Genomic DNA, 72089 nt, shown 5'->3' on the forward strand with positions numbered 1-72089 from the left:
TTGCGTACCAAATTTTGTGTGTACCAAATAAGAGTCAGGTAAACTGGGGAATGATCGTTTGTCAACAAGAAAAGTAATAGTAATTTTATGTTTTGGATTGCCTGGTTAGCATCCTTATTACTTGTTTACCAGATAAAAAGAAAGAATTGATTTTTGATTTTATGCCCCGACAATTACACTTTAACGACATATTGTAGAATGCAGTAAGTTATTCAGGATACAAAAGTATATAATATTGTAAATTGAAGTGGACTTAACCTCCTGGGCGATACAATAATATCGCCAGGGGGCGCAGCAGCACTTTTTTTTTTTTTTTTTTTAATCATGTAGCTAGCCTAGCGCTAGCTACATGATAGCCGCTGTGCAGCGGCATCCCCCCACCCCTTCTGATCGCTTCCGGCCTTCAGAACAAACAAGATTTGCTGTTTGGCTTCCCCCGTCGCCATGGTGACAATCGGGTTGACATCATCGACGTCACGGCATCAGAGGGAGTCCCGATCCACACTTAGCGCTGCCTGGCGGTGATTGGCCAGGCTGCGCACGGGGTCTTGGGGGGGCTCTAACGCGGCGGGTAGCGGCGAATTGGCACGGAACGGCGGCGATCGGCATGTACACGCAGCTAGCAAAGTGCTAGCTGCGTGTAACAACAAAAAATATACAAATCGGCCCACTAGGGCCTGAGAAACCCTCCGCGGCGGCTTACCCCGAGCTCAGCTCGGGATTATCGCCCAGGAGGTTAAACATTTCAGTTCAATATTACAATATATATTTAGGGCTAGAATCTATCTAAAGACTGATCCGCAATGTTGGTCTTTAGACGGGTGTAATGTAATTGATTGTAATATCTTTCGAAAACAAGATTCCAATGGAATCTGAATAGTATATGGCCAGATTTATCCTATTCCAAGCTCTAATCCATTTGCAACAAATTTCCAACAAAAAAATCTAGCATATCAGACAGTGAGCATCTTTGGTAAGTGCAGTACCAGGGAGCACAGAATCCTAGGAGACAAAGGCCCATTGCTAATGTTATCTCATTCACTTTCCATACACTGAGTGCAGGAAGAGATGAGAACCTTATCTTCACTTTCCCTAGGGCAGGTATCCTTTATTGCATTACTTTGTAACAGGAAGTGTAATAATAATGCTGGAAAACCACATGTAGTTATATCTGATTTAGATCATTAGGTAAAAGATAAAGAGCACACACAAAGGTTTGGTGACTGTATTATAATAGTGGAGTACACTGAGTCCCAATTCCACCTTTTAGCAATGTGCATATGAAAAGTGCAGACTCACTGCAGACATCACTGACTGGGGAATAATGACAGCAGACATTAGCACCTTGGTGTAAAATACCCATAAAGCTTGGGATTACTCTGTGGCACCATCCAGCTTATCCTTATTTCCTGTGGATGTAGAGAAATAGAATAAATCCATACATATCTGATCACGGCCCAATCAGACGAAAGATCAATACTTCACAACTGGAACATGGATCAGGGAGTCGCTATTAGGGCCCTTTTCCACTAGCAAGCGCTTGCGTTTGCGCTAAACACTAGCGATTGCGATTCAGTAAAGTCCAATTTTTTCCCGGCGATTGCGATTTTGCTATGCACAGCAGCAATAACATTGACATTGCATAGCACAGCAAAATCGCTGCAAAAATTGCTCAGCGGCGCGATCGCGCTTTTGTAAAAATCGAATCACGGTAGTGGAAATTACCTTCCTATGTTATTTAGCAAACCCTAGTGATTTTAAAATCGCTAGTGATTTGCGATTTTACGATTCAGCAATCACAATCTCCTCCAGTGGAAAAGGGCCCTTCAAGGAGACCTGAACTGAGAGGGTTATGGAGGGGCGTTCAGTTAAAAATGGTGCAGGGTGAAAAATGGCGCATAAATATGGCGATAAATCTATCATAAAACGCTATTTACCGCTTTAATGTAAATACATTAAAATGGTAAACAGTATTTTAAGATACATTTATCGGCAGAACGGTGCACCATTAAAAATGCAGGGAGGCAGTGTTAGGAAGTGGGGGTTGGGGAGAGAGGCAGCGGGACACTAGGCAGCGGGGTGGAGAGAGTAGGATTAGGTGGAGGGAGGATGTGTGCAGAGGCAGCATACATTACCTTGTCCCGGCCAGCGATCTCTCCTTCACTTCCTAGTTAGTTTGCAGGAGTCCTGCAGCCAGCCAATCACCATGCGGGGACTGAAGCCACATGGTGATTGGCTGGATGCAGGACTACAGCAAACTAACTGAACAAGTGAAGGAGAGATCGCCGGCTGGGACAAGGTAATGTATGCTGCCTATGCACACATCCTCCCTCCACCTAATCCTACTCCCTCCACCCCGCTGCCTAACACCAGTGTCCCGCTACCTCCCTTCCGACCCCCGCTGCCTAACACCAGTGTCCCACTGCCTCCCTTCCGACCCCCCCTGCCTAACACTAGTGTCCCGCTACCTCCCTTCTGACCCCCGCTGCCTAACACAAGTGTCCCGCTACCTCCCTTCCGACCCCTACTGCCTTACACCAGTGTCCCGCTACCTCCCTTCCGACGCCTGCTGCCTAACACCAGTGTCCCGCTACCTCCCTTCCGACCCCCGCTGCCTAACACCAGTGTCCTGCTACCTCCCTTCCGACCCCCGCTGCCTAACACCAGTGTCCCGCTACCTCCCTTCCGACCCCTACTGCCTTACAGCAGTGTCCCGCTACCTCCCTTCCGACGCCCGCTGCCTAACACCAGTGTCCCGCTACCTCCCTTCCGACCCCCGCTGCCTAACACCAGTGTCCCGCTACCTCCCTTCCGACCCCTACTGCCTTACACCAGTGTCCCGCTACCTCCCTTCCGACCCCCTCTGCCTAACACCAGTGTCCTGCTACCTCCCTTCCGATCCCCGCTGCCTTACACCAGTGTCCCGCTACCTCCCTTCTGACCCCTACTGCCTTACACCAGTGTCCCGCTACCTCCCTTCCGACCCCCGTTGCCTAACACCAGTGTCCTGCTACCTCCCTTCCGATCCCCGTTGCCTTACACCAGTGTCCCGCTACCTCCCTTCTGACCCCTACTGCCTTACACCAGTGTCCCGCTACCTCCCTTCCGACCCCCGCTGCCTAACACCAGTGTCCCGCTACCTCCCTTCCGACCCCTACTGCCTTACAGCAGTGTCCCGCTACCTCCCTTCCGACCCCCGCTGCCTTACACCAGTGTCCTGCTACCTCCCTTCCGACCCCTACTGCCTTACACCAGTGTCCCGCTACCTCCCCTCTGACCCCTACTTCCTTACACCAGTGTCCCGCTACCTCCCTTCCGACCCCCACTGCCTAACACCAGTGTCCTGCTACCTCCCTTCCGACCCCCGCTGCCTAACACCAGTGTCCCGCTTCCTCCCTTCCGACCCCTACTGCCTTACACCAGTGTCCCGCTACCTCCCTTCCGATCCCCGCTGCCTTACACCAGTGTCCCGCTACCTCCCTTCCGACCCCTACTGCCTTACACCAGTGTCCCGCTACCTCCCTTCCGACCCCCGCTGCCTAACACCAGTGTCCTGCTACCTCCCTTCCGATCCCCGCTGCCTAACACCAGTGTCCCGCTACCTCCCTTCCGACCCCGCTGCCTAACACCAGTGTCCCGCTACCTCCCTTCCGACCCCTACTGCCTTACACCAGTGTCCCGCTACCTCCCTTTCTGACCCCTACTGCCTTACACCAGTGTCCCGCTACCTCCCTTCCGACCCCCGCTGCCTTACACCAGTGTCCTGCTACCTCCCTTCCGACCCCCGCTGCCTAACACCAGTGTCCCGCTACCTCCCTTCCGACCCCCGCTGCCTAACACCAGTGTCCCGCTACCTCCCTTCCGACCCCCGCTGCCTTACACCAGTGTCCCGCTACCTCCCTTCCAACCCCCGGTGCTTAACACCAGTGTCCCGCTACCTCCCTTCCGACCCCTGCTGCCTAACACCAGTGTCCCGCTACCTCCCTTCCGACCCCCGCTGCCTTACACCAGTGTCCCGCTACCTCCCTTCCAACCCCCGCTGCCTAACACCAGTGTTCCGCTACCTCCCTTCCGACTCCTACTGCCTTACACTAGTGTACCGCTACCTCCCTTCCGACCCCCGCTGCTTAACACCAGTGTCCCGCTACCTCCCTTCCGACTCCCGCTGCCTAACACCAGTGTCCCGCTACCTCCCTTCCGACCCCTACTGCCTTACACCAGTGTCCCGCCTCCTCCCTTTCTGACCCCTACTGCCTTACACCAATGTCCCGCTACCTCCCCTCTGACCCCTACTTCCTTACACCAGTGTCCCGCTACCTCCCTTCCGACCCCCACTGCCTAACACCAGTGTCCTGCTACCTCCCTTCCGACCCCCGCTGCCTAACACCAGTGTCCCGCTTCCTCCCTTCCGACCCCTACTGCCTTACACCAGTGTCCCGCTACCTCCCTTCCGATCCCCGCTGCCTTACACCAGTGTCCCGCTACCTCCCTTCCGACCCCTACTGCCTTACACCAGTGTCCCGCTACCTCCCTTCCGACCCCCGCTGCCTAACACCAGTGTCCTGCTACCTCCCTTCCGATCCCCGCTGCCTAACACCAGTGTCCCGCTACCTCCCTTCCGACCCCGCTGCCTAACACCAGTGTCCCGCTACCTCCCTTCCGACCCCTACTGCCTTACACCAGTGTCCCGCTACCTCCCTTTCTGACCCCTACTGCCTTACACCAGTGTCCCGCTACCTCCCTTCCGACCCCCGCTGCCTTACACCAGTGTCCTGCTACCTCCCTTCCGACCCCCGCTGCCTAACACCAGTGTCCCGCTACCTCCCTTCCGACCCCCGCTGCCTAACACCAGTGTCCCGCTACCTCCCTTCCGACCCCCGCTGCCTTACACCAGTGTCCCGCTACCTCCCTTCCAACCCCCGGTGCTTAACACCAGTGTCCCGCTACCTCCCTTCCGACCCCTGCTGCCTAACACCAGTGTCCCGCTACCTCCCTTCCGACCCCCGCTGCCTTACACCAGTGTCCCGCTACCTCCCTTCCAACCCCCGCTGCCTAACACCAGTGTTCCGCTACCTCCCTTCCGACTCCTACTGCCTTACACTAGTGTACCGCTACCTCCCTTCCGACCCCCGCTGCTTAACACCAGTGTCCCGCTACCTCCCTTCCGACTCCCGCTGCCTAACACCAGTGTCCCGCTACCTTCCTTCCGACCCCTACTGCCTTACACCAGTGTCCCGCCTCCTCCCTTTCTGACCCCTACTGCCTTACACCAATGTCCCGCTACCTCCCTTCCGACCCCCGCTGCCTAACACCAGTGTCCTGCTACCTCCCTTCCGACCCCCGCTGCCTAACACCAGTGTCCCGCTACCTCCCTTCCGACCCCCGCTGCCTAACACCAGTGTCCCGCTACCTCCCTTCCGACCCCCGCTGCCTTACACCAGTGTCCCGCTACCTCCCTTCCAACCCCCGGTGCTTAACACCAGTGTCCCGCTACCTCCCTTCCGACCCCCGCTGCCTAACACCAGTGTCCCACTACCTCCCTTCCGACCCCCGCTGCCTTACACCAGTGTCCCGCTACCTCCCTTCCAACCCCCGCTGCCTAACACCAGTGTTCCGCTACCTCCCTTCCGACTCCTACTGCCTTACACTAGTGTACCGCTACCTCCCTTCCGACCCCCGCTGCTTAACACCAGTGTCCCGCTACCTCCCTTCCGACTCCCGCTGCCTAACACCAGTGTCCCGCTACCTCCCTTCCGACCCCTACTGCCTTACACCAGTGTCCCGCTACCTCCCTTTCTGACCCCTACTGCCTTACACCAATGTCCCGCTACCTCCCTTCCGACCCCCGCTGCCTAACACCAGTGTCCTGCTACCTCCCTTCCGACCCCCGCTGCCTAACACCAGTGTCCCGCTACCTCCCTTCTGACCCCTACTGCCTTACACCAGTGTCCCGCTACCTCCCTTCTGACCCCTACTGCCTTACACCAGTGTCCCGCTACCTCCCTTTCGACCCCTGCTGCCTAACACCAGTGTCCTGCTACCTCCCTTCCAACCCCCGCTGCCTAACACCAGTGTCCCGCTACCTCCCTTCAGACTCCTACTGCCTTACACTAGTGTCCCGCTACCTCCCTTCCGACCCCCGCTACTTAACACCAGTGTCCCGCTACCTCCCTCTTGACTCCCGCTGCCTTACACCAGTGTCCGGTTGCCTCCCTTCCGACCCCCGCTGTCTAACACCAGTGTCCCGCTGCCTCCCAACCCCAACAATGCTAAATATCGTTTTACAATTAAACTTAATGCAGTGCTTCATCTTTTTAGGCTTACAATATAACCTAATACACCACACCATTTTTAACATTTAAAACGCTATTTAGCGTTTAACAATGTATCTTAATGCGGTACCATTATTATAGCGGCCGCGCTGTGCGCCATTTTTATCTGCTCCATATGGAGGGTACGATATTTTTATTTTCCTTTTAAACAATGTCATTTGCCTGGCATCCTGCTGATCCCTTTGGCTGCAGTAGTATCTGGATCACACCTGAAACAAGCATGCAGCTAATCCAGTCATAGTTCAGTCAGAAACATCTGATGTACATGCTTGTTCAGGGCCTATGGCTAATGCTAGGTACACCACATGCAATTTCGTGTCAGACTGACAGGTTGAACCGATAATTAGTCAGGTATTGTTTGAAAGGAAATAAATATGGCAGCCTCCATCAGAGCAGGATAATCCACCAAGCAGCCTAGGTAGGTGCCTGGGGCTTGGTGAGGGTCAAGGGGCCCACCTACCACCTTTCTGACCTCTCGTCACTTCAGCACTTCAGCTTACCAAAAAGACCACAAGGGGGCCCCAAATCTACTACTTTGCCAAGGGCCCCATTACATCATAAAGAGACACTGAAGCAAAAAAAAATTGATATAATGAATTGGTTGTGTAGTACGGATAATTACTAGAACATTAGTAGCAAAGAAAATATTCTCATATTTGTATTTTCAATTATATAGTGTTTTTTACAACATTGCATCATTCTCTAATATTTGCAGTTTACACACTACTCAGCATTTTAAATGATTTTACAGAGCAGCCCACTGAACTATTGACCTTTCCTCTGCAGAGAAAAGGAAAACACAGTGACTGACAGATGAGATAAAAAGCTTCAGAAGACAGAGCTCTCTGCGACTTTGAAAGTCGTGGAGCTCAAAGGCTCTTTTGCATAGATAACAACTGGAGTTTCTTTACTCTTCCTGTACTGGAAACAATATTAGACTTATGTCTCTGCTGCTAATGTTTTATTTCTTAGCTGTACTGCACATACAAATCATTATATCGTCATTTTTTTTCCGCTTCAGTGTCTCTTTAATCCATCTCCGACTTCCATATCCCTCCCAGTTCTGGTGTACTTTAATTCACCAATCAGCACCAATGATCTTGGCCGGGGGATCTGGTCTTCCATGGAACTGCAGGCAGCACTGTGTAGTTTCATACTGGTGATGCTGCACAAGTCTATTGATCCAGTAAGAAGAGCTAATACATTGGGCTTTTATTAGCTACACTAGTGACCTAAGCCCGTTTTAAAACAAGCTGTAGGTCTGTCACCGCTGCGCGCACGCACCCGCCTGCCGCTGAGCGCACACACGTCCGCCCGCTCGGCCTGTCCTGCCCCAGCGGCTGTCAGTGCAGGACATGCGCCGTAGTGCAAAAGCACTGACACAGGGACAGGACGCAGGGACACTTGTATATTATTAGGTAGGATATATTGCTGTTCAGTAGTTGGAATATTATTCCCCCTACGTTGTTTGAAGTCAGTGTGGGAAATGAAGTGCCGCAGGGGGTTGTGGGAAGCTGCTCTCTAGCATGGAAAACCTACTTTGCAGTGTGGAAAATGCAGCGCTAAATGATGAAAGCTGCACTCGGGTTTCCTAGCAATGCCAGGGATTTCTTGCTCTGTGTTTCATCATTTTCTCCATGCTGCTAAATTGCCAGATTGAGAGACCGACTGTTTCTTAATGCGTAACTGAAGAGAGGGGGGTGTGGAGCAGAGGAGTAAGAATAGAGGAGCAGGCACTGCGACTGAAGGGGGGGCCAGAGATGTGGCGGCCCCAACCTCTAACCTCCCCTCCCTCTGACACTCCAGATCAGGTGGTTTTGTGGCTACACATATTATGGGTGTGATGATCCCAATGGTCACACTTGTTTTATGATGTAATATGGGCCCCCAGGCTGTGAGGGTCACCAAGGGGAGGCAAGCAAAGGGTTGTGAACTCTTAGGGAGCCCCATAATTTCTAGTTACACCCCTGATATGGAGGCTGCCATATTTATTTCCTTTTAAGCAATACTAGTTGCCTGGCTATCCTGTTGATCCTCAGCCTCTAATACTTTTAGCCAAAGCCCCTGAACAAGCATGCAGCAGATCAGGTGTTTCTGACATTATTGTCAGATCTGACAAGATTAGCTGCATGCTTGTCTCTGGTGTTATTCAGACACTACTGCAGCCAAATAGATCAGCAGGGCTGCCAGGAAACTGGTATTGATTAAAGCGGACCTGAATTCTCAGAACTTCATCTCAGATAATCAACAGCATAATAACCTTTAAAGAAAAACATTTCCTTGTTACAGCTGATACAAATCCTGCAATAAATCTGCAGTTTGACTACTTCCTGCTTTAATGAAAGCAGACATATTGTTAACATCCTGTGTTTAAAAATGAGCTCTCTGCCGTGGCAGTCAGTTGACACAGTTGAGGGATCAAATTACAACATACTTACTCACAGATGAGGGGGAATTAGACAGGCTAAACTCTCTAAACACATACAGAGTGCCTTTCTCTGTTTTCCTTCTGTCCTGTGCAAGAGTTCAGGTCCACTTTAAATGGAAATAAATATGGCGGCTTCCATATTCTTCTCACGTCAGCTGTCCTTCAAGAACAGTGAAAGAGTTTTGTTTGTGATATTGCATTTTAGTGGTATTGCTACAGTACAATATATGGATATCGCATTTTGATTTAGTATTAATGGTCTATTTTTTTAATCAATCAACCATAATAATGTTACTGGGTATATAAAGAGTTTTATTGATTGTTTTGGAATTATAAAAGTATACAACACAAGCATAAGCATTTTTTATCAGTTGCCTTCCATTCTTTATTCAACATCAATGTCAGAAATGCATTGCAATCATTGACCAATCAAGCTTTGGTGTGTGTACCAGGCTTGAGACTAGAAGACCTACCATAAGAGGCAGCAATGCATGGTTCACCATCTGCCCAGGAAGCACAGTGTTCTCCCCAGGCCCTTTTGTGAGTACCTGGCTGTCATTGGCTCACCTCCGTCTCTGCTGTAAGCAGAGTTGCACACAGAAGCACCGGCCCTGCATTCTCTCATCTTGCCCCACCCGGCTACTTTTTCATACCACCCGGCTGGAAAAAAATTCTGGGGAGAACACTGAAGCATATACTGTATATGTAGGCATAATCAATTTAAAGTAAATATTTTTATTTATTTAAGTATATATATAGCGCCAACATATTACGCAGCATTGTACAGATTATATTGTCTTGTCACTAACTGTCCCTCAGAGGAGCTCACTATCTAATCCCTTCCATAGTCATATGTCTATGTATGTATCATGTACTGTATGTATCATTCTCTAGGGCCAATTTTAGGGGGAAGCCAATTAACTTATCTGTAGGTTTACTGGGACGTGGGAGGAAACCGGAGTGCCGGAGGAAACCCACACAGACACCAGGAGAAAATACAACCTCCTTGCAGACATTCACCTTGCTGGGATTGGAACCGGGGACCCAGCGCTGCAAGGCGAGAGCGTTAACCACTATGCCACTCCAAATGTTCAAGTTTTTTCAATCTGGAATAGTGTTTATACAAAATCTTGTTTGTCTATCCTGATTGTTTATTTGGGCACAGGTCTTCTGCCCCCTGCTGTACCTGCTTAGGAAGGATAACGCTAGGAATAGTTATAGGTAACTTCTACCTCAGTTTAGGGTTAGCTATGGGCAGCATGGTAGTGTAGTGGTTCGGACTCCCGCCTTGCAGCGCTGCGTCCCCAGTCCAAATCCCAGCCAGGGCACTATCTGCACCGAGTTTGTTTGTTCTCCCTGTGTCTGCATGGGCTTCCTTCTACATCCCACTGATAAGTTCCCAATAAATTAGCCCTAGACTACAATATATACATATACTGTATAAGACTGGTAGAGATTAGATTGTGAGCTCTTCTGAGGGACAGTTAAGTGACAAGACTATATACTCTGTACAGCACTGCTGAAGATTTCATCGCTATATAAAAGCTAAAAAATAATAATAATACTATTCACTCCTAAGCCTTGTACACACATTAAATAACATATGGCTGAAATTATTATTAGGTCCCAAATTCGCTTAGAATGCAACAGCAAATTGTTTCTTGCATAGATCATCAGGGGGTCTGTATGGCTGATATTGTGGTAAAAAACCCTCCCACAGTGTGATGTCATGACCATGGTCCTTTCAGTTTGCTGTCTGCGAACCCTGTTGCATTGTGGGAAATTACGGCTTTTTTCCAACTGCCAAGCAAGCAATATCTCCCTCTGTGCATAGAACTCTCAGTAGCGAATATTCGTACAGATCACCTGACAGAACTAATGATGCCACCACCAGTGATACATTTCAGAATATAAATCAGAGAGAGGAAAGGTTTTACAGTGGGCAAAAACTGACTAAATAATCTATCAGACCTCGTTCACATTGCGTTCCGCTCGCGATAGCGTTAAGCTTTTTTTGAAGTGATTTTTTTTTATTCCCAGCGCTAGGGTGGGTGTTGCGTTTTTGTGAAAAGTGCTTTTCTAAGCTCTTTTCCTGAGCTTTTTTTTAATTCACTCCCTGACACAAGTCAGGAAGTAAACTCTTTGACCAGGAAAATAATAAATACAATGGGCCTGATTCACTATTCGGTGCTAACCTAGTTAGCACGCCTAAAGGCTTTGGGCGTGCTAACTAGGGTGCTAAGTATTTAGCACGCACCAAGCCGAATAAGATTGCACGCAAAGTACCGCGCGAAAAATCGCCTCAAAAATACAATACAATACAATACAATAAAATTTCTATAGCGCTTTTCTCCCATAGGACTCAAAGCGCTTATGGTACAGGCACCGCTTTGCTGCACGCACAGCGCACGACCAACGCTGATATGAACCTTCTCATAGAGATTATTTGCACAAGCGTTTTTTGGGCGATTTAAAAAATCGCCTACGCTTGAAAAAGGCCGAAAACGACCGTAGTGTGAGTAAGCCCTCAATGAGTATTGTAAAAAATAAGCAATTGTATTCATTATGTTATTTACACTACAGTTCCTCTTTAAAGCTGTACAAATTAGATTTAATCATGTGAATGCATAGTGTAGCCCATGTTTAAGAAACATTATGGGAAAATGCAGACACAGCTGCATGAGGAGAAATGAATGGTGAAGCCATTACTCCATTTTAGTAGGGGGCATAAATCCAAATATAACTCCAAGAAAGTGTTTATGGGATGGGAGCAGCGTCTGCTGGGTAGCATTGATAAAGGCTCTTTGTATTTTCCCTCTCAGGACAGTGAATTAGAGTGGCAGATGTAGAAGAAGAAGCAGGTGGGTTCAGTTGGTACAGGCGGGGAGGGGGAGGGGAGGGCCGGTCACCTGTAATTGTAGGATCTGTGCACAGTGCTGTCATTGTTAATGACTTTCCATATGGCAGGAGGTGGAGGGAACAGGCTCAGGGTGCAGCAGACAGCTAATGTAGGTTAAGACCTCTCTAGGACATATTGGGATCCTGAGTCCTTTACTGCCAGCCCTTTCTATGAAGCAGCATGTTGCTTGTGGAGAATGACACACGCAGAATTACAAATAAAATAGCGCTGCTGTTACATTATTTGATGATAAGAACAGACAGACATTTCAATGTTTCCAGTCCCTAAATGGTGAAATACAGAAATTCCAAAATAGGAATAGGGAAATTCCAAAATAAGTGTAATTTTGCCTTCAGCCCCAGCGCTGTTATAAAAAATAAAACATTAGTGCCTCTAAGTAAGTAGCATGGGCAGCACGGTGGTTAGAATTCTCGCCTTGCAGCTTTGGGTTCCTGGTTGAAATTCCATTCAGGGCACTATCTGCATGGAGTTTGTATGTTCTCCCCATGTCTGTGTGCGTTTCCTCCGGGCACTCTGGTTTCCTCACACATCCCCAAAAAGCATAAAGTTAAGCCTTGTTCACATTGTGTTCGGCTCGCATGTCCGTCCGCGTTTTTTTGAGGAGTCTTTTTTTTCTTATTCCCGGCGCTTGGGTGGGCGATTCGTTTTTGTGCTTAGCAGTTTTCTAAGCGTTTTTTCCAAGCGGTTTTGTAATTCCCTGAAGCAAGTCAGAAAGTTAATTCTTTGACCCGCAAAAGGATAAAAACAATGTATTTATTCTTAAAAACGCAATCACTACACATAGAGATTTTGTGAGCGTTTTGCGTTTCTCCTATACTTTCCATTGAAGCAGAATCGCCTCAAATATGATACACGCACCGCTTTGCTAGCCGCACAGCCCACGACCTGCGCTGAGAAGAACCTTCTCATAGACATTCATTGTCCACGCAGTCGGGGGGTGTTTTTAAAAACCGCACGCGGCCGAAAAAAATCCAAAAACGCCCGCAGTGTGAAGCTGTAGACTATGATGCATACACTAAACTATAATACATATAGACATATGACTATGGTAGGGAATAGATTATGAGCCCCTCTTAGGCCTGTTTCACACTGGCATTAAAAAACGGTCTGTTCCCAGATCAGAACGGATACTGTACAAATGGATTGGATGTGAATGATTCAATGGTAACCTGTGGAACCGTTCACATGAGTACGTTTGAACGGATCCAATCTGTGGAATGGACTGCAAGTTTGCTGCAGCACCTATTTTTCCGGGCCGATAAGCCTAGCGGACTAGAAACGGCAGATGAAGCCCTGCAATTGGGGGCAATAAGATAATGGAATGTTTCTTCACACTAGTGAAGAAACAGACCGTTCGGAGGCCAAAATCCACTGGGGGTGGAGATCTGGGGGAGTGTGGGAACGTGAACTGGGCCACACCTGAGCAAAACTTACCCAGGCGTCTTCATTGCAGCCGGGCGGCAGAGTGGGTTTCTTCCAGGCTTACATCTTCTGTCTTCTTCCTCGTCATGTGACTAGTCGCACATGCGCAGTAGCGATTTATGTATACTGTGCATGTGCAGAACATGATTAGGAGGTGCATGGCCAACCAGGTTTGCAGGAAGCATCTCTGCTGGCCGGAGGGACCCGGGCAGACGTGCTGGGCACAGGATGACTCTAGGGGGCTGCAAGAAGCCCCAAGTAAGTTAAACTGATTTTTTTTATTAGACTTTAGATTCCTTTTAAGGGGGAAATCAAAGAGTATTTTATAAAAACTGCAGAATAATATCTTGTGTAACAATTATGAAAGGCATCAGTTTTAAGCAATATTAGCATTCCCTTTAAATACAGAGACATCCCTGGATTTTACAGAACAATGAGTCCATTTTTAAAATATAGACAGCTGCTAAGAAATAATGTGAAAGACAACCTTTTATTGCCTGTGACTGTCCTTAGACCCCGCTGTTGTCAGCAATGATATACAAGGGGAGAGTGTTTTAAAATGGCTTTCTCCATCTAATAAACAGGTGACAATTGCTGATTTCACATGTCTTTAACCCCTAAACTGTACCGCTGCGCTGATGTCACAGACAATGACAGATTCTTGCACCGGCCATGCTGTATATGGGGAGTGGGGCGGGGTGGACACAGAAGGTCCCTGCAGAATGAATGGGACACTGTTAAAGCTGACATCTGCTATGCCAGTTGAGTAGCATCTGTAAGTGTTCTGCTGAGGGACTGTCAGGCTGCAAAACCCATTACTGAAAAAAGAAAAACACCACTGATACAATAACAGGTCGGCTATAACTGCACTAGCCCATAAAGTGGATATCAAGCTTCTTTACTGGGATGGTGTCACAAATCATCCATGACTGCTGTGGTGTCTGTTACACCTATAATGGGAGATTACTGTCTGCTGACATGCGGGGTATAATGGAGGGGCAAATGCAGAATTCTCATATAATCAAGAGTAATTACTTTTCTTATTCCACAAAGAGGAATGGCATACTGACATTTTCAGTGCACACTCCAAAGGCTTAAAGGGGAACTGAAGTAACAGGTATACGGAGGCTGCCATATTTATTTCCTTGTAATCAATACCAGTTGCCTGGCAGCCCTGCTGGTCTATTTCTCTGCAGTAGTATCTGAATAACACCAGAAACAAGCATGCAGCTAGTCTCGTCAGATCTGACTTTAAAGTCTGAAACACCTGATCTGCTACATGCTTGTTCAGGGGCTATGGCTAAAAGTATTAGAGGCAGAGGATCAGCAGGGCTGCCAGGCAACTGGTATTGCTTAAAAGGAAATAAACATGGCAGCCTCCATCAGGGCCGGGCCGAGGCATAGGCTGGAGAGGCTCCAGCCTCAGGGCGCAGTGTAAGAGGGGGCGCAGAATTCATTCAGCTGTCATTCTTAATTGTGTTTGAAGCAGAAAGAAAGAATAAAAGGGGATACATGTCAGTGACTGCAAGCCAGATAACTAGATATTAAGGTGTTGGGGAGGTTGTGGGCCCTGTGGTGCCTCTTAGTCTAATAGCAATCAGTGTGTGACGGCTGGGGTGGGAGGGATGGAGGGGCGCACTTTGGTGTCTCAGCCTTGGGTGCTGGAGGACCTTGTCCCGCCTCTGGCCTCCATATAGCTATCTCTTCAGTTCCCCTTTAAAGGGAACCCTAGGTGAGAGGGATATGGAAGCTGTCATTTTTATTTACTTTTAAACAATACCAGTTGCCTGGCAGTCCTCCTGATCCTCTGCCTCTAAAGCTACGTACACACATGCGACAACAATCGTTCATTGTGAACGATGAACAAACTTTTAATTGACTAAAAAACGACCTAAGTAAAGTTAGCTTTTAAAGGTGTGTAACGATCTGATCGTTAGAAGGAACGTTACATCACGTAAAGCAACTATTGCGCTTGCGCATAAAAATGAAAAGTTCCATGGAGAAATAGTGAAATGCGCATGTCAAGCCTAGTACGAACGATCGTTTCCAATGATGTACTACTTTTGCAAACGATCGTCATTGGGAAAAATCCGCCAAGACAGATCATTCATTTTTAACGATCTAGCTCGTCCGTCGTTAGACTTAATGGTCGTTGGCTGCTTTTTTTTTAAACGATCGTCGTTTGAAATGTTCGGGGAACGATCGTTTCAAACGACTATAGTCGCATGTGTGTACGCACCTTAATACTTTAAGCCATAGCCCCTGAACAAGCAGGTAGCAGATTAGGTACTCTTGACTAGGTTTTACTGCATTAGCCATATGCTTGTTCCAGGGTTTTGACTCAGACACTACGTATGCCAGTAAATCAACAGGACAGCCAGGCAACCGGCATTGTTTATAACACATTTGTCTGCCCCTTATGCTAGGTACACACCATGCTAGGTACACAACATACAATTTTCTGACAGATTTACCTGCCAGATCGATTATTTCCAAAATGTCCAATCTCAATTGCCATCGGAAAATTGATCAAAATTCAAATCGGAAATTTTGGAAATAATCGATCGGGCAGGTAAATCACTCAGAAAATTGTATGGTGTGTACCTAGCATTATAGACACAATGAAGATGGCATCTGTATGGTGTCTTTGTCTGACTGACTTAAGCCCAATCCACACGATACGATTCTTTATACGATTCAATTACGTTTCTATTTACAATCCGATTAAATCCGACATGTCCGATCAGGATTAGATTCGATTCAATTCGATTTGCCAGTGCAAAACAATGGCAAATCGAATTGAATCGAATCAAATCCTGATCGGACATGTCGGATTTAATCGGTTCATAAATAGAATCGTAATTGAATCGTATAAAGAATCGTATCGTGTGGATGGGGCTAAATGGAACCCTTTCAATATGTACAGCAGATCTTTTGTTTGTTTACAATGACAGGCTGGGATGGCTGACAGGGTGGAGTGTCAGCTTCTTGGCCAGGAGCTTTTTGTTCCCAAAAGCAGATGCCATCCTAATTAGTGGCGTAGCTAAGGAGCTATAAGCCCCGGTGCAAGTTTTACATGCCCCCCCCCCCCCCCCCCCAAGCACTCTTTACATAACAATTGATACAGCACACCAAAACCTGCCAAGGATAACCACAGTGTCAGAGGTGCAAGAAGGGGAACAGCTTGTTAATGATTACAATTATTTATAGCATCTAAAGAAGTGATTATTACCAGCACAGGACCAATAGAGAGCTAATACTGTGTTTGAGGGAGGGCCCAAGCAGGGCCGGGCCGAGGCATAGGCTGGAGAGGCTCCAGCCTCAGGGCGCAGTGTAGGAGGGGGGGGCACAATTCATTCAGCTGTCATTCCTAATTGTGTATGAAGCAGAAAGAAATAAGAAAAGGGGATACATAGCAGTGACTGCAAGCCATATAACTAGATATTAAGGTGTTGGGGAGGTTGTGGGCCCTGTGGCCCTCTTAGTCTAATAGCAATCCGTGTGTGACAGCTGTGGTGGGAAGGATGGAGGGGCGCACTTTGGTGTCTCAGCCTTGGGTGCTGGAGGACTTTGTCCCTGCTCTGGGCCCAAGAGCCCCGATGCGGTCGCTACCTCTGCAACTCCTATTGCTACGCCACTGATCTTAATATAGCTTTATAATTTTTAAGCTTTGGCAGCGATTAAATGCCTTTTATGTTACAAACCATCAAGATTGTAATATGCAAATTGGAGTAGTCAGAGTCGATGGAATCATAAACCAAAGAGTCAGAGTTGGAGGATTTTTGTACCGACTCCACAACCCTGGAGAAAACACAAAAGTGGAACCTGGGCTTTTAAGCTAGTTTCCTACTGGGGCAGTACAGAGCACATCTTGTGAAAAAACAGGATTTTTTTTTCAGGAATATGTTTGGTAGAAAAGTAGAAGGCAGAAACGTCTTTCTTTTAGGTAATAACAACTACTGTATAGTGCCAAATATCCAGAACATTGTTTGTATGGTAGACAAATCTTATCTCGCAACCATGTGGCAAGAATCTAACCTATCTACTGAAATGGTCAAAAACTGTCTCAATAAATTCATGATTTACAAAAAATGTTTAGCGATAAGTTCAGATCGCATGCTCCAATTTAATAAAACATGGTCACCATGGATTGAATATTCTCCAATGTGGGCCTCTGGCATGTAACATTTATGAATGAAGTCACTATTTACCTCTACACATTGTTATGCAAAACATTATTCGAGTATATATCATTAATATACGTATTAGCCTTGATCTTCACTTTTATTTGCAGTCTAACATTTTATATGTTTCTGTTTGTGATTAAATATTTACTGTGAAGATCTGCTTATCATTTACACCCTTAGGCCTTGTTCACATTATAGGCGTTTTTTTGTAAAATTCTAAGCGCGGGCGATTTTCAAAATCGCGCGTGTGCAATGATTCTCTATGAGAGAGTTCATATCTGAGCACTTCGTTTGCGATCCGCTTAGAAAAGGCGATTTGCCTTAATGGAAGGTATAGGAAAAACGCAAAACGCTCACAAAAATCGCTTTGGCAAGCGCTTGCGTGAGCATTTTTAAAAAAAAAAAATACATTGTATTTATTTTTTTCAGATTTTTTTCCGGATCAAAAGACGGAAGCGCTGTGCAAAAGTGTTTACAAAAACGCCCACAAAAATGAACAAACACGCAGAGAATCGCCACAAAACACTTTAAAAAAATGTGGAAAAAAATGCCAACCTCAGACGGACACGCGAGCGCCGAACGCAATGTTAACCACTTGAGGACCTAGGGCTTTCTACCCCTTAAGGACCGGCCACTTTTTTTCCATTCAGACCACTGCAGCTTTCACGGTTTATTGCTCGCTCATACAACCTACCACCTAAATGAATTTTGGCTCCTTTTCTTGTCACTAATAAAGCTTTCTTTTAGTGCTATTTGATTGCTCCTGCGATTTTTACTTTTTATTATATTCAGCAAAAAAGACATGAATTTTGGCAAAAAAATGATTTTTTTAACTTTCTGTGCTGACAGTTTTCAAATCAAATAAAATTTCTGTATACATGCAGCGCGAAAAATGTGGACAAACATGTTTTTGATTAAAAAAAACCCATTCAGTGTATATTTATTGGTTTGGGTAAAAGTTATAGCGTTTACAAACTATGGTGCAAAAAGTGAATTTTCCCATTTTCAAGCATCTCTGACTTTTCTGACCCTCTGTCATGTTTCATGAGGGGCTAGAATTCCAGGATAGTATAAATACCCCCAAAATGACCCCATTTTGGAAAGAAGACATCCCAAAGTATTCACTGAGAGGCATAGTGAGTTCATAGAAGATATTATTTTTTGTCACAAGTAAGCGGAAAATGACACTTTGTGAAAAAAAAAAAAAAAAAAAAAAGTTTCCATTTCTTCTAACTTGCGACAAAAAAAAAATGAAATCTGCCACGGACTCACCATGCCCCTCTCTGAATACCTTGAAGTGTCTACTTTCCAAAATGGGGTCATTTGTGGGGTGTGTTTACTGTCCTGACATTTTGGGGGGTGCTAAATTGTAAGCACCCCTGTAAAGCCTAAAGGTGCTCATTGGACTTTGGACCCCTTAGTGCAGTTAGGCTGCAAAAAAGTGCCACACATGTGGTATTGCCGTACTCAGGAGAAGTAGTATAATGTGTTTTGGGGTGTATTTTTACACATACCTATGCTGGGTGGGAGAAATATCTCTGTAAATGACAATTTGTTAATTTTTTTTACACACAATTGTCCATTTACAGAGATCTTTCTCCCACTCAGCATGGGTATGTGTAAAAATACACCACAAAACACATTATACTACTTCTCCTGAGTACGGCGATACCACATGTGTGGCACTTTTTTGCACCCTAACTGCGCTAAAGGGCCCAAAGTCCAATGAGTACCTTTAGAATTTCACAGGTCATTTTGAGAAATTTCGTTTCAAGACTACTCCTCACGGTTTAGGGCCCCTAAATGCCAGGGCAGTATAGGAACCCCACAAATGACCCCATTTTAGAAAGAAGACACCCCAAGGTATTCCGTTAGGAGTATGGTGAGTTCATAGAAGATTTTATTTTTTGTCAAAAGTTAGCGGAAAATGACACTTTGTGAAAAAACACAATTAAAATCAATTTCCGCTAACTTTTGACAAAAAAATAAAATCTTCTATGAACTCACCATACTCCTAACGGAATACCTTGGGGTGTCTTCTTTCTAAAATGGGGTCATTTGTGGGGTTCCTATACTGCCCTGGCATTTTAGGGGCCCTAAACCGTGAGGAGTAGTCTTGAAACGAAATTTCTCAAAATGACCTGTGAAATTCTAAAGGTACTCATTGGACTTTGGGCCCTTTAGCGCAGTTAGGGTGCAAAAAAGTGCCACACATGTGGTATCGCCATACTCGGGAGAAGTAGTACAATGTGTTTTGGGGTGTATTTTTACACATACCCATGCTGGGTGGGAGAAATACCTCTGTAAATGGACAATTGTGTGTAAAAAAATCAAAAGATTGTCATTTACAGAGGTATTTCTCCCACCCAGCATGGGTATGTGTAAAAATACACCCCAAAACACATTATACTACTTCTCCCGAGTACGGCGATACCACATGTGTGGCACTTTTTTGCACCCTAACTGCACTAAGGGGCCCAAAGTCCAATGAGTACCTTTAGGATTTCACAGGTCATTTTTGTTTCAAGACTACTCCTCACGGTTTAGGGCCCCTAAAATGCCAGGGCAGTATAGGAACCCCACTAATGACCCCATTTTAGAAAGAAGACACCCCAAGGTATTCCGTTAGGAGTATGGTGAGTTCATAGAAGTTTTTATTTTTTTGTCACAAGTTAGCGGAAATTGATTTTAATAGTTTTTTTTCACAAAGTGTCATTTTCCGCTAACTTGTGACAAAAAATAAAATCTTCTATGAACTCACCATACTCCGTACGGAATACCTTTGGGTGTCTTCTTTCTAGAATGGGGTCATTTGTGGGGTTCCTATACTGCCCTGGCATTTTAGGGGCCCTAAACCGTGAGGAGTAGTCTTGAAACCAAATGTCGCAAAATGACCTGTGAAATCCTAAAGGTACTCATTGGACTTTGGGCCCCTTAGCGTACTTAGGGTGTAAAAAAGTGCCACACATGTGGTACCGCCGTACTCAGGAGAAGTAGTATAATGCGTTTTGGGGTGTATTTTTACACATACCCATGCTAAGTGGGAGAAATATCTCTGTAAATGACAATTGTTTGATTTTTTTACACACAATTGTCCATTTACATAGAAATTTCTCCCATCCAGCATGGGTATGTGTAAAAATACACCCCAAAACACATTATACTACTTTTCCTGAGTACGGCGGTACCACATGTGTGACAATTTTTTGCAGCCTAGGTGCGCTAAGGGGCCCAACGTCCTATTCACAGGTCATTTTGAAGCATTTGTTTTCTAGACTACTCCTCGCGGTTTAGGGCCCCTAAAATGCCAGGGCAGTATAGGAACCCCACAAGTGACCCCATTTTAGAAAGAAGACACCCCAAGGTATTCCGTTAGGTGTATGGCGAGTTCATAGAAGATTTTATTTTTTGTCACAAGTTAGCGGAATATGACACTTTGTGAAGAAAAACAATTCAAATCAATTTCCGCTAACTTGTGGCAAAAAATAAAATCTTCTATGAACTCGTCATACACCTAACAGAATACCTTGGGGTGTCTTTTTTTCTAAAATGGGGTCACTTGTGGGGTTCCTATACCGCCCTGGCATTTTACAGGCCTAAAACCGTGAGTAGTCTGGAAACCAAATGTCTCAAAATGACTGTTCAGGGGTATAAGCATCTGCAAATTTTGATGACAGGTGGTCTATGAGGGGGCGAATTTTGTGGAACCGGTCATAAGCAGGGTGGCCTTTTAGATGACAGGTTGTATTGGGCCTGATCTGATGGATAGGAGTGCTAGGGGGGTGACAGGAGGTGATTGATGGGTGTCTCAGGGGGTGGTTAGAGGGGAAAATAGATGCAATCAATGCACTGGGGAGGTGATCGGAAGGGGGTCTGAGGGGGATCTGAGGGATTGGCCGAGTGATCAGGAGCCCACACGGGGCAAATTGGGGCCTGATCTGATGGGTAGGTGTGCTATGGGGTGACAGGAGGTGATTGATGGGTGTCTCAAGGTGTGATTAGAGGGGGGAATAGATGCAAGCAATGCACTGGCAAGGTGATCAGGGCTGGGGTCTGAGGGCATTCTGAGGGTGTGGGCGGGTGATTGAGTGCCCTAGGGGCAGATAGGGGTCTAATCTGATAGGTAGCAGTGACAGGGGGTGATTGATGGGTAATTAGTGGGTGTTTAGGGTAGAGAATAGATGGAAACACTGCGCTTGGGTGGTGATCTGATGTCAGATCTGCGGGCGATCTATTGGTGTGGGTGGGTGATCAGTTTGCCCGCAAGGGGCAGGTTAGGGGCTGATTGATGGGTGGCAGTGACAGCGGGTGATTTATGGGTGGCAGTGACAGGGGGTGATTGATGGGTGGCAGTGACAGGGGGTGATTGATGGGTGATTGATAGGTGATTGACAGGTAATCAGTGGGTTATTACAGGGGAGAACAGATGTAAATATTGCACTGGCGAATTGATAAAGGGGGGTCTGAGGGCAATCTGAGCGTGTAGGCGGGCGATTGGGTGCCCGCAAGGGGCAGATTAGGGTCTGATCTGATGGGTAACAGTGACAGGTGGTGATAGGTGGTGATAGGGGGTGATTGATGGGTAATTAGTGGGTGTTTAGAGGAGAGAATAGATGTAAACGCTGCGCTTGGGTGGTGATCTGATGTCGGATCTGCGGGCGATCTATTGGTGTGAGTGGGTGATCAGATTGCCCGCAAGGGGCAGGTTAGGGGCTGATTGTTGGGTGGCAGTGACAGGGGGTGATTGATGGGTGATAGGTGATTGGCAGGTGATTGGCAGGTGATCAGTGGGTTATTACAGGGAAGGACAGATGTAATTAATGCACTGGCGAATTGATAAGGGGGGGGGGGGTCTGAGGGCAATCTGAGCGTGTGGGCGGGTGATTGGGTGCCCGCAAGGGGCAGATTAGGGTCTGATCTGATAGGTAACAGTGACAGGTGGTGATAGGGGGTGATTGATGGGTGATTGATGGGTAATTAGTGGGTGTTTAGAGAAGATAACAGATGTAAACAATACATTTGGGAGGTAATCTGACGGCGGGTTTGCGGGCGATCTAATGGTGTGGGTGGGTGATCAGATTGCCCGCAAGGGGCAGGTTAGGGGCTGATTGATGGGTGGCAGTGACAGGGGGTGATTGATGGGTGATAGGTGATTGGCAGGTGATTGACAGGTGATCAGTGGGTTATTACAGGGAAGAACAGATGTAATTAATGCACTGGTGAATTGATAAGGGGGGGTCAGAGGGCAATCTGAGCGTGTGGGCGGGTGATTGGGTGCCCGCAAGGGGCAGATTAGGGTCTGATCTGATAGGTAAAAGTGACAGGTGGTGATAGGGGGTGATTGATGGGTGATTGATGGGTAATTAGTGGGTGTTTAGAGGAGAGAATAGATGTAAACAATGGATTTGGGAGGTGATCTGATGTCGGATCTGCGGGCGATCTATTGGTGTGGGGGGGTGATCAGATTGCCCGCAAGGGGCAGGTTAGGGGCTGGCTGATGGGTGGCAGTGACAGGGGGTGATTGACGGGTGATTGATGGGTGATTGACAGGTGATTGACAGGTGATCAGGGGGATAGATGCATACAGTAAACAGGGGGGGTGGTCTGGGGGGGGGGGTCTGGGGAGAATCTGAGGGGTGGGGGGTGATCAGGAGGGGGCAGGGAGCAGGGTGGGGGATAAAAAAAAAAATAGCGTTGACAGATAGTGACAGGGAGTGATTGATGGGTGATTAGGGGGGTGATTGGGTGCAAACAGGGGTCTGGGGGGTGGGCAGGGGGGGGTCTGATGGGTGCTGTGGGCGATCTGGGGCAGGGGGGGGGGAAAATCAGTGTGCTTGGTGCAAACTAGGGTGGCTGCAGCCTGCCCTGGTGGTCCCTCGGACACTGGGACCACCAGGGCAGGAGACAGCCTGTATAATACACTTTGTAAACATTACAAAGTGTATTATACACTTTGTATGCGGCGATCGCGGGGTTAACATCCCGCCGGCGCTTCCGTATAGCCGGCGGGATGTTGCGGCGGGTGAGCGGCGCCAGGCGGAGGCGGAGGATCGCGTCACTGATGACGCGATCGCTCCGCCCATGCCCCTACAAGGACCGCCGCCAATTGTCAATACGGCGGTCCTTGCGGGGTGCACTTCCCGGCCGCCAATTGTACATATGGCGGTCGGGAAGTGGTTAACAGGGCCTCAGGAGAAAATTTATATTGAAATGTTTTAATTGTATATGACAACTTTTCTTCAACAAAAAAAGATTATTACAAAAAACAAGCAAAAAATAAAATTTAGGATTGCAGCCCAGGGAAAAAGTTGCATCATTTTGTTACAAATGCAATGTGACACGTACAGTAAAACATACAGTGCATAAAAGTGCAACTGTAAACGCACACACTGTGCGTTTATACAACGGTACGGCACAGCAAGCCTTGCGTTATTCTGACACACTCTGTCATACATGTGAACGTACCATAACAATATAACTGCACCCACCATAACCAATCTAATCCCTACCATAGTCTCATGTCCATCGTAGTCTAGCGCCAATTTAGTGGGAAGCCAATTAAAGAGACACTGAAGCGAGAATAAATCTCGCTTTAGTGCTTATATTCAGCAGGGGCATGTGTGCCCCTGCTAAAACGCCACTATCCCGCGGCTAAACGGGGGTCCCTTACCCCCCAACCCCCCCCCTGCAAAATCTACGACCAACTTGGTCGTAGATTTTGCTGCTGTTGAGGCAGGGCTAACGGCTGCAGCCCTGCCTCTCAGCGCCGTCTATCAGCGGCGCATTGCCGCCTCTACCCCACCCCTCTCAGCGAAGGAAGACTGAGAGGGGCGGGGGAGAGGCGGAGATACGCGCCGACAGACGCGCGTCAGGCAGGGCTGCGGCCATTAGCCATGCCTCAATGCGGAAGTGATCCCCCGCTGCACGGAGAGGAGTTGGGAGGTAAGGGACCCCCGTTTAGCCGTGGGATACCGGCGTTTTAGCAGGGGCACACATGCCCCTGCTGAATATAAGCACTGAAGCGAGATTTATTCTCGCTTCAGTGTCTCTTTAACTTTTGGTTTTGGGATGTGGGAAAAAATGGATTGCCCGGAAGAAACCCACGCAGACACAGAGAGAACATACAAACTCTGTGCAGATAGTGCCCGGGCTGGGATTTGAAAGAGGGACCCACCCATCTTGGAAGCAAATGAAAAGCGACCACATGGCGAATCACTAGCCCTGTCTCACAGGAACGTTTGTTAGATGAGAAAGGCCCTATTTGCTGCAAGATCGAACGTACAAATCTCACTTACTCATCCTTACTGGCTACGTAATACTGAGGTGCACCTGGGGCTACCAAAGTCGCGCTGGGTAACTAAGAGAGAGGTGACAGTTGGGCCAGCCAGCACACTTGTGGTTCTGTCTGGTAGGGGTAAACCCCCGCCAGACAGAACCGCAAGTGTGCTGGCTGGCCCAACTGTCACCTCTCCCTTAGTTACCCAGCGCGACTTTGGTAGCCCCAGGTGTACCTCAGTATTACTTATGGGTTCATGGAGGACTAAGTGCCTCCTCGATTGTGCTCCCATAGCCATTACTACTACACATACAATAAAATATTTTATAAGTTTATTTTCAGTTCAGGTTTCCTGTAAATAGTGCCTTCAAGCAAGTGATGGTTACAGAACTACGGTGATAATTATAGGCTGACGGTAGCTTCTGTTGCTGTGTGCATTTTCAAGCACTGGAAAAATGCTTTTGCAGAAAAAAAGCCAATTTTCACTACAAAACTGACTGCATGATAAGCTGGCTGATCTCTATACAACAGCAATGTAGTGTTATGAAACCATGCTCTGTATGTGAAAATCTGTTATAGGTTAACCTCCTCCTAATCAATAACATAAGTATGCATGTTTGTCCATATATGTGTCAAAACATTCTCCTGCACCCAAGATGGAAGATAAATCTATGATGACAGCAACAAAGGAAGAGGAATGCAAAGTATGCAGAAGGAAGATAGACGAGGCAGAAAGGACAATCATCAGCCAATGTGCCCTTTTGTACATTACATACACTGTAGAACATCCAGCTTGGATGTGACAAAAGCAGGTGTAAGGTCCACTTTATGTTGTCTCTTTGTGGTGGCCCTTCTACATGGAGCAGGGATGGGTACTCAATCCCTTGAGCAACAGTGCAGTGCCGACCAGGCCAGGATTTACCTTCCAGGATTTTATAGGCACAGATGTTCTGGCACCTTAGACTTCACCCTCTATGTACCTACAACTCCCCACCAAACCACACCGCACGGGTGCTGCCTGGCCCAGCTGTCACTCCTCCCTTAGGGCTCTTTTCCACTATGAAATGCGATCCACCATGCGATTGCGATTGAGCTACTATACTCATTATAGTAAAGCTAAATCGTATACAAAACGCAGCAGGTCGACCATTGTGCTTTGACCAAAATCGCAATCGGATCTTATTAAGGGAAATTGCTGTTGCAGTTTCCATTAGTTTAATATACCTTGCGATTTGCGATCAGAATCAAATCGCAAATCGCAGGGTAGTGGAAAAAGGCCCTTATTTCCCTTGCCTGCCATAGGTAGCTACAAGTGCCCCTCAGCATTAGGTAGCCAGAAGTACCCTCAATTTTAAGTGGTGACTGAAGGGAGATCTCATCAGTGGAATGCTGAGAGCAGGGTGAGTAACCTCTCATTTACACTCTGCTCGGGACTCTGCATAGGAGGGAGGGAGACGCTCAGGGAGGGGGGTGAGCCACCTTTTCATCATCAGATGCCTGTTGGGTAGGCACATGCCCAAGGGCGTTGTTAGGATCCTAAGAAATCTGGGGCACTTTTGGGCACTCCAGACAAAAAATGGGTGTGGCCATGCACCAGAATGTGGGTGTTTCCCCTTGTTCCCACTATTCTACTTAACCTCCCTGGCATTTTAAATCCCTGTGGATTCGCAGTGGTTTTTTTCATCTAATTTTTTTTTATCATGTACTGTAGCTAGCCTAGCGCTAGCTACATGATTAACCCCTCCCTGCTCCCTTCCTTCCACCCTTCAGATCACCGCCGGCGATCAAACCCATCAGGAACTCCCGTTCTGAACGGAATGACATCATTGACGTCGTGACATCAGGGGGAGTCCCAATCCACCCCATAGCGCAGCCTGGCGGTGATTGGCCAGGCTGCACAAGGGGTCTGCAGGGAGGGCCCTCTTTCACGGCGGATTGGCGGCGGCGATCGGGTAAGACACGCAGCTAGCAAAGTGCTAGCTGCGTGTTTAAAAAAAAATAATATGCAAATAGGCCTGCCAGGGCCTGAGCAATCCAGCGCGGCGTTACTGGACGAGCTGAGCTCGTCCGTAACGCCCAGGATGTTAACATATCCTGAAAATCTGGTGTTTCTAGCATGTAAGGGGACTTTGCTATTAACCGCTAAAGTCGTTGGGTTTTCAGGTAATAATTATGGCCCGTGATCACGGCTAAATCGGTGATCACGAGCCGGATTTAAAGCACGATCACGGGTGCATTCGGAACTAAATCCGTGATCGAGAGGCGATTATGAATTCAGAATTCGACCTCGTGATCAGGAAAAACAGCTCGTGATCACGGGTTACCTGTAATCGCGAGGCCGTGGAGAGCAACACTGCATACAAGCATGTGCAGAGTTTGAAGAAGACCTGTTGGTTGACAGTTTGCACTTTCAATCTTTGTTTTCAAAACATTTTTATTAGGTGGAAATTATATATACAGTATTATTTTCAAGTAACAATGGAAATTTACCGCCAATTTTAAGTGATAAATAGCAAAGGAACAAACCTTATATGACAAGTAAATATTACAATATGGATAAACTTAATAAAACTAAAAACAGTATAAGATGTCTTGATACTGCTTTTCACGAATAACCTGTCTCTATCTCTTACAAATATACACTGCTTGTTTGTTCAAGAATCATTGATGACCTTTGCTCACTTATGCGACCGCTACCATTTCCCTAGATCCGAAAAACATAGTTATCACAGACTACAACACTTCTTTCAAAAAACAAACCTATGGGCCTCTCTAATTCACATAGACATTCTAAAGACTTTTAAACCCCCAATTCCCAAATTTTAAAGGAATTTCAGCCATTTATCATATATTGGTAGGTGAAGAATTACAAAGACCTACGTTTATGTCTAAATGGGAGACTCGGTTCACAGATGCAGAATGCGATTAAACTATTGCCTAACCTCACACATTGGGCATGATTCACAAGTGTGATAACCCAGTTATCATGCCTAAAAACTCAGTTATCATGCCTAAAAGCTTTGCACGTGCAAACTAGGGTGCTAAGTAGTTTGCACCCTAGTTTGCACGTGCAAACTAGAGTGCAAACTACTTAGCACCCTAGTTTGCACGTGAAAAGCTTTTAGGCGTGATAACTCAGTTATCACCCTTTTGTGAATCAAGACCCTTGTGTCAACCATAGAGAACTTAATTTAAAAACTTCTTCTTGGATGGTACTACACCCCATCCAAACTAGCCTTGTTCTCTCCTAACCATTTAGGGCAATGCTAGAAAAACTGCCTAAAGACAGACTCACTACTACATATTTGGTGGGGATGACAGTTTATCAAGAGAATATGGCAACACTTTCAATCTTTTAGAGTAGGCCTTACCTCACCTGTCTCATTCGTCAAGTAGGTAGCTGAATGTTACACCAGAAACTAAACCTTACTCCTCCCATTCCCACCCATCGACTGTCACAGCTCCCCACCCTCCAATGATATCTCGAGAGTCAAGTTTTGGCTTCCTGGGTAAAGCCAAACTAAAATCACACTTCTCAGCTCAAGTGGTAACACAGCCTTAAGGTGACCATACATCTATGCATTTGGTGGCCGACCCACCATACAATTCAATTATTATCGAATCGGATAAAAATCAGTGCCACGAAAAGCATACCCAATTGAAACTGCCTAAAATTGGTCAAATATATCGATCGGACATGCCGCAAGAGGCCAACATGCTTGATTGGGTGCGCAGCAGAACATGACAAAAACGTGTGCCGCTGATCCCCCCTAGTTTACATGTATTCGCCCTTACCCAGGTGCCCCTGCATTAATACTTTACCTCTCCGCCACCTGCTGCTGTGTCCAGACTACTTTTCCGGAAGTATGAATTTCCGGATTCATATGGACTTATTTGCATTTCTTTGAAGTTGCACCAGAACTATCAATCCCTACCTTGCACTGATGAGGAGCACAAAGTCAGAAACAGGCTGAATGTGTGTTGGATTTATGTGGCTCTTTAAAATTTACAAACTATAGGCTCACAATATGCCAGCGGTTCTGGATGTCTGGTTGGCTTTCAGGGGCATAAATGATTTGCATAAATAGGAGTGATGCATTATAGGGAACCAAAGTTACTCCCTTAAAGCTGCATTATTGCAAATACCTTCTGTTTTAAGAAGGTAAAATGTGATTTAAAGAGACTCTGAAGTGAGTCTAAACTCCCGTTTTTACCTAGTATTTTTGTAAAGCACTATAGGTAATGCTAAACCGCTGCATCCCCGTGGCAAAACAAGGATTTTATACCCCCCAAATCCCCTCTGCTGTGTCCGGGGAGCGCTTCCTCATAGAGGCAGAGCTTATGGCTGTAGCTCTGCCTCTTCGCACATCAATCCCCGCTGATCGCGCCTCTCCCCGCCCCTCTCAATCTGCCTTCACAGAGAGGGGCGGGGAGAGGCGGAGATCTGCGGTGGATTGACGCACCAAGAGCCAGACCTGCAGCTCAAAGCTCTGCTTCCATGAGCAGCAAAATCCACGACCAAGAAAATCGTGGATTTTGCAGAGGGGATTTGAGGGGTATAAACTCCTCATTTAGCCGCAGGGATGGGTCGGTTTAGCATTAACTATAGTGCTTTACATAAATACTAGTTAAAAACGGAAATTTAAACTCACTTCATAGTTTCTGTAACCAACTTACCGGTAAATAGTAGTGGGTATAACATTATAAAATAATCGTCTGATTCTTAACAAGGCTGAAAATTCTGTAAATAGTATTCAACCTCAAATAAACAACAAATATTACAAGTAAGTTACCCTGTGTGCGTTGCAAGTAAGTTACCCTGTGTGAGTTGCTAAATGTACCCACGGTTAAAATCAAGTACAAAACCAAATACTTATTTAAGAAGCGGGAAGGATGCTATAGAAGCTTTCCATGCCATCCTCTGGTCCCATGTTGCCGAGTGCACTCCCCCCCCCCCCCCCCCCCCCCCCCCCCCAAAAAAAAAAATTTCCGACAAGGGCTGAACATCTGGGCTGGGCTCCTCTTCAGCCGTGTGCACAACAATCTCCATGCTGTTGCGCATCCAGGCATGTCCATGCTCATGCGGGTGCAGCACAGCTGCACTTGTGCCAGAACTGGAGTACGGCCCCGAGGGTCCTGGGCAGTGTGTCCAAAGGACAGTGTGGGAAGCCTCCTAAAGATCCAGAGTATTCCCTCTCCTTAGGTAAGTATATGATTTTTCACCCCAGGTTTGCCTTGGGTATGCTTTAAAATGTGCACATTATTTTCATAACATGAACAATTACTGTAACATGAACAATTTATGTAATGTGTACATTTTTGCAGATGTTATCCAGAAATGCCCTGTAGAAAGTATGCTGGGATGACTGGTGGGAATGCTCTCATACATAATGCGTTTCCGATTTTCTAAAAAGGCAATCATAGTTCTGCTGCATGTTTCCTGCATTTCTATTGAGGCCAACATAGTGAAAATCTCAAAAACGCGTTTGCATTTGCAATTCGCACGTTGTGGTGTGAAAAAGCCCTTGGGAGCTCCCTTCCCCCTAGATGTCAGAATTAGAATTAGATAGCAGCACACAACAATATTAGGTGACAGGAAATGCAGACGGGATGCAGAGACTGAAAGCGGGCAAGCCGGGCATCAACACAGGAAACAGCTAATTGACGCTCTTATAAATGTGGTGATCAGCAGGTTGACAGAAAAGTACTACTATTAATTGTACAGAGATAGAAGCACTTTGATTGCAATCAGCTATTCAATTGTAACGTTTATAAATAGGCCCTATTGTAAAAAAAAACACAAAAAAAAACAAAATGTATACCCTTTAAATTATCACTATCGCGAAAAAAGTAGGCAGTTAAAATCTGACAGAACCGACAGGTTTTGGGTCAGTACATTTCCTTATGGGGGATTCTCAGGGTTTTCTTTGTTTTCAACATAAATTCCTGAACAGCAGTTGCAAAGTCTAACTGACAAAATAGTGTGCAAGTGAGTAGGGAGGCTGGCTGGCTGGCATCTTACTATTTTGCCAGTTAAACTGCTGTTCAGGAAATGCTGTTGAAAACAAAGAAAACCCTGAGAATCCCCTATGAGAAGATGGACTCGGATCAGTTCATTTTAGTGCACGGCTCTGAGAACAATGCTATGATGCGCGCCCAGGACCGGCCTTTGACCTGAGCGACCGGAGCGATCGCTCAGGGCGCCGGATTCCAGGGGGCGCTCCTGCCACCTGGCTGCATGTGGCTGCTGTGGGCCCCGACTGGGTCCGTCTCGCTCCGCCCCCTGGTGCCGCTGCTGGGGATGATGGGGGGCAAACATGTGGCCGCCGTGATGGAGGGGGGAGCCGCGCGGAGGGCAGCCCGACCTCTCCCTCCCTTCCTCTCCGGGCCTCCTTCCGTGCTCCCCCCTCCGATGCAGACTCGGCAATGCAGAGAGAACAACTCATCTCCCTGGTTCCGATTGTCGGCGCCTCTCACTTCCCGCTGTTCGCCTCTTCTACATTTGTTACTGATACACACTATACTGGGGGCAGCTACCTATCTAATCTATACTGGGGGGCAGCTACCTATCTAATCTATACTGGGGGCAGCTACCTATCTATCTAACCTATACTGGGGGCAGCTACCTATCTAATCTATACTGGGGGCAGCTACCTATCGAATCTATACTGGGGGCACCTACCTCTCTAATCTATACTGGGGGCACCTACCTATCTAATCTATACTGGGGGCAGCTACCTATCTAACCTATACTGGGGGCAGCTACCTATCTAACCTATACTGGGGGGCAGCTACCTATCTAATCTATACTGGGGGGCAGCTACCTATCTAATCTATACTGGAGGCAGCTACCTATCTAATCTATACTGGGGGCACCTACCTCTCTAATCTATACTGGGGGCACCTACCTATCTAACCTATACTGGGGGCAGCTACCTATCTAACCTATACTGGGGGCAGCTACCTATCTAACCTATACTGGGGGGCAGCTACCTATCTTAACTATATTGCGGGTACCTACCTATCTAACCTATACTGGGGGCAGCTACCTATCTAATCTATACTGGGGGCACCTACCTATCTAGCCAATACTGGGGGCACCTACCTATCTAATCTATACTGGGGCAGCTACCTATCTAATCTATAATGGGGGCAGCTACCTATCTAACCTATATTGGGGGTACCTACCTATCTAGCCTATACTGGGGCAGTTACCTATCTAACCTATATTGCAGGTACCTACCTATCTAACCTATACACTGTGGGCAGCTACCTATCTAACCTATACTGGGGGCACCTACCTATCTAACCTATAGCTGGGACAAATGCCTATCTAACCTATACTGGGGCAAGTATACTGGCTACCTATACTGTGGGCACCTACCTGGCTAACCTATACTGGGGGGATCTATAGCTGGCTACCTTTACTGGGTCACCTATGCCTGGCTACCTATACTGGGGGGACTTATAGCTATATGTCAGGAATCAGGATGGACGGAGGCGCGCTGAGCCTCAGGCTGCTGCAGAGAAGCGTGCTGCAGAGAAGCGTGCAGCATGTCCTGAGTGACGAGTCCTTCTCTCCTGCTCCCAGAATCCTGGCACCTACACTGGCACTAAGTCTGCAGACTGCTCTGCAGACAGTAAGAAGAGAAGACTGACCAGCAAGAAGTGAGGCTCCCCAACCTCCCTACGCTAAAGGGGGAATATGCTTATGCTGCTAGAGTAGATACACAAATGGGGGGGGGGGGGGGTCGGGGGGGATCTGCTGCCTAAATACACTAAAAGGGGATCTGCGACTGCAAGACTAGTAGCCTAAGCCTATATACACTAAAGGGGGGATCTGCCCCCCCCCATTAGTGTATGTATGTATGTATGTATGTATGTATGTATGTGTGTGTGTGTGTGTGTGTGTGTGTGTGTGTGTGTGTGTGTGTGTGGTGCGCTCACACGCGAAGAGGATAAATGTGGGGGGGGGGGGGCACCAAAATCTGGTTACGTTCAGGGCGCTGTGAAACCTAAGGCCGGCCCTGTGCGCCCACGTGTAGCAATAATTCGGGCTCTTGCAGCTGCCAGACCCTGAATTACATCTCCCTCCGAGTTGTGACAACTCAGAGGAGGAATAGTATTTAACACCGCCTCGGAGTTTAGCGGCAGCGGTGAGAGCCGTCATTCGGCTCTCTCTGCACCGAACTGAGCAGCGCCGAAATAATATGTACCCAGATGGACTGCCCCAAAACCTGTCGGTTCTGTCAGATTTTACCTGCCTATTTTTTTCGTGATAGTGGTCCTTAGTGGCCTTAGGAAACTCTTATTAGTAGCCTTTAAACATTTTTTTAAATTTTTACAATATCTTGTTATTTTCTACCAGCTGAAATAACACTTACTTTTTTTTCTGTCCACCAGCCTTACAAATAGTCCCTATGTATTTGACATTCAGCACTCAGCAGGACTGATATTACAGCATCTTGCTGAGCTGCGATCTCACCTCGCCTGTCCAGGCTTCACTCTTCCATACTAGCATCGCTGTTGCACGGTCGAGTACTCTGCTGCCCCCAATGGTGAGATTAGGCGTGTGCAGCTCCTGGAGAGAGAGGGGGCGGAGAGCACAGTCCCGGGAGAGGGAGGGCGGAGGCGGGGCAGGAGAAAGGTTAGTATGTGTGCTTAGCTTTTATCCCAGGGGGAGCCTGAAACTCTCACATTCCTGGCATAGCGCAGCGATTGAGGCAGTGTGACTGCTGTGATCAGCTTGGAGTCATTCTGCTGAGAGCTCTCAGGCTGAACACAGCCTTCTCCCTCCGCTACTAAGGGACACTGTCACATGCTGGGATCCCAGACTCGCTGCTGCACACACTGGATATGACCTGGTGAGTGGCTGCTGTCACCTTGCTTCTGGATCTCCTGATCATCAGTGCAAATTTCACTGAATGCACTTTATTTGTGGACAGAAATGTCAATTTAGCAGCACAGCTGCTGGAGTATGTTTTAGATAATAACATGCATTCTAATCTTATACTGGCAATTCAACAGTACACACTGCATTCATAGGGGTGCAGAGCCTCTATTCTTTACAGAATTAACATGTCTATGTAAATTAGGAAACGGAACCAGATAGAAAAGTGTGACATTTATACAGCTAAAGTTGTATAATGTGCTGAATTCAGTGATTTAAAATATGATATATATATATATATATATATATATATATATATATATATATATATATATATATATATATATAATTTTTCAAATTTAGAAAATACTTGCCTTGTGTTGAACATATGCTACGTTGACGATTTGCAAAGTTGCCCATTATTATTATATTGTGATTGCATTCTTGACTTTACAGTTCAGAGGCATGGGTTCTGTTCAGTTGTGTCAGTTGTATATTATAGTTTTATCCACATTTATAAGTGATCATCACCTGTTATGCACGTTTGTGTAGTATACATCTATATGCTGTGTGTATTTACAATATATATATATATATATATATATATATATATATATATATATATATATACTCACACAGTACCTGGTTTATTGACAGGACTGGCGGCTTGCTGACATGTAGCTTTTATTCGAATACTATGCGTGCGCGTTGTCCTTGTAAATGGTTTATTGCATAGTTTAACGCAAAGCTAATATGCTGTGTCTTTGTTCGCGGCTTGCCAGCATAGGGTTTAACGTTGGTGCATTCTTGAATGAGCAGCTATGCAGGTGTCTGGTCACCCCTGGCAATGGCAAAAGAATTCCTGGGGTATTTTTGTTATTGTTCTTGTTTTGAGCACAATCTTTTGTATGCTTGTGGCAGGGCAGCAATCCACAAAGAATGTCAATTGCAACACAAAGGGCCAGTGATGTCACGTCTTAGATATTCGCGAGGTGGTAGCATCTCCTACGCTGTGGAGGAAAAAAAAAATGTCTTTGTGCGTTCTAGAGAGCAGGAAAGCCACAGGTCTGTGGCCAATAAAGTCATCCTGTAAAGATGTTCTACGCAGCACTTTGTAGAATGTGGAAAATCTTGTGTATGTTCAACCGCATTTAACTCTGTGCTGACAAAGATGTGGCAAACCAATAAAAGGTTGTGATGCCGATCCTTTCTAATTAATAGAAAATATTTGGTAGAAAAGCGCAAAAATATTTCCATGTTTTAGGATTTAACAACTTCCTCTGCAGTTGTCCGTCACTGCAGAATCCACGTTATAATGTGAATTCCTGTTAAACGTCCACTAGGAAAAAATTTGGCTAGATCAAGAGGAGTGTTCCAAATAGACCAGCAGGGGGGCATACCAGAGAAATTCTGGACTTTATCCCTTTAGAAAGAGGAGGGAAAATTCCAGCCATTAATATGACCCCCCTCCCCTTCTGAAAACAAAACCAGGGCAAAAGTTACAGAGAGGGAGCAGAGGGACAGGAGCAGTAGAAAGGTATGTGCAATTAACTGCAAGGTGCCACCAAGGTCAATCTTTTCACCTCAATTTCACTTGAATGCATAGTAATAAATGAACATCCTCCAGCCCCAAGCTCTACCCCAGGATGTCTCTGATGTTATCAGGACCTGTGCAGTTTGCAAAAATGTTTTACAAGGGGGGAAAAGTCTAAAGATATTAATGTTAATCAATTTGAAATTACCAAAAATACCTAAAATTACCGTCACGGTGGTTTTGCATTCATTAAACTAAACAAATTCATTTTCTAAATGTCTTAAAAGTATCTTTGCTCTCCTTCACAGGTTCTTCGCAGCAGTTCCATAGAACATTTGAAGACTGGGAGAAAGGATTATTGTCTATTCTAAAACTTTGTTAATCCCTGGTGGAATTTATATTTATCTTTTGAACAAGGATGAGAACCGCAGAGGATTCATCCGGAACGGTTCTTCACCGACTTATCCAGGAGCAGCTGAGATATGGAAACCTGAGTGAAAACCGTACTTTGTTGGCCATCCAGCAACAAGCTTTGAGGGCTGGTGGGGGCAGTGGAAGCCCCAGATCTTCCCTAGAAAGCCTAGAACAGGAGGAGATGCAGGGCAACCCCTCTACAAGGCAGGAGCCTCAAGGGCAGGAACACCATTGTGACCATTTCTACCTGGAGAATCCTATGTATAAAGCTCATGAGTACCATCATAAAGGTGAGGAGCTTCCAACCTACGAAGAAGCTAAAGCTGCCTTGTCTCAGTACTATGCAGCTCAAAATATCCATCAGGTGGAACATCCCCCTCATTGCCAAGATCAGTCACTAATGGAGTTGAAGCATGGTCATGTCAGGTCTTTGAGCGAAAGGTTGCTGCAGATGTCTCTGGAGCGCAATGGTGCCAAACCGCAGAACCTCATGACCTCTTCTCATAGCTTCCCTCAGCTCACAAGGCAGTACCAGCTTTCAGTAGCTCGTGGACAACAAGAAGAAGGAGTACAATATAGGAATGCACCCCCTGCATATCCAAGTTACCAACCCGACCCTACAATCAGTGCTTATGCTTCAGAACAGAGACGCTATTCTGGAGACCTCCCTTTGTACAATCAGCCTGAAGTCAGGTGAGGATGAATACTTTGTCCTGTTGTCTAGCTGGCCTTCAAATTCTGCAATAAAGCAGCTTTTGGGTAATTGGACTGTTGTGCTTGGATATACTAGAAAGGATGGTTGATTACAGCTTTGGTTATCCAGGAATGCAGTGTCACATGTCATACATATTCAGATCTTATAGAATGTTAGATTTGCCTACAGCAGGGGTGAACACATTAATATGGAATTCAGATGCCGGTCTGTCTAAACCTGTAAGATATTTGTAAGAATTGGTTCCAGAGAAAGACTGCTAGTTGCCAACTGAAATCTTAAAGGAGTTCTGTCCACCTGTCTCCTGGGTCCATCTCTGACGGATCACTATTCCCTACACAGTTGTTTAGCTACACTTGAAACAATTTACTAAGTTATTCATTAGATGTAGATCAGTGCTCTTGTTGTGAATCCAAACCATATAGTGTTTCTTCTGCCCCATGTGACTTTTCCAATTTTTCACCAGCACAAGATGGAGACCATTGAAAGATCTTGGCACATCTACTCTTTCATAGAACATAATTAGGGATCACCACAGGAGATTGTCACAAATACAGTATAGTCATGCTAGTTCTAGGCAGTCAGTGCACCTTTGTTTACTATGCAAGCTAGACATGTAAACATTGTAAGTGAGTCTGGAATCTTCACACTATGCATTTGTACACGCAATTCCGGAGACAGCATCCAATTAGCAGTTTGAATTCTGCTCTTCAAAGTTGTATACAGATTCATTGACGCACGTAGAAAGGCTGACTTGGTATTTATAGCTGCTTCAGAAGGGGGTGTAAAATAATTCCCTTTAAACTCTGGTGTATTTGGCATTTAAGAGTTCCCTGACAATAAACATTGGTCTGGAGGGGCTGGGACAATTCTGTATTGTTCACACAGGAAGAGACACTGAACAGAAACAGGAAGTGACTCTGTAGAGGGAGTGGGGGGAGATAATGGTTAAGAAATATGTTCAGTCTCACAATGAAAGAATCTGTTCCCTTGTTAATTCTCGAAACCCCTTTGGCAGCAACAACATCCATTAACGGAAATACCAGCTCCATTGTGATTGGTCATTATGAATTCCTAAAGTTCCAAGAAGTGGAGACTGAAGGGAAGGCCTGTGAGACTAGCTGCAGGCAGCTCACCTAGCTTCCTCTCCAGATCTTGGCATGTGGAGTAGTTGTGGAATGGCATTTTGATCATAGTGTGCAGATATACGGGATAACGAAGGTCGATGGTGTGTACCTGAGCTAATTATAGTGATTGATTTCCTGGGCCGCTGTGCCCAGATAACACTCGTTTTCCATCATTCACAACCGCCTTAGCAGCACAGGGTGAAGGCTTAGCGGAAAATACGAAATGATCTTGGAATGACTAGCTATTTTTAGAAGTTAGAGCATTATTTTTGGACATGTGCCTGATGCTTCTGGATACGCACTGAAAGATGTTTCTTAAGAAGGGCAGTGCAAGATTCTACAAGCCCCATATTCATCTCTAAAGTTAATCTTTCAATAAGTGCTATAAAATATGTCCGATGTACACCTAAGCCAGATGGTTCATTTCAGGCTCATCTTCATTCATCGACTTCACTTAGAATGCAAGGGCCGATAGTTGTTTTTCAGGGCTGTGGAGTCGGTACAAAAATCTTTCAACTCCGACTCCTCAGTTTCTGAAACCACGACTCCGACTCCAACTCCGGGTACCCAAAATTACTCAGACTCCGACTCCTTAGTCTAATACTTAACAGGGCTGTGGATTTTGTACAAAAATCATGCGACTCCGACTCCTTAGTTTCTGAAACCACGACTCTGACTCCGGGTGCCTAAAATTGCCCCGACTCCAACTCCGACTCCACAGCCCTGTTGTTTTTAGGTTAAACTTAAAATCAGCCACTTCTGGTAATGAAGCTCTTTTTAAAGTGGACTTGAACTCTTGCACAGGACAGGAGGAAAACAGAGAGAAATCCACCCTGTATGTATTTAGAGAATTTAGCCTGTCTAATTCCCCCTCACCTGTGTCTAATCACAGGTGAAATTTGATCTCTCAGCTGAGGAATCTCGGCAGTCCTCAGCAGAGCAGCTAATTTGTAAACACAGGATGTTAAACGTACGTCTGCTTCCGTGAAAGCAGGAAATAGACACACAGCAGATTTGTTGCAGGATTTGTATCCGCTGTAACAAAATGTTTTTCTTTAAAGGTTATAATGTAGTTGCTTAACTTTTAGAGCAGAGAGGAAGTTCTGAGAACAGGTCCGCTTTAACCTTCCGTGTTTATCTCTTGCAGACCAATGCCGGATCCAAACTTACACTATGGGCAGATGGCCTCTTTCAGCGCAGCAGGCACACACATGGTCCGCATGGACGCCCTACTACGAGAGAACGAGAAGCTACGTCGAGAACTTGAGAGTTACAGTGAAAAAGCCGTCAGGATCCAGAAGGTGAGAGCAGGGCACCCATTTGGGATTATGTTAGGGGTGTTTCTCACAGCAGCCAATCAGAGTCCAAATTTTATTTTCCTATAGGAGGCTTGCAAACATAAGACAGTACATGATTGGTTAAGATGCACTACACCTTCATTTTTTATTTCCGTTTTCAGAAATAGTGTAGGCCTTCTACACACAAGCAGATCCATTAGCAACCTTTCAGGCAGTTGATCGTTCTGATCGATTTACTGTTTTGCAGTTGATTGAACTATTCAGTAAGCTAGCACCTATTCAGTAGGGAGTCCTTGGGCAAGACTCCCTAACAGAAGAAAAGTGCAATATAAATGTTATTTGTCTTGTATGAGGGTTCTTCCCTCAGATCTTTTGTCTTTGTAAAGTCCCAGTGAGTTTCTTGATCCCGTTGTGATATTTCGATCAGTTTTCTACACATGTATGCATGGCTGATTAGATATTTACCGCCTCCATTGAACAATCGTTTATTGGTCATTTCCGGTCAGTCAGCAAAAGAATACTCTTCAGATCAATGGACAATCCCATAATATTATATTGTCCATCAATAGGAGTATTGGCTCGAGTGGACAAAGTTCTAAGTGAATAACTCTGAACAGTGATCCCTTTCTGTAATATATTACAATATCATCACTTTGTAGGTGCTATAGTTGTCATTTAGGAACACGTAACAAGTGTGGTTCAGCTGCTGCCTCTTCCTAAATGCCTCATCAGTCCCCAAACATTGGAAAACACATCTGAGGCCAAAACACGATTCCTCCCAACAAGCAGGTTATTGTAGTGGATTGCCCAGCTGGTCACAGAGGGTGGGGTGTCTGCCCCGCTCAGTTTCGTTTTTATCATCCCTTTCACTTTCTGTGCTCCCTCCCCCCCCCCCCCCCCTTCTATAGTCTCCCCTTTAACAGCTGCGAGGGATCTTCGCACAATGGGCTTGCTATGAGACATTTGTTAGAGGCACACGTAGAGCTGAAGGCCGCTGACAGTTGCTCGGGTTTTGTGTTCTGCTTGAGCTGACCTGATGTGGCATCAATGAGCCATTGTGTGCGGATGAAAAGGTGCCTGTGTTAGGAAGGCCTCAGCTGTAAGGAGAAGGGAGGGAGGGGGATTCAGCCATCAGCTAATGTGGAATCCAGACAGGCAGGTGGCACTGAGACTGCAGAATGTGGCGCTAATAGGAGCGATGCCATCGCTTAGCGAAAAATGAACTATTTAAGAGAATTCCTTGTTGAGGTCATACTACATTTCCATTCGGCAAGTTACAGCTCTTTTGTTCAGTACGGTGGTGTAGTGGTTAGCGCTCGCGCTTTGCAGGGCTGGGTCCCAGCCAGGGCACTATCTGCACAGTGTTTGTATGTTGTCCCCATGTGTGTGTGGGTTTCCTCCGGGCACTCTGGTTTATTCCCACATCCCAAAAACAAGCAGATAGGTTAATTGGCTTTCCCTCTTAAATGGCCCTAGACTACAATACATACACTACACGATAAATGTACATCTGACTATGGTAGGGATTAGATTGTGAGCTCCTCTGAGGGACAGTTAGTGACAAGACAATATACTCTGTACAGCGCTGCGTAATATGTCGGCGCTATATAAATACCAATTAATACTAATAATGAGATGTAAACTAAATAGATGCTTACTGGCATTTCCCCAAGATTATCTTATCTATTAATTAGGATTACAATTCAGCAATAGTTAGACAGTAAGTATGGAATTTTGGTAAAATATTTGAATGCAAGATCGTTGGGAGTCAGTCCGCCGTTACGATCGTTGGGGCATATTTGATAGCATAATATGAAAAACACACACAATACGAACAAAAATTAAATAGTTTTGTTTTGCATGAACATTAGAGATTGTTTGGGGTGACTGTTTTGAAAGATAAGTTGTGCAGACACGCTGGCTGAGCATTGTGTTCTGTTCTCTGGAAAGGGTATGGGGGAGGAGGAGCCAATCCCGCTGCGGGAACTACAGAGGATGTTCCCGTGACTATAATAGTGGTCGGGTGAGAACAATATGTCTGAGTTGTCACTGGAGCGGAGGCCAGTGACGTCAGGGGAAGCGCTTGATTTTCACCTAAAATGGTCATGAATGAGCATTTCAGGTGATGTAAATCTATAGTGCGTAGGTAGCTCTGCCCTGTGGTGACCAAGCAGGATGAGGGACGGAGTGAGGCAGAGGACACTGTTCCTTGCGCATTACACACCGTATGCTACTTACCTCTGAACCACACTGTGCAATACAGCGCTTTGTCTTATGAAATGATTGCTGATTGGCTATTTGACTGAATCTCTCTGTATTTAGTGCTTTTAAACAGTCCAGTAACCTTAACCTGTTCTTTGTGCTTTTCTAGCTGGAGACTGAGATTCAGCGAATTTCCGAAGCCTATGAGAATCTCATGAAAGCCTCATCCAAGCGGGAGTCCCTTGAGAACGCCATGAGGACTAAGATGGAAGGAGAAATGAGGCGCATGCAGGACTTCAATCGCGACCTGAGAGGTACGGTGGCTCTAGCAGGACAGCACACTGTGGTTACGCTTCCATACTGGTAGCAGTATCTAAGCAACTATGACATAGGTGCGGTGGCTCTAGCACTTCAGTACACAGTGGCTAAGCTGTAATACTGGTAGCGGTACCTGAGCAACTGTGACATACAGACAGCTACGAGAGGGAGATCTGTACATGAAATACAATAATACAGTAAAAATAACTCTAATGCCTGATACACACCATGCAATTTCCCGTCAGATAGATGGTTCTAATCGATTATTCCTGACAGGTGTGAACTGATTTCCGATCCTCTTCCTGATCAATTTTTTAAAGAATTGATTGGAAAATTGATAGAAAAATGATCATAAATCAGATCTGACCTTTCGGAAATCATCAATAAGACCCATTTATCTGATGGGAAAGGGCATGGTGTGTACCAAAATGTTGAGCCCTGTAGACAGTTGAGCTGCATTCATTAGCAGAGAGCTGATAAAATGCCATGCAGCCAGTGAAAACAGACAATAGAGGATCAGAGACAGGAAAGTCAGCTAGATAAAGGCCTTCAGTAGCCTATTTAGCATACCACAAATTCATTGCCCCAGGCACATAACTGACTGTCTGCCTGCTGCTACCCTTCTATGTGTCAGGGAGGAGCAGGAGGCAAGACTTTGAAGGGGTGATCAGTAAACATCCAATAGTTTACTGAGAAATTCTTTGAAAGAAAATCATATGCCTCTGATGAGGTAGATGAATAGGTTAGGGTGAGATTTCTCTTCACAACACACAAACTTTAGTAAAAGCAAGAAGTTTTAAATCCGCATGATACCATTTATTGGCTAACTAAAAAGAATAAGAATAAGCAATCTTTCAGCCTTGCAGCCTTCGTCGGGCTTACAATCCTTTAGTAAATCACCGTTTCCTATAACCATCTTTTTCTAAGAGCACTGATAGCAGCTTGGCCGCTGTCTCCCACAGGCTGTGTGTCTGCATTGTACTAATTAGGTTACTGCTGATCTCTAGTGGAAGCTTGTGACAAAACTCATTCACCTATGTAGGTCGCCCGAACTGTGTTCTTTGCTGCCTCTGAAGACATATTCTAAATTAGACATTCCAGAATTCTCTACTCAGCGTGACCCTGTACAGAGGACATTTTAGGCTGGCATCTTTAATATGGTAATATGTTGCTGGCCTGGCTGGTGTGCCATTCCTGTGCACTTTTCGAGTCATGGACCCCGATCCAGTATTCAGGTCATGTGACTAAACTATGGTTACCTCAACTGCATGATTTTCTAGGTGCGTAACTAATAGATCAGTAAGATAGCTTGGCACCTGGCTTTTTTTTGAGTACACAAAGATGGCAGCCTACGTACTTATTTTGCTATAGGGTCACTTTAAGGCAATTATTTAGGAACGCATGCCACCGTGATAGAGGAAGGCTTCTGTTATGGTACATTTAATATTGATGACTCTTGTCAAGAAGGATTTGGGGATACAGAGCAGAAATGTAAGATAATGTGCTTACCTGAATTTGTGTTAATTTTTACATTGCTTTATTTTGTGCAGAACGTCTTGAAACTGCAAACAAACAGCTGGCAATCCGAAGTGTGGAGCAAAGAGAAGACAACCAGGGGGCTGTCTCCAAACTGCTGGCTCAGTGTAAGTTATAATGGCAGAGATGTTACCAGAGCACTTAAAATCATGTTGCCCTGCTTCCACCGCATTTCCTGTTAAAGGGGAGGTCTCGCCAAGCTAAATACCTTTGTGATTGTGGGTTAGATAATGGCAGGTCCCATCATATAGCTTGATGATGGAACCCCTTTAAATGGCAGTGCAGCTTGCAGTAATTCCATCTTAGCCAGGGTACTATTTATCAGTCCGCAATCCTTAAAAGGCTTTGTAGCAGCTTCTGAGTAAACCCCGTAAGATAAGAATATGGTATACTTAGAATACGGTGCTGGTCAGCCTACCAGACATTTTACACCTTTACAGTCTTTGTACTGCCTTTATTTGACTTAATAAACAACCGTGTTTGAGCCTGCGTTGTGTACGTGAGATCTGGCCAAACGTACTTTTAAGAATCCAGAGGAGGTGTGTCCGCTCTCTGCTTCCTGAAGAAAAGATTAGGTTGCTTTAGCAAACAAACAAGAGTTCAATGTGACCTGAATTCCTCACATTCCAGTAGCTGTTCTGCCCATCCCCAGTTTTTTCCTTCACAGGAAGGAGTGGAAAGGGGGGGGGGGGGGGGGGAGGGCTTTGGGGTGTCAGTGGACAATAGCATTTAAAGTGTTAACAGGACAAGACTATTGTTTTTCATGCAGTAGTAAAACTATGAGAACGCAAGCCATATATCATCTAAGTTATGTATTGGCACAAGCTCACTAATCATAAAAAAACTATTATGCTTAATATATTTTCCCAGGAGTGCAGCATAATAATTCACATTTCTGCAGTTTCTAATGGTCCTGCCTCTCGTAGACTATCACTACATGCAGGTTTATTTGGGCTTTCATTTTTAAGCTACAAAGAAATATTAGAGTTCCCCAAACTTTCTCTCACCACAGAAATGAACATTTTTCTTGGCTGATGTGGTCTCTACACATTTGTTATATTTGAGACACAGGCCAGTATTTTGAAAAGAAAGCGAAAAGCGGTGATGGATGTATATTGCTGTCACACTAAAATCTTAAATGACCACTCCAGTGAAAAAAGTAAGCAGTTGATATCTGACAGAACCGACAGGTTTTGGACTAGTCCATCTCCTCATGGGGCATTGTCAGGGTGACCTTTTTTTCAAAAGCATTTCCTCAATAGTAATTGCTAAGGTTTACTCACAGTATAGTGGAAAAGTGAATAGGGAAGCTGGATGGTATCTTTTTTTTTTATTTTTTTTTTTTTTCTGGCACACTCTCATACTGGGATAGTTGGAAGCATTGTCAGGGAGAACTGGTCTTACCAGGAAATACATCCTTGAGCTGTCATGTCCCTGCTATCTGACTTGCTCTAGGCTTGAGAACCTACATGTTTGCTTAACCTTCTCATGGAACAGTGCGGCAGCAGTCAAGTTTAACATACACTTAGGAAGCCGGTTGTGAGGTCACTTCACCTACACACAAAGCTCCTGCAAACACATCAGAATCCCACTGAGTTCTCGCTTGTGTACAAAGCTTATCTCACTACACAGGTCTCCTCTTGGTGTTTGCTGATCTCTCCATACCTGCTTGGTTGTTCCTTTGTGGAGCTTTCAAAAACCATCATAGCACATTCCAAAACTCTTTAGGCACCTTGTCCTTCATCTGTTGGTAGCCGTTGTGGTATTTCTTTGTCGGGTGTGTTTGTTTCTGAAAAGATCTTCCCACAGGAAAAAAAAACTTCCTAGGTTAAAACATGAATTATCATTTGACTTAAAGAAGACCACACATAGCAATAGTATCTTCACCATAATTTAATAATAAATACCCATCTACTTTATTAGCTGAAACCAGGATTAGCAAATCAAAAGCTTATAAGGATACTTTTTAAGGAGGCCAGTTAATCTGACAGTATGTTTTTATGACATGGGAGGAAACAAAGGTAGCCAGAGGAAATCCACACTCCATGCAGAGGGTGTTCTAGCCAAGATTCGAAGCTGGGGCTGCCATGTTAGGAGAATTTCTTCCGCATCACTAGTAATAAATAATTGACTTTCTGCTGTGTGTGTGACAGGTGCACTTTAATATGCAGACCGCTGTTGAAATAAAATCTAGAGCATGTGCAATGAGGAATGTTAGCTGGCGTAGTAACTGATACTCCAATTCTCCATGCACAGTCTCCCGAATAGGCTTCCAGCCAAGCCTGGTTGGAGCTACCCAAGAGCTGATAAAAAAAGTTTGCTCCAAAGACCATATAACTGTAAAAGCCCGTAGCAGTGTGAGCTTATGAATAACCTTCCATTTCTTTTGTACAGGTCGAGAACAGCAGCTGGAGAAAGACAAATTGGAAAGAGAAGTCTGCCTTCTGCGAAGTGCCAATGAGGACCAGCGACGGAGGGCAGAGCTGCTGGAGAAGGCCCTGAGTAATGCCCAGTCCACTGCTGCTCGTACAGAGGATGAGCTACGTAAGAAGAGGGCATATGTAGAAAAGGTGGAAAGGCTACAGCAAGCACTGAGCCAACTCCAGGCTGCCTGTGAAAAGAGGGAGCAGCTGGAACTGCGTTTGCGGACAAGACTGGAGCAGGAGTTGAAGAACTTAAGGACTCAGCAGGTGAGGATCGTGATAGTTGGGTCTTGTTCAATCACATGTATTTTTCTAAATTCACTCTGCCCATGTAAATCAAAAACTCACTTTACTATCTCTTCCAACAGAGACAACCAATGAGTCAGAATGGCAGCCAATCTCCAGAACTATCTGCCCAAGTTTTGGCCGAGCAACTAAGGGAGAAAGAAGAACGGATATTGGCTCTGGAGGCTGATATGACTAAGTGGGAGCAGAAATATTTGGAAGAACGGACCATGCGCCAGTTTGCCATGGATGCTGCTGCCACTGCCGCTGCTCAACGAGACACAACCATCATCAACCATTCACCACGCCACTCGCCAAACAACAGCTTCAATGAAGATCTTCTGATGGTCAACCACAGACACCAAGAAATGGAGAACAGGTGGGTCTGCTGAAGTTTTAGCAATTCAGATGTCGAGTAGTGTTCAATCTTTGGTTAGTTTGCCAAAACTGTGGTATGTAGGTAATTATTTCTGTATTTTAGGGTTTAAAAGCAGAAAAAAATGCACCTCTTTTAGACCCTACAATCCAGAAAGAATAATAATGCCATAAAGGTTAAAAGGGGGAAAAAATACATTTTGCCATATTATAATTTTTGTACTAATTTTTTTTATTTTTTGAATTTAATGTAGCCCTCTATATTTTTTTGTTTTGTTCCTTTTTTTTAAAGAAAAAAAAACATTGAAGAACTCTGCATTTATTTCTCTTTTATAACCTGTATTTTGTGTTTTTTCTCTATCCAGGATAAAAGCTCTCCATGCCCAGATACTGGAGAAAGATGCAGTCATTAAAGTCTTACAGCAGCGTAAACCTCACCAAGGCCCCCTGCGACCGGCCAAGTCAGTGCCCTCTATATTCACGCCATCTGTGCCAAGCCCAAATTCTGTATCTGGGGAAAGACAAATGAACAACACATCACAAGGAGCAGCAGGTAGATATTCCTAATATATGTATTTCAGGAACAAATGTAGGAGACACTTTTTGGTTACATTCAATCAAACAGAAATATGCTGTTGTCTTTAATACGTATTTGTTCTCTGACATTTTCAGGAAACAGAACACCATCTGCAAACGTGGGCATCTTGCCCGTTCACTCCAAACATGGCAGTAAAGATGGCTGCACCCAGACAGACTGTTTTAGCGACCTATCAGCAGTGACAGGTGCCATCTTGGACAGGAACACATCTTCTTCGTTAGGTAAGTCTCACAACCGTATTCTGTGTTTCATTGACAGCTATTTCATAGCTGGAATCTGATTGGCTTGTACACCCAACACACAATTTTAGGTTTTGTTTTTTTATACTGTCATGAAATGGATTCATTGGTGCAATGTCTAAAGGTGCATACATATATCCAATTTTGATTGGCCCATCACTAGCCAATTTTATTACCTCCATGTAGTATGAGGGCCTAGAGGTTTTTGAATAGTATGAACAGATAGATTAAGTAATCTTTCACATTACATGAAAGGGTTAAAATTGGATGTTTGTACCAGGCTTTCATAGAAATGATCTTCATCCCTTACTGTGAATTTGCATTTTTGGAAGAAAACTGAGAATGGTGGTTTTCTTGAACACTTTTAGCTGGTGGCTATGGTGTTACCGATGCCGCATGCCAGAAATGTCAGTTCCCACGAAACGGCGTATGGAAATAAGTAGAGGGTGTGTTCTGACCACACATTAATTTTAAAGCAATGTAAACACTATGATAAACATTGCATACTCTCCCATTAAAATCTGCTCTTCACACACTGCCTCCAGGTATCGTCCCATCACTGATTCTTGACTAAAACAAGTCTGGAGGATGTGTAGCTAGGTTGAGCGCCCTTTTCTCGCCTAGCGAGCTAGGTTGAGTTTCGCAATGGCAGAAGCTGCACTCCTTCACCTCCCCTCCCCCAGGCTGAGCCCGTGCCGAGCCCTGCATAGCTGAGAGCTTTCTCCTTCACAATCCCTGCCAAGGCTTGGCCTCCCTTGGTGATGACTAATCTCAATGAATCTCAGCTATGCAGCTGGGAACATAATGCAGGTGTGAGGCCAAGAGACTGAGAGGAAGGGGGGGAGGGAGCATAGCTAGCATATGAAAGAATGATCATGGGACTTATTGAGATCTAGCATATGCCATAGTGCAGTCCACCCGCCAGATATGTATCATATGGCAACAAATTCAAGAAAATAGTGTTACCCCCTTGTGTTTAATCACACTTTTCCCCTGCAACCATCCACTGGAAAAACTGTGTTACCAGATGAACACTGCCACTAATGTTTTCAGACATAATGGCCCTCATTCAATTCCCTGGTTTCTCTTACGTTTTCTCCTGGGAGATAATATTTCATCTCCTGTTTAAAATAACTTTTCAGCACTCCCCAATTGAAAAAGTACCAAAAAGTATTCTGAATATTTTCTTGCTTGTTGGTGGCTTAAAGGGCATAATATTTATAAAGTGTGAAAATATCAACTAGGAGAAAAGATAGGAGAAAAAGTAAATCGAATAAGGGCCATTGGGCCATATGCAATTCCCCTTTTGTCCTGATTTTTCTCACTGAAATCTTCACACCTTTGTAATAAAATGACTTTTAAGTTGCCAGAAGGCAAGAAAATACTCAGAATAATTTTGACATTACTTTTTCACCTACCTTTTAGTACTTTTTTAATTGCGGAGTGCTGAAAAGTTTTTTTCTTTCTAAAGTTTTTAACTTTATGGGGCCTATTTATTTGGATACTGATCTAATCTTTATAAAGGGGCGATCTGAGGCTATCAGTAGTTTGATTGTCTGTGATAATTACTCTAAAATAACTACCCACCCTTGAATGGAGGCTTAAATTTGGCAAATGTCTGTCCACAAAAAAACAAAAACATATTGACCTATAGTGAGGCTGCGGATCACCACCTTTAAAGGGAACCAGAGAGGATGAGATATACATACCTGGGGCTTCCTCCAGCCCCATACGCACGGATCGCTCCCACGCCGCCGTCCTCCGCTGCCTGGATCCGCCGCCACCGGGTCCCGTCATTGCCGCGAGTCGGCAAGTCGGCCGGCGGACGCGGCCAATATTCCGCATCACAGGGTGCTCTCCCCATACAGATACGCATGTGGCTGCTTACTGCACAGCCGCATGCGTACATGTATGGAGGGAGCCCCTGTGATGCGGACAATTCGTCGTGTCCGCCGGAAGTGACGGACCCGGTATCGGCGGATCCAGGAAGCTGAGGACGGCGGCGTGGGAGCGATTCAGGCTTATGGGGCTGGAAGAAGCCCCAGGTATGTATAAAATCTTTGCCCTTTTTAACCCCTCGTTCCTCTCTGGTTCCCTTTAAAAGGGACCTTGCCCTCACTCTAGTGAACAGTGTTTTTGAAACAAACACCTATGTTCTCTATTTAATCTTATAGCATATTCTACTTTCAAAGTGACTAACCTTATTTGGCAATCTGTAAAGAGAGCGTTAGGCTGATCACTAGTGTTAATGTTCAACTCTGGCAATGCATGGTTCAAAACCCGAACACTCAGTACTATTTCAGCACCGAACAGCTGGATGGGGTGCATTCCATTAAACTCAGAGACTTCCTCCTTCCTGTTTGGAAGCAGGAAGTATGGGAGTTTAATGCAATGCGCTCCGTCCTTTTGTTCGTGGTTGAAATAGTTCTGAACCATGAGGTCCTGTATTTGAACAACAACACTACTGATCACCCCTATATAATATAACGATTGTGGAAGGGAATGCGGATGGGTGTCAGAAGCATGAAGTGGCTACCATCACTCAAGAAGCAACTGATTGTCAGCTTTATAAATGTGGCGAAAAACAGATTGGCAGAAAAGAGACGTTATTTTATGGTGATCAACTAATCCCACCATTGATAAATAGGCCACTATGTCATTTTTGATCAGTTAGGCTGTGTGCTGGAGGATGAGTAAAGTTAGTAAGCCTTTACCTTTTTAACCTGTTAAACCACCCTCGTACACACTGTCCTTCATCGTATAAAGCATCCATTAAGTGCTCTCCCCTTTCTGAGACCTATCACACTTATGTTTCCATCTAAAAATGGTTTCCACAGTATCCAACCTTAAAAGCTCAGATGTTGTAACCATTTTGGCCAACTCATTGCCCTAGTTGCTCAACCACCACCGTGTATTCACATCACCATTTGTTTTGTTCCGTGGAGATGTAGCGTATCTGCTGACTATCCAAAGCCACAGGCATGTCTGGAATGTCCTCCCCCTCACGGCATGAGCCAGCCAATGAACCCAAGCCATTGTGACCCCACATACTCTTTTTATGTTACATAGCTGGATAACAGTAAATGACCAGAAGCACTAGATGCATCACTCTGCCTATCACCGACCATCGTAACATTTTTAGCAGTATGGCAAATACAGCAAACCCACTGTCTGCACTTGTTCATTGTGTGGAATTCCATCAGCCACACATAGACGGGTCACATGATTGTTTCATCACTTATGTATTCAGGAGCCTTTGTGAAGGCTGAATCACAGGAAGACATAACTCGGGTGCAAAGCTACAGCTAGAAACATAATCCAGTCATGCAGATACAATTTGCCATAAGGCTGACAGGGTTTTCTGAGGCTATATATTAATGTCTGTCATACTGCTGCTGTTCATATGCTGGCATCTCAAATATTACAATACGGTGTGTCAAAAAACACTTGACATGCCAATACTGCCTGTAATGGGAACACCAGTTAAATACTTTGAATTATGATTATTGTTTAACTGTGACCAGTTTGTTATTGTGATCGTACAGCAGTTAAGGGATTCAGAAGTTTGACAGACAGCTTAGTAATGAGGAGGTAAAACTGACTAGAATTTTGTTTAAATAATCCAGATCACCTCAGAAGATAGTGTGTAGAATATTGTGAATTGGGTGAAGAGGGCGTGTGGTCCAGCAACCAATCAGAACTGACTTTTCATTTATAATCCATCTCAGAATAGTAACTGCTGGAATTTGTTTTCAAGTAGTGTTCATTTTGTGTGGGTATTAATCGTGTGCTTGTCTGAGACTTGTTTAGCTTCTTCTCTGGATCTGAATATGTGTATTTATAGCTCTTGTCTTTTCTTTACAGAAACAGTGTCTACTTCTAAAAGTTCCAACATTTCTGAGATGGTTGAGATCCTTATCTGAGCTTTGCATTGCCTGGGGTCAAACTCTCAAACCTTGAGAAAGTCTTACAAGACTGAGATTCATAGCTGGTCAGACAACTGTAGTCTACAGACAAAGGATGCCGTGTTCCTTCTGGAACTATGAGATGCTCCTGGAGTTGGGACAAGGCGACCATAAAGCTGGACATCTGCAGCGCAATACTCAGATGGACTTTGAACATCGTCCAGCACACAGATCTGAGCTGATAAGCTTGCAGAAGGTTGGAAGACATAAGATGACCTTACTGGATGTCTCCACCACCAACAGATGCCATTGACACTTGCCAGCATCAATTAATGTGATTTAAAGTGGTTGTGGAATGTGAAATACAGCTCAGGCTAAAGATTCACATGGACACATATTCTGGGGGAAGAAACATTGTGTCTACTTTTTGGCTTTGGAGAGCCAAGGGCCAATCAATCCTTTTTGCTGCTAGAAATACCTACAGGAAAACTGTAGGGGTTTGAGGTGGTTTAAAAGTTACTGGACTCTAGTCCCAAACATTTTTCATGCAAATACGTATGTGTGTTTATTTTTATAATTCACCCTTCCCCCATCTTCACTATTTATGGACAACATACTGTTTTGCTGAGTCGGTCCCCGATCTTCTGTGTTTTGATGTTTTTATCAAGATACGAGATTCCAGAATTCCCACCGGGACACTTAGAACATGCAAATGGCCTCATATACATACTGAATTGGAGGTGTTGCCCACAGTAACCAATGAGATGATGTTTTCAAAAACAGCTTAAATTTGATTGGTTGCTGTGGGACTAAGTTTTCAAAATAGGCATAAATGAGGCCTGCAAGCAGTAGGCAAAGCATAATACTGCTTCCTGTACACCTCCCTTACTATATTTAATTTATCTTTTAATATTCACCCCTACTCTTGCTCTTCTTTTCTTCTATACTGCTGTTGCTGGACAACAGCAGTTACTCAGTTCCTGTGTGTTGTTTACAGAATTAGATCAACACAAAATTGCCTCGAGCAGTTTACTAAAGATTTTTTTTCTTTAGAAATGGTCACCCCATTCTGTACCCCGTATTTGCCAAGCGAGGAAGAATAATATTTCCCTGCTGACGAAAGGAAGGGGTTTATAAATGTAATATATATATATTTTTTTTGTATTTGTTATTTCTGCCTCTCTGCGCTGTGAAAGTCTGTGTTCTATTCCAAAGATGTATGAATCTGAAATATATCTATATTTTCTGTGAGTTTACTTAAGTTATCGAAAGTATTTAAAGATGTAAGCGTGGCTGTTGTTTCTTAATATTATTATCGGCTTTTATTATTATGCTGCCTGGATGCAATCTGACTCTGCTGTTGCAGAACAGAATTTTGTTATTTTAAATATAAAATTAATAAATAAATTTTAAAATTATCTTTGTGTGATCAATGATTTTTTTTATTATTTGAATGTACATAGTACACTTATCATGAAGGACCGCATGTGACTATATACTGTAAACTTGTCACTGCATTAAAGTGGACCTGAACTCTTGCACAAGACAGAAGGAAAATATAGAAATGCACCCTGTATGTATTTAGTGAGTTTAGCCCGTCTAATTTCCCTTCATCTTTGACTAATCGCAACTGTAATTTGATCTCTCAGATGTCTCAGCTGGCTGCCTCGGCAGAGCAGCTAATTTGAAGTCACAGGATGCTGGCAATATGTCTGCTTCCGTGAAAGCAGGAAGTAGACACATGGCAGATTTAGTACAGGATTCCTATCAGCTGTAACAAAGAATTGTTTTCTTTAAGGCTGGTTTCACAGTGGGACGTTACAGGCGCACGTTAGAGCAGCCTGTAACGCAGCCCACCGCACAGCAATGAAAAATCAATGGGCTGTTCACAGTGCCCACGTTGCGTTACATTGTAACGCTGCGCCATAATATAACGTACTGCATGCAGTACTTTGTAAGCGGCAGAGCCGCGTTAGACTGTTTGCACATGCTCAGTAACGTTGGGGAGGAGCGGAGAGCGGCCAGGCACATGGCTAATTAATATTCACTGCACTCAGTGACGTGCAGTGTTTACTTCCTGGAGCGGCCGCTCTGCGCGGCGATTGGCCGGCGGGACCACGTGATGCCGCATGCGTCCAAGAGTACGCATCACGGCATCACGGACGCCACAGTGAGCTGCACAACGCGGCTCACTCTGACGTCCAAAGCAGAGAGCACAAGGCGTTGCGTTAGGGGCACGTTGTGCGACCATAATGTCCCCTAAAACGCAACGTCCTGGTGTGAAACCAGCCTAAAGGTTATTATGCTGCTACTTATGGGCATATATGGAAGTTGATTTTAAAAGTTTATTCTCTTGAGTTATCTCACCTTTCTTAGTTTTACTTCAACTCTAATTCATGAGCTACATGGATGAGTTAATAGAGATAAGAGGGTTGCTGCACTATAAGCTGGTAAATCTGTTGTGCTCACATAGTGCATGGCATGTTTACCAGAACGTACGCCATTTGAGTAGCGCAATCCACTGAACTTTGGTAATAGATTTGTTGCTATGGTAATGCTTGTTACGATATGTACATCATGCACATTACCGTAGCAACACATACTGTTGCTATGATGAAGGAGAGGAGGGACAAGACGACACGTTAGAGTAGCTTCTGGCAGGTGGGGTGAGGAAAAATGCTCTCAGGGGTCAACTGTGCCAATCCTTAAGGTGATGCTTGTACACATGGGGGATTCTTGACCCAGGCAGCCCCAAACGGTTATCTTAGCCAAGTTCCATATAGTGTATGTGCATAGCTTTAAAGGTGCACGCACCTACTTTCTGTCAAATACAAAGCCCCACCCTTTTGTGTAGATATGGTCGGTGGGATTCTGAGAAATTTAGTATGGTATCTTGTTCTTCCTATTTTGATGTCACATAGTCACTGCTGACCCACCCATCTAGCAGCTGGATCCACAGAGGATGGAGAGCAAGATGTACTTCAGTTGTAAATATGTTTTTTTTTATAGTGCCCAACATCTTCTATAGCACTGCTGCTGCAGGGACTGCTCCCCCTATTGTTACGCTAGCAAATCTACCATCGGATATGACCCTCCCTGCTCTACCTGACTGCACACCTCCCAAAAAATACTGTGATCTGTCTTCATGGGCTCCTCTGAGGTGGGACGGTTAGTGACAAGACTATATAATCTGTACAGCACTGCAGATGTCAGTGCTATATAAATACTAAATAATCAAGGTGATGTGCTGGAAGAAGGAAAAGTGGGCTATTATGAGAATCTAAGCAGCTGTGGCAAGAATGTAATTTCTAGACAACTGTGTTAGATCTTGGAAGATGATCCTAGTATGCAGTGGTTAGAGCCTACCAAACTTAGTCCAGGGAGGGACAAACTATGCGCTGGCAACAGGGTCATAGCAACCCAAGGTTTATTAATGCTTGTGGGTAGCGGAGGATAGCCTGTCTTGTCCAATCCCACAGAAGAGCTACTGTACAATGAATTGCAAAAACCTTTAATTTTGGCCATGAGGAAGGTTTGACAACACGATGCAGCTCAGCTTGCTGCATATGGTACTGCCTAGCCACTAACCAACAGTAGTCAGAGTGCCCAGGCCGACCCATGTCCACTGGCCATTATGGGCACGTAAGCAGCAGAACTTGACATGGAACAACAGATGATGGTGCTCTGGTTTAATGGGTCACATTTTATTTGCCCTCCAAATTCCCCAGATTTAAATCAGAAGAGCCAGTGGGATGTGCTGGAATAACAAGTTGGCTCCATGGAGGCCCCACTTGGCAACTTACCATATTAAAACAAATTGCTATTAACGTCTTGTTGCCAGACACTACAGGACACCTCCCAAGGTTCACAGCAGTCCATGCCCTTACAGATCAGATCTACTGTGGAGACACAAGGAGGACCAATACAGTTTTTAGCCGGATCCACACTTAGATGGGTTCATGCTGTGGATAGTGCATATTAGCACTTATTAGGCAACGCACTCTAAGTAGTCATTGGTAGAACAGTAAAACCTTGGATTGAGAGTAACTTGGTTTGGGAACGCTTTGCAATACAAGCAACAATGTTTGTGAAATTTGGACTTGATGTACAAGCAACATCTTGAAATACCCTATTTATTGTCCAGCTCTGCGTAATATGTTGGCGCTTTATAAATACAATAAATAAATAAATACAAGTAGAAAAAAGTATACATGCGTCACGTCAGCAGAATTGAGCAGATAGTTCTTCTCCCTTTGACACTGGAGGATTGTATCTAATTGTACTTAATCTGAGTCTAGAGACTGTGCAAAGTCACATTTCCACCAAATCCTCAAAAGTAACTGTCATTGAATAAGCTCCTTGTTAAAGCCACACAAAAAGAAAAAGGTTGAGGCAAGCCAACAGATAGCAATAATTCTGTTAGTGATAGTGAAAGTCTTGCTTCCATTTTTATTTTATACAATTTTACCATAACTGTTTTTGGATTGTGGAACAAATAATCTTTCGTTAATTATTATGGGTACATTTGCTTTGATTACAATGCTTTGGATTACAAGCATGTTTCCGGAACAAATTATGCTCGCTAACCAAGATTCCACTGTAATGGTAAAATTTACATGTACTACCTGTGCACGGCAATCTTAGCATAGCTTTGTGAATCAGGGTCTATGTATGTTGCAATATGCATGCATTATATTGTGTGTGTGTGTAACAGAGAGTAGGATTGGTCGGAAATTCCAATTTCCGTTTCCGCGGTAATTCCGCATTCCGCCATTGCCAATTGCCGCTACTGCTACCGATTCCGCTTTCCGCTAACAATTTCCGCATTCCGCTGCGGATTTCCGCCGAAAATCACGGAAATTTCCTACCGACTTTAACATCGATTTTCTCAAAAACTATAAAGTCTTTTTGAAAACTTTTTTTGCATCTTGTTCACAAGATTCTGTTTAACAAACCCTGAAAATTTGGTGTTTCTAAGACTTACGGGGGCTTTGCTATTAACCGCTAAAGTCGTCGGATTTTTACATTATCCGATATACGGTAATTTTTTTTTTTTTTTTTTTGTATTAAAAGCTTTATTGAGCAGATCAACAAATATACAAAGCTTTTGAAAGCAGAACAAATAAAACAAATGGTATTAACATACCAACTGAACATCAAGAAAATATGGGGGAGCATCTGAAGGACATAGCATAGATAGTTGGGCCGTCCGGCCTGGGAAATGGGGTATCTGGTACCTCCTTCTGAGATCCCAGGGGTCAGTCCGTCCTATCTGTTCTTGATATAAGATTATATTGCTCCCTCTAACACATACATAAAGGTAAAAAAAAAAAAAGAACAACATACATAAAAACAAGAGACAGAAAAAAAAAAAAAAGGGAAAGAACGAGCTATCAAGATACATTCCTGCATAAGGTATCTGGTTACAAGAGTCCTAAATAATTCCAATCCTGTACATCATACTATAATGAATGAATAGATATACGGTAATTTTAAGCCAATCAGAAGACGCAGAATGAATAAGCCAATCAGAGAATGTGGAAATTTCCGCCTAAATCCCCATTCTCTGATTGGTTTATTCATTCTGAGTCTTCTGATTGGCTTAAAATTACTGCATACTGGATAATGCAGATTTTCTGCATTTTACATTACAGTAAAAATCTGCTGACTTTAGTGGTTAATAGCAAAGCCCACGTAAGTCCTAGAAACACCAAATTTTCAGGGTTTATTAAACTGAATCTTATGAACAAGATGCAAAAAAAGTTTTCAAAAAGACTTTATAGTTTTTGAGAAAATCGATTTTAAAATCGGCGGAATACTGCACTTGTATTACCGATTTCCGCATTCCGATGCGGAAATACAATTTCCGATCGGAATTTCGGAAATTGCATTTCCGCGGAATCCGAATGAGCATCCCTAACAGAGAGCGTGCACTGCATTTTAAAACGTGCATGTTATGCATGCTATGTAACTTACAAAGCAAGGCACATGGCATAAACTCATCTTCATAATAATAGGATGTATAGTTTACATATATCAGTTATAATAATAACAACAACAGTATGCTGTATACAACAACAACAGTATGCTGTAAGGGCCCTTTTCCACTAGCAATCGCTAGCGTTCACGCTGAACGCTAGCGATTGCTGAATCGCAATTCTGGCGATTTCACGACGTTTGCAGCCCTGATTTTGCTATCCTATGCACTGCATAGCAAAATCGCGACAAATATCGCTCCGCCGCGCGTTCGCGTTCTCGTCAAAAACGAATCGCGGTAGTGGAAATGACCTACCGCGATTCCTATGTTAAAAAGCAAACCGTAGCGATTGTAAAATCGCTAGCGGTTTGCGACTTCACGATTCGGCCAGCGCAAACGCGCTAGTGGAAAAGGGCCCTAACACTACAAGACTGCTTTGAATCAGAACTTCAGTGTGAGTGATATCAATATTGCAAATAATCTTTGAATACAGCTTTCCCTTGTTATTCCTGTACTTTGGAGGACTACTGAAAAGAGTATTTTTTTTCTGCATAAAACTTTGCGGATCATTTAGTGAGATGAATAGTGAAGATACTTTTTTTTTTTCGTCAACCAAAGGTTTATTGGAAAAAAGACAAAATAATACAAAAAGTCCAAAAGGACACAGTAGAATACAGTCTCATAGTATCATAATAATAGATATTACATGGTATTTAAGAACAGGTCATAGTAACATTACATTACATATTTAAAGGACATCCGAGGTAAAAATAAACTGAGGAAAACAATTGTATCTGTCCTTCTCCTGAATGACTTTTTTTTTAGATATCCCACAGTCTAGTTTTTAATGTTTGATTGTCTCTGCTCAATGACACCTTCATTGAAGTATGCCACAGCTCAAATCTATAAATTATTGACCCTTTTTATCTCTTTCCTACTCTCGGAAGCTATTTACTGACAGGAAAGTGTTTTATTGCTGTAATTACTTATCAGTGAGGGTTACAGTTATAGTCTGACCCAGTCCGACCCAGTCCCGACCCAGACAGAAACTGTCACTTACATACCTGACTTTTTCAGGCAGAGAAAGAAAAAAAGGAACACAGCACATTTATTTGTGTCCTAGGCACTGTACATACACATGTCTATCTCATCATGTTACATGTCGCCTCTGTTGTCCTTTACATAAGGAAGCAACAGAAGACAAAAAATGTAGCAATAACGGACAGCAATGAAGGTACAATAGAAAGAACTGGTAATACACTAAGTTAGAGCTTTAGACAACCAGCTATCCCAAACCTTTAGGTATTTACCTGGACAATTTCTATGCTAATAAACTAGCTTTTTGTATGGCAACGAGCGGTTAAAGTGAACCTCCGGACTAAAAATCGACTCAGCAGCACTGAAAAGGCCTGGTGTTTCTTTAACAGTTTCACAGCATCAGAACTTTGTTTCTCTTATCCAAGCTTCATTTTTAGCTGCACAGAAGAAAACTGCCCGGGCTTTTTCCCCCTGATGCTGTGCAAAGCATGATGGGATTTCTGATGTTGTTGCTCTTGTTTTGCTGTTTTGGTGCAAATTTTTTTTTTTTTACATTTTGAATTTGACATTTGAAGCCTAGCGTGTGCAGCTAGGAGGGGTGATCAGGACACAGGATGGTTGGAACTGTGTCTCCTGCTCCTTGTCACCTCCTTTCAACCAAAAAGATGGCTGCCCCCATGACAAAGATGGCAGCCCCCATGAATCACAAACATTTGCCTGTTCTTTTAAAACAGGGTGGGTAAAAAATTATATTACCCATCTATTCTAATTAACATAACTAATGTAACTTAATGACAGTATGTTTGTTTAGGATGAAGTTCCCCTTTAACTTTGTTTTTCCGGTCATTTATTGTGGGGCAAGTAGTGGATAGCCACCGGAAAGCAATACAAAGCTGAGCAGCGAATAAAGTTTCTGTTAGAAGTACTTCGTCAAATTTCTGGGTGTCCTCATCGAAAATGTTCAAAACACAAGTTTTAATGTCCGTGAAGATACTTTTTACATCTCCTGCTGTGTAAAGACTGATAAACTATTCCTGTTTGCCATCCTCTTGTGTTCAAAGAAACAGTTTGGGAGTCGTAATGCAAACAGCTTTTCCTGTTATCGCAGCCACACGCTCTATGCTGCCATCTTTGGGCAGCCCATGTGATTGTGAGCCAGAGGATTGCAGCATTGAGCATGCAGCTGCCACGGGGAAAGGAGGAAACCTGCAGCACTGGAGCAAGTTAATTTTACACCACTCCTTGGGCTTGATTTACTAAGAAAAATAGCATGCCTTATCCGAGTTAACCTGCCTTATCAGAGATAACACGCCTTATCAAAGTTAACACGCTTTATCAGAGTAGCATAGCGAGCGCTATGAACCCGCAGGTGTTCAGGGCAGGATGAGTGGAGCATTTGTCATTGCCAATTAGCAGGCAAAAGTTCGTAGGGCTCGCTATGCTACTCTAATATGGCATGTTAACTTTGATAAGGCGTGTTATCTCTGATAAGGCATGTTAATTCGAATAAGGCATGCTATTTGTCTTAGTGAATCAAACCCCTTGTGCTACTCTGTAAGGTGGGAGAAGGTGTTTGGGAAAGCGTGTGTGTGTGTATGTGTGTGTACAGTGTGCGTGTGTGTGTCTGTGTGTGTATACAGTGTGTGTGTGTGTACAGTGTGTGTGTGTGTACTGTGTGTATGTGTTTGTGTGTGTGTGTGTGTATGTGTTTGTGTGTGTGTATATATGTCTGGGGGGGGGGGGGGGGGGTTTCCTGCTGCTGGCCACACTTGCAGGGGGAAGTGGGGAAAGTTTGTGTGTGTTTGTTTTTCGACTACTGACTGCACTTACAGGGGGAAGGGAGAGGTAGAGTTTTATCCCCAGGGGCTCCATGCTAATTTCACAAAGGAGCCCATGCCTTACTTCCCTGCTTCTTGGAGTACGTGAAACAAAAGAGGCACCTCAAGGTGGTGAATTTACCTTCTCATTGTGGACAGTTAAAATGTACCCAAGCTTGGATCAAAAATCACATACTTACCTATGAAGAGAGAAGTCTCTGGATCCTACAGAGGCTTTCCATTGTGTCCTTCGGTCTCCCAATGCTGCTCGCAAACCCCCCAAAGAGTAATTGCCACATACTTACCTAAGATGGATCCTATAGAGGCTTCCCACCCTGTCCTCCAGTTCTTGCTGCTGCCCACGACCCTCCTGCTCATCGGGCCACACTCCTCTTCAAGCAGAGCCAGAGCTGCTGTGCAGGCGCAGCCATGCTCACGCAGCCTTAGCATGGCCACACGTGCCAGAAGAGGAGCATTGATCTGATCAGTTGGAGGGTGAGCAGCAAATTGATTTTTCATTTTTTGCTTTTCATGGAGACAAGCACAACATGTTTCGTTGAATGCAGCCGGCTTCATCGGGTGCAAAACTACACTAATAGAAAATATAGTAACATCACAAAGCACTAATGAATAACCAACCGTTTATGTACACGGATGGGAACCCATTAATAAGGTACAAACGTATAAATAAATATAATACCATTTAATATGTACCTGTATGTTACCAATATTTAGTTTAATTTCTAGACTTCACAGAGTTCTATTTAAATAAAACTGACTTATCTAGTATTTTACACCATCCTGTCCCCCTTATAGTAGAAGAAGAAGTATTGCGTCTGGGTACAAAATATGCAATTCCAATGTAGGAATGGTGGTTGATGGTATCAATTTAAAAAAAAAAGTATCAATTCCATGAATATTTGACCTCATGTGTTTTAAATTACCAGTTTAGGAAGTTACGGCACCTTTCCAGAGTTATTTCCACATATGGAGGTATTACTGCATATTTTTGCTGCAAGAATTCGACAAGAAAAGCCACAAAGAAGATGGAAATAGCTTGAAATGTGTAGAATTTGAGTCAGAAGACTCGGGCTTGTGAGGCTAAGAATTCAGCATTGTTCCATAATTGCTTGCAGGCATGTTGTATTATAAATGTCTGCATTAGAACTTCTTGACTATGCTAGGAGTCTTCTGAAGTTGTGGCCTTTAGTTCAAGATATACGGTGGGGGTGATATATGTGGTTAATATACCGATACATTTATAGATTTCAAAGGCCTAAAGGTTCGGAAACGATTGTAACCGTGGATGGCAGGACGCTCCCGGCCTACGGCTGCTGAGTCAGCCATTCTGGAGCACGATTGAGGAGGCGCGTGGACAGGACAGAGTATGTGCTGTAGCGGAGACTGGGCCCAAAAGAGGGGAGCAGAACCACAATGGAGATGAGGCCAGGGAATCTGAGGGGCCACAAAGATTATGGAGGACTGGAAGGACCTACGGTACAGCCATATTATGTTTTGTGTTTGTTTGTTTTTTCACTTCAGGTGTACGTTAAGAAAGCATAGTGGTACTTGGTGTAGCTCTTTTTGTTTCTTTTGGCTCTTCAAAAAAATCCTAGTACATATTTTAACTGGGTGTTTTGTAACAACTCTACTCCACTCGTCATACTATAATGCCATATCAGTACATACCTTGCACTGATGATGACAACAACTGCCCAAAACAGCCATCTACAAGTTAGATTACTGTACATGACTCTGTAAAAGGACTAGACTCTAGGTGTTCAGCAGTTCTGTATGTGAGCCTGGCTTTTCAGCATTCTTAAAGGAAAGAACTGCTTACTCAAGTAGATAAATTGGTGTGCTGAACTTATGGGCAAAATTAGTATACAACAGAGTTTGTATGTTTCAATAAAAGTTAATTTTTATTTTTTCAAAAATGTCAAATTTCATGAACAGATATCTCACCCATAATTACATATGGAAAATGGAATACAAAGCTCCTTTACAAGCACAATTCTTCTACGTATACATACAGTCAGTATATACAATGTGCTAGTCAAAAATAATTGTTACAAATGATGTACAACAGAAGTGGAGGGATTGTCCCCAGGTTTTGAGGTGGAGCATCACCACCATGGCGCCACCCAGAGGATTACACTCCGAACAACCAATGATGTAAATATCCATTTTACATCAACCAGGCTAGAGCACAGTATCTGATAAACACAGGAACAGACATTATTTTGTATCTATCCTGCACAGAGAGGTGGCTTACACTTATATTGTTCATATGTATTTATGGAATAGTCCAGCAGCATGTCTTCCTATTAATCTAGGATTAGCTCTTGAAGAAGTGAACTCTGCTTTACAAAACACGAGCCTGGTCTTTTTTAGAACTAAATTTTAACATTATGTCTATGGCGACTCCAAGGTCAGGCGAAGGGCGGGGAACTGTACTCACAGACCTCCAATCCGCGCCAACGAAAGAGTACCCATGCAGCACCCTTCATATGCAAGAAGCGACCAATGATGTCAGTTTTCTCCCAGTTGATATTTTCAAGATTTGTCAATAAAATGCTTTCTAAACCACCAGCAAGCAATAAAATACTTAAAATAATTTTGACGGTACCTTTTTTTTTACCAACTTTTTGACACTTTTTCAAATGCAAAGTGCTGAAAAGTTATATATTAACCTAGTTTGGTTTCTGGACGTCGAAACTACGTCCAGAAACCATGCGCGCTACCGCGCGCTCCCGGAGCCGATCGCACGCATGCACGCGCACTCCCGGCCGCGGATTCGGTAGCCACGGAATCAATGTATCGGGCTATGGTGCCCGATCGCTGATTCTTCTCCCCCGCTGAAGCTGTGCTTTTTCTGGCCGTTGCCTCCCCACTGCCTCACGCTAAGCGTGTGTTACGCTTAGAGTGACGTCATGTAAACAAACTCATGGCCGCCATCTTGTGGCCAAAAAGTAAAACTACAACTAAAAGTAAAAAAAATTGAAAACAACACACAATTACATTATAAAACTATAGTTTACATCCCACCCTCCCAAAAATACCCAAATAAAATGTTTTAATATATAAAAAAAAACCATTACAATAAAAAAAAACATGTAAATATTTACCTAAGGGTCTAAACTTTTTAAATATCAATGTAAAGATGAAATATTTCTATTTTTTTATTTTAAACTTGTAAATAGTGATAGATGCAAAATGGAAAAAATGCACCTTTATTTCCAAATAAAATATTGTCGCCATACATTGTGATAGGGACATAATTTTAATGGTGTAATAACCGGGACATATGGGCAAATACAATACGTGAGTTTTAATTATGGATTATGTATTATGTATTATTTTAAAACTATAATGGCTGAAAACTGAGAAATAATGATTTTTTCCATTTTTTTCTTATTCTTCCTGTTAAAATGCGTTTACAGTAAAGTGGCTCTTAGCAAAATGTACCCCCCAAAGAAAGCCTAATTGGTGGTGGAAAAAACAAGATATAGATCAGTTCATTGTGATAAGTAGTGATAAAGTTATAGGCTAATGAATGGGAGGTGAACATTTCTCAAGTGAAAACGACGGAACGCGAATGGGTTAAAGAGAAGATGAAAAATTATCTCCTAGGAGAAAAGTCAGGAGAAAACGTTAATTGAATAAGGGCCATGGTGAGACCATACAAACTTCATGCAGAGAGTGTCCAGGCTGAGACTGAACATGAGGCAAGGTGAGAGTACTCCATATGGCGAATTGACACTTTCATATTTTGGATGCGTGTTACTTCTCTGGGAAAGGTACGGTGACATTAACAAATCAGTAACAGTTCTGATTTATTAGCAAATAACAGGCGAGTGAGACGTACAAAGCGCTGTGTTTTCACAGTTAGCCACTTGAGAAAATTCCTGCCCTGCTATTTACGGAGCGAGAAAACGTGACGCGACATCTCCACTCCTAGTTTTAACAGCTGAATGGAAGAAAACGAAGCAAAAATTCCAACCTTTCATAATCAGACAAGCTATTAGTGAACAAATATGCCGAGATGTGTTTACACATTCCTGCACTAGTGCCCTTCCCCGTCTGCCAGATCTTTATTCACCATCTCGTCTGCTTCTCTTCCTCCTGACTTCAGCTCCCACTCTATTCCTGGGCTACCTGCACTGCACTGAATCACACAGCTAGTCAGCCTCACTTACCCTGCAGCATTACCCACCTGGATGTCTGAGTTATAGGGATGAGTAAAGCTGTATGGAAAACTCAAAGGATTTCCCAAAAATAATTTTTTTATTGGTAATTCAGAAATAAAATGAATTGCAATCAATGTAGAAAGTAGAAAACACCCCATGGTCGGAGATAGCTAAATGATGACAAAATATTAAAGAATTCTTACTGTATGTTCTGAAACTACCCTCAATAAAGGTATCTGTAGCAAACCTGGTAACCTCAGTACTCAATAAAATGGGAGCCCTTCATTTGGGTCACCAATATCGTAAACACTGGCAGTCCCAATGCTGATAGGTAAGCATCGGTAGTATTAACAACACCAGGGGAAGTTATGGTTAGGTGCACTTGGCGGCAGGGTCTTGTGATGCTTAATGCTCTGGTTTGGACTTCGACAAGAGTTATGAATTAAGATTAGGTCAAAAATATATACCGTAGATAGTTGAACATTAGATTGGTAAATAGGTAATAGATGTGAAGTGAAGGTCAGTCTATAGCGAAAGGCGAGGGTTATTTTAGGCATCAGATAGAGAAAGGTTAAGGTCAATCATCAGGTTAAAGTTAGAACAATACTTGAAGGAGAGAAAACAGTAAGGAAAAAGTTAATGGGACTGGCAGGTGTGGGGCAAGTCAAGGTCAGGCTAAGGGGCAGGACATGATGTTAGGGTTAGACTCAATAAGAGACTTGGGTGACTCGAGTATCCCAAAGTAGTTGCATACCTCCCAATTTTCTGAGGTTGGAAAGAGGGACACTTTTAAGGCATGCCCTGTCACACCTCCAGGCACGCCCCTGACACACCCTTAGCCACATATACCAAGAACAATTCATAAAACAAAAGAGGTAGTTTTATAATTCAAACCAGCTGGTACTTTTTATCATCATTAGTTTTCCGTCATATTAACATTTGAAAACAAGAAACATATCATTTTTACAGGAAGGGAATGAAGTTTGTGTCAATTAGATACATTTTTCAATAGAAAAAGATATATATTTTCCTGGATCTGTATATCAGTCCTGAAAGAGGGACAAATGGGAAAGAAAGAGGGACAGGGATTTCATTCCCAAAAAGGGAATGTCACTCCCCCAAAAATGCTAAATATAATTTTGCCTTCTTAAAACAGATGGTATTTGTGACAATTCAGCAAGTAAGCAACTATGGTTTTCCATGATGCATCAGTATATTCAAATCATCTGTTTATGCCCCACAGTTCCATTCGTACAGCAGAATTATCTTTAGCTTTGTTTTTTAATAGAGGGCTTTTTGGTCTCTTTAAACGGACTCAGAGACAAAATAATGGAATAGATTTATACATACCTGGGGCTTCCTCCAGCCCCATCTGCATGGATGGCTCCTACGTTGCCATTCTCAGTCTTCTCTGTCGCCGATACCGGGTCCTGTAACTTCGGCCAGTCAGGGTCAGTCGACGCAAGTGCAGTGCGCTCCCCCATACTGCGCAGGCGCGTGTGTAAGGCAGGCACCGGAGAGACGGAGGGAGTCACTGCGCATGAGTAAAACCTGCAGCGATTCGCCAAAGCCACGGGACCTGGTACCGGTGACAGAGAAGGCTGAGGACGGCAGCGTGGGAGCGATCCACAATAGCAGGATAGAGGGCGCTATTACGGACAGGAACGCGTAGAAGCAGATGCGTGGCCAGGCGTGTCGGGCCTGTTGCCGAAAACAAAAGTACCTGGCAGTGAGGGACAGGAGGATCTGATCGAGACTGCGAGGGCTTGGGATGCCTGCAGGAGGCTGGTAGAAGCCCCAGGTGAGTACAACTTTTTTTTCCAGACTTAAGTGTCACTTTAAGCCCTTAATGCCTTCCTGGTGGTTCTGGGTCACCGTGAGCTGTCTGGGTGTTCCTTTCACTGCAAAAAAGGGACAGTTGGAAGCTATGTAGTTCTTAGTTTTTAATTTCAATATTTGTCATCCAAATGAATGGGCACCTTAGTGATGTATAATGCTGGATATTAATAGGGCTACTGCTGTTTGGATATCTTGACTGGTGCAAATGTTTTTGTTTTGTTTTTTTGTGAAAGAGGATCTCTTCTTTTTTTGCAGCAGAGTTGATTTTGTGCAGAAGTTTTTCCCGGTTTAAAAGAACTAAAATGATGGTAAAATCCTAGTAAAAAATCCACTCTTCCTTAAAACCATTATTCAATTCAATGGCTAACTTTGGTTATACATTTGGTACTGCAGTAGAGATGCAATGTGATGAATGTAGACTGATAGTTGATGGCTACCCAAAGCTTGATTATCAGAAAGCCTTGTGGCGGACCCGGTGTTTAGCCACAATCAACATTTGTTGGATGCAACGTCATCCTTTATTTATTATGATGTATTTACATAGCACTAACCTCTTCCACAGAGTACAGGTGGCCCTACATCTATTGACTTGGCGGCCGATTGACTGAATTAGTGGTGCCTCGAGCATGCCTGAGGCTGAGATTGGTTGCATGTATCGATTGGACATGCTGCAAGATGTCAGGCCGTCATGGTCGATTGTATGTGCGGCAATAATAATACCTATATTATAGCGCTTACATCCCTGTTGCAGACTAAGACCAAATTTGGGGAGTACCAATTAACTTGTATGCTTACTGGATGTTGGTGGAAACCACACAACCTGGAGGAAACCCATGCAAACACAGAAAGAACATACAAACTCCTTGCGGATATTGCCTTGGCCCACAGTTTAACCATGAACCCAGCACTGCAGGGTGAGAGTGCTATCCACCACATCACCATGCTGCTGATTTAAACCACACGCTGGTGGCTGACGCAGCTAATATTCGCCATTCCACCCAACCAAGGTTTGACGTCTGTAAGTATCTGTAGAAGGACCAGTGATGTCCCTTCGCCTCATCAACCTTGTCAACTGCGCACTGTTTTCACACGAAGCAGGCAATATTTTTCTGACACATACTGTAATGACTCTGTTTTTTTATCAGCCACAACTATTTTGCTGTGTGTCATACATTCTTTTCCCATGAAAGGATTGCAAGGCAGTAACCATACACCATTTCAGGTGAAATCTGATAGGCAGTTTTGGGTAACTAAGCTAACACTATAGCGGTGCTTAGAATGTGTTTATTAAAGCTGAACTCTGAGCTCAGGTGAAATCAGGTCAGGTTATCTCCCATCACCCCCTTACCGCTGATCTGTTGTTATCTTGAAAACAAACCTGAAGATCCTGAAGCAGTGGTCACATGACAGGTCTGCTGCTGCTGCTTTTGATAGGTCGTTCCAGCCAAGCCACTCACTGAGCAACTGCTAAAGCTGGAAACCTTCACATTCCACTCAACGGTTAGGGGTGGAAAAGAGGGGCACCTGCAAGTGAACAACAGTTAAAGAGACTCTGAAGTCTCCTGAAAACAATCTTTTTATTTAAAAAATGTGCTTAACGTCTTTGCCTTAACTAAACCGCCGCATTCCCACCGCTGAAATCTATCTAAATCCCCCCAAACTTGCCCTCCCTCTCCCCTGCAAAATCCTGGACTTTCTTGGTCGTGGATTTTGCTGCTGTTGGAGGCAGAGCTATGAGCCGCAGCTCTGCCTCCATGCCTGTCTATCAGCGGTGGATCTCCACCTCTCCCCGCCCCTCTCAGTGAAGGAAGACTCCCTGCATCACACCTCAACGGCAAAAAGGAGATTAATCTCTTTTCTTTTTACAGTTTCTTCTTTCTTCTCTTCACTCTAGTTGTCTTAAACTGGATAAAACCTTGGGAGTGTCATGGTTCTTGTCTATATGTGAGAGTCACCTAGTAGGGGACATAAGAAGAGATAATGAACCCACGTCCCCCTTGATTGATACTGGTTATATGTTACTATCTTAATGTATGGTGCCTCTCTAGTATATTATTTTTTAGCAATCTGCTTGCTGTTTATCATCTTATAATATGTATTGACATATCTTCTTGCATGATGTTATACTGTACATCTTTGAGCCTTTCAATAAAACAAAACAAAAAAAGAAAAAGTAGATTCATATGACCCTGCAGCAGAGTGTGCCAACAGGGTCATTTTGCATAGTGCCACCCCCCTCCGCTGCCTGTCACCGCCCCTTGCCTAGTGATGTACTTACTGCTGGACCGGAAGTATGTGACTGGCATTCCCAGGCTTCCCCATCGTATTTACGTTGTTTTGTGCATTTGCACCGCCAGCAGGGGCATAGCATTAGGGGTTTCAGAGGTTGCGACCGCATCGGGGGCCCTTGGGCCAGAGGGGCCCCGAAGGGCCCTTCCTCAACTGCAGTATATGCTCCCTATTGGTCCTGTGCTCATAATAATCACTTCTATAGATACTTTGAATAATGGTAATCATTAACAAACTGTTCCCCATCCCCTTCTTGCACCTCAGACACTGTAGTTGCCATTGGCAGGTTTTGGTGCGCCGTATCAATTGTTATGTAGAGAGTGCTTGGGGGGGCCCCATTGTAAAACTTGCATCGGGGCCCACAGCTCCTTAGCCATGCCACTGAGTCCGCCAGCAACAAATTTAACATTTCTTCAGTGCATTCCACCGTCACTGCGTCGACGTGGAAGTCGCACAGTAATGCGATGCTGTCTTTGTGGCGGGTCATCAGCAAATTGGATACTTCCGACATGATGCGATGTGATTAGTATACTGGGACCCATACACTTTCTTTGCTGTTGCATTACTCTGCATGCAGAAAGGGTAACAAAAGGTGGAAAAGGGGCCTAAAGCAAAGGACACGCCACGGCCACAGACACAGCTCAGTTATTCATCCAGCAAGATGTCTGTATTACAATAAATTTTGCCCATTTATAGCTGTCTAGCTTAATCTCAATCTGCAAAAGAAGAGAACAAGAGAACACAATAGAATTGAAAAGTAATGTTGCACCTAAAGTTTACACAATTCTAATAGTTAAATAGCATATACAGTTCTCCAGATATGTACATAAAGCATAAAATAGGAACCACTGAGAAGGAAAGAGGGACGGGGAAGAAGAGATGGTTACCAGCCCAGCTACAACTAACAAAAGCAATTGGTGAGCTCAGCCCATAAAGACAATTCCTCTCATACCTTCTGTTTGCTCATTCAAGCTGTTTTCCAAAATCCAAAAAAAGCTTTATTGGCAGGACCAAATATACTGTATTTAGCATTGCCAAAGCAAAACATTAGTGTTAGCATGGGAGGGGTGGTGGTATTATAGGCATGGGGAGGGGAATGGTATGAAGGGTATACAGTCCAAGAGGTATCATGTTCCTCTCAATTGGTGATAGGTAGTAACATATTGGGCCGCTACAGTATTTGGATCGTCTCCTTTTCCCCCAGAAGGATGTAGTTTCCTCTCCTCATCTGTAGAGGTGAAATCCGGGATGTGGACAGAGAATTTTCTATCACTGTCATTTTAATAGTGAAGAGCGGTGAATCTTGAGGCCACACACGATACAGTAAAATGATCCTATTTTACAGCAATTCAATAAAAACGGTCGGATTTCCTGAAAATTCAAAAGCAAGAGATGCAATACAAGATCGGATTTCATATTTTTATTTGATAAAAGTCGATCGGGAGTGCTGGATTTTTCTGATCAATTTTTTATGAAAATTTAATGGTGTGTGATAGTCTAGATTGTCAGTTTATCAGTATATATGTTACGGCCAGAACCCGAAGTGTGGCCACTTCTAGTTCTGGCCGGCCAATGTGCGAAGTGGCCGCAGCGCAGCGGCCAATGTTAGAAATGGAATGTTACGCTGTCTCGCTGTTAGTGTTGGGCGAACATCTAGATGTTCGGGTTCGGGCCGAACAGGCCGAACATGGCCGCGATGTTCGGGTGTTCGAGCCGAACTCCGAACATAATGGAAGTCAATGGGGACCCGAACTTTTGTGCTTTGTAAAGCCTCCTTACATGCTACATACCCCAAATTTACAGGGCATGTGCACCTTGGGAGTGGGTACAAGAGGAAAAAATTTTTGCAAAAAGAGCTTATAGTTTTTGAGAAAATTGATTGTAAAGTTTCAAAGGAAAAACTGTCTTTTAAATGTGGAAAATGTCATGTTTCTTTGCACAGGTAACATGCTTTTTTTCGCCATGCAGTCATAAATGTAATACAGAGAAGAGGTTCCACGAAAAGGGACCGGTAACGCTAACCCAGCACCAGCAGCAGCACACGTGATGGAACAGGAGGAGGCGCAGGAGGAGAAGGCCACGCTTTGAGACACAACAACCCAGGCCTTGCATGAGGACAAGAAGCATGCGGATAGCATGCTTTGTACCGCCATGCAGTCAGAAATGTAATAAAGATAAGTGGTTCAATAAACAGGGACCACGCGGCAACGCTAACCCAGCAGCAGCAGACGTGATGGAACAGGAGGAGGCGCAGGAGGAGAAGGCCACGCTTTGTGAGACACAACAACCCAGGCCTTGCATGAGGACAAAAAGCGTACGGATAGCATGCTTTGTACCGCCATGCAGTCATAAATTTAATAAAGATAAGTGGTTCAATAAACAGGGACCACGCGGCAACGCTAACCCAGCAGCAGCAGACGTGATGGAACAGGAGGAGGCGCAGGAGGAGAAGGCCACGCTTTGTGAGACACAACAACCCAGGCCTTGCATGAGGACAAGAAGCGTGCGGATAGCATGCTTTGTACCGCCATGCAGTCATAAATGTAATAAAGATAAGTGGTTCAATAAACAGGGACCACGCGGCAACGCTAACCCAGCAGCAGCAGACGTGATGGAACAGGAGGAGGCGCAGGAGGAGAAGGCCACGCTTTGTGAGACACAACAACCCAGGCCTTGCATGAGGACAAGAAGCGTGCGGATAGCATGCTTTGTACCGCCATGCAGTCATAAATGTAATAAAGATAAGTGGTTCAATAAACAGGGACCACGCGGCAACGCTAACCCAGCAGCAGCAGACGTGATGGAACAGGAGGAGGCGCAGGAGGAGAAGGCCACGCTTTGTGAGACACAACAACCCAAGCCTTGCATGAGGACAAAAAGCGTGCGGATAGCATGCTTTGTACCGCCATGCAGTCATAAATGTAATAAAGATAAGTGGTTCAATAAACAGGGACCACGCGGCAACGCTAACCCAGCAGCAGCAGACGTGATGGAACAGGAGGAGGCGCAGGAGGAGAAGGCCACGCTTTGTGAGACACAACAACCCAGGCCTTGCATGAGGACAAAAAGCGCACGGATAGCATGCTTTGTACCGCCATGCAGTCATAAATGTAATAAAGATAAGTGGTTCAATAAACAGGGACCACGCGGCAACGCTAACCCAGCAGCAGCAGACGTGATGGAACAGGAGGAGGCGCAGGAGGAGAAGGCCACGCTTTGTGAGACACAACAACCCAGGCCTTGCATGAGGACAAAAAGCGTGCGGATAGCATGCTTTGTACCGCCATGCAGTCATAAATGTAATAAAAATAAGTGGTTCAATAAACAGGGACCACGCGGCAGCAGCAGCAGACGTGATGGAACAGGAACAGGTGCAGGAGGAGAAGGCCATGCTTTTTGAGACACAACAACCCAGGCCTTGCATGAGGACAAAAAGCGTGCGGATATAGCAGCAATGCTTTTTGCCGCCATGCAGTCATAAATGTAATACAGATGAGAGGTTCAATAAACAGGGACCGGAAACGCTACACCATCCCAGATGTTCATTGGTCATGTTACTTGGTTGGGGTCCTGGAGTGTTGCGTAGTCATTTCCAATCCAGGATTGATTCATTTTAATTTGAGTCAGACGGTCTGCATTTTCTGTGGAGAGGCGGATACGCCGATCTGTGACGATGCCTCCGGCAGCACTGAAACAGCGTTCCGACATAACGCTGGCTGCCGGGCAAGCCAGCACCTCTATTGCGTACATTGCCAGTTCGTGCCAGGTGTCTAGCTTCATGCCCGGTTTCAGGTCCAGCGGTGCCAGCCACAAATCCGTCTGTTCCTTTATTCCCCTCCAAATTTCCTCCCCTGTGTGCTGCTTATCCCCAAGGCAGATCAGCTTCAGCAACGCTTGCTGACGCATGCCAACAGCTGTGCTGCACTGCTTCCACGATCCTACTGCTGCTGGTGCTGGGTTAGCGTTGAGGTACAGCTTTGAGATGCGTTGGAGGAGAAGGAGTCAGAGAGGTAGGTGCTGCTGTTGTTATCCAGTGGGAGGGACGGCGGTGCAGCTGTTTGCGGCGTGGGCGGCACCCGCGCCGTAGCAGGTGAGGAATCGCTGCCAGGCTCCACAAGGTTCACCCAGTGCGCGGTAAGGGAGATGTATAGACCCTGGCCGAACGCACTCATCCAGGTGTCAGTGGTGAGGTGAACCTTGCAGGCAACGGCATTCTTCAAGCTTCGGGTTATTTTGCTGACCACGTGCTCATGCAACTCAGGCACTGCTGGGAACCACGTAACGTGGGATGGCCACTGACATCATGCCCTTGAAGCTGTTTGTCTCCACCACTCGATATGGCAGCATTTCGCAGGCCAGAAGCTTGGCTATGCTGGCTGGCTGTTACTGCCACGGCCCGGGGGTCATTTTCTGGCAATTTCCTCTTGCGCTCAAACATCTCAGAGACAGACAACTCAACCGTAGGGCTGCACACCGAAGGGCTGTTGGTTGTTGTGTTTGATGAACACTGGGAGACCT

The 72089-nt window shown here is 44.7% G+C and overlaps 1 protein-coding gene across 1 annotated transcript; it reads left to right on the forward strand.

Moving 5' to 3' along the window:
* Positions 1-33276: 33276 nt before the first annotated feature.
* Positions 33277-51839, forward strand: AMOTL2 (angiomotin like 2). Its single transcript, XM_068280421.1, has 10 exons — positions 33277-33429; positions 35298-36096; positions 38390-38543; positions 40912-41056; positions 42611-42703; positions 44991-45286; positions 45388-45683; positions 46045-46232; positions 46352-46498; positions 50381-51839. The coding sequence occupies exons 2-10, from the start codon at positions 35408-35410 to the stop codon at positions 50437-50439; spliced, it is 2067 nt and encodes a 688-aa protein (XP_068136522.1). The 5' UTR covers positions 33277-33429; positions 35298-35407; the 3' UTR covers positions 50440-51839.
* Positions 51840-72089: the final 20250 nt, after the last annotated feature.

Source organism: Hyperolius riggenbachi, chromosome 4, assembly GCF_040937935.1.
Source record: "Hyperolius riggenbachi isolate aHypRig1 chromosome 4, aHypRig1.pri, whole genome shotgun sequence".
NCBI lineage: Eukaryota > Metazoa > Chordata > Amphibia > Anura > Hyperoliidae > Hyperolius > Hyperolius riggenbachi.

Excerpts from the sequence above, each read along its gene's own strand:
- AMOTL2 (XM_068280421.1), top strand. The coding sequence starts at position 35,408 with ATGAGAACCGCAGAGGATTCATCCGGAACGGTTCTTCACCGACTTATC. Across the intron at positions 36,097-38,389 it reads TACAATCAGCCTGAAGTCAG|ACCAATGCCGGATCCAAACT; the intron begins GTGAGGATGAAT and ends TATCTCTTGCAG. Across the intron at positions 38,544-40,911 it reads AAGCCGTCAGGATCCAGAAG|CTGGAGACTGAGATTCAGCG; the intron begins GTGAGAGCAGGG and ends GTGCTTTTCTAG.